General features: G+C 36.0%; 2 protein-coding genes across 2 annotated transcripts; both read right to left on the minus strand.

The window, feature by feature from the left end:
- Positions 1-27,925: 27,925 nt before the first annotated feature.
- On the minus strand, positions 27,926-29,219 carry LOC127795206 (ethylene-responsive transcription factor 12). The gene has a single exon (XM_052326742.1). It carries the CDS (start codon positions 28,910-28,912, stop codon positions 28,487-28,489), a length of 426 nt encoding a protein of 141 aa, XP_052182702.1. The 5' UTR covers positions 28,913-29,219; the 3' UTR covers positions 27,926-28,486.
- Positions 29,220-32,047: 2,828 nt separating this feature from the next.
- Positions 32,048-42,652, minus strand: LOC127795875 (receptor-like protein 4). The gene is made up of 9 exons (XM_052327829.1): positions 42,470-42,652; positions 40,311-41,366; positions 37,082-37,229; positions 35,741-35,812; positions 35,434-35,505; positions 33,594-33,665; positions 33,433-33,510; positions 33,118-33,299; positions 32,048-32,578 (listed from the first exon to the last, which is right to left on the minus strand). Exons 1-9 carry the CDS (start codon positions 42,531-42,533, stop codon positions 32,454-32,456), a joined length of 1,869 nt encoding a protein of 622 aa, XP_052183789.1. The 5' UTR covers positions 42,534-42,652; the 3' UTR covers positions 32,048-32,453.
- Positions 42,653-72,089: the final 29,437 nt, after the last annotated feature.

Raw genomic sequence — 72,089 nt, forward strand, 5'->3', positions numbered from 1 at the left:
GCTCCTGCTCCCCGTGATCTCTGCAACCATTTCTATTTCATTTCTTGAGCTGCAATGGAGATGGTGCACCATCATCTTGCAAGTCTTTACACCTTTCATGGAGGAACGATATCTACCACGATGAAGGCCTATCGAACATTTTATCTGCCTTTTCTGGTTAGTAGAACATAAGCTAAAAACATTTGACAGGCATAGCTCCTCAAATGAGCATACCTCTTCCAAGCAGCCCTAATAGTCCATTCTTTGTTGTCACTTTTGGAAGAAAATGGAAGCACTTGAAGACATGTTTTCTTTCTTTTTATACAACATTGTATCTAAATGAAGTAGCAAAAGAACAGTTGTGGGAATAAATGAGGGAACATTTAAAGTACCACCAGCTTAACTTTCCCATAACTATAAGAAATGCCCATGTACAATGTAGGCGCTGGCCTCTTGGAACAACTCAAAGGCATTGGATATAGTCCTTCCCTCTCAAAGGATAAAACTACAAGTAAAAGGCCATCTCCCCAGGACAAGCATTAATCGAGGCCCTGAATGAAGCTGCTTCTGATATCAAAACCATCAAGCCACCCAAGGCATCCCCGAGCACAACTAGCCTTCACTAGTTTATTCCTCTAAAAAAAAGTCTATCTCCTCTAATGGATGTAGTTGCTCCCCAAAGAACAATATAGTCACGAACGTAGGTCACCCCTAACCTCGTTAACAAAGGCACCCACATTTTGGGAATGGTCCAATCCTCCTTCCAAAGGACAAACTCTATTAGAAGCTTCTTCAACAATCTCGCATTGCCCATGTGACCTCTTCAGAGCAATCTCGCACACTCATATTCATCATTCTTGGACTACTACTTGGCTTTCTTATCCAGTCGCGATTGTAGCTAGGCGCAATGATAAACTGTTGAAAGAAAATCCCCAAATACCAACATAGGTGCCATACCGAACCACCAAAACAAAATCCTTAGTTACGGACGTAGGTGCAATGTTGAATTACCTAAACAAAAATCTACATCGCGGATGTAAGCCCATGGTTGAATTGCGTCACCAAAACTATAGCTCTTCCTCCACTACTATTGACACCATCATCATCATCATCATCTGCGTAGTTAGTGTCAACATCATTGCATCGGGTCTCCATGCCTCGTGAACCAGGCCACGAAAACATCATGTATCATGGAAGAAGGCGCAACACTAAACCACCAATCAAATTGGGATGCCTAAACAATCTCGTATCATGGACATAGGCGCAATGTCAATCCACCAATCAAAATCCTTCTTTGCAAATGCAGGTTAGCTCACACTGAATTGCTTTATGAAAATCTCATGCAAACGTAAACTAGTCTTTCTACTAAACTACAATAAACAAAAAAGGCAAATATATGGACGTAGTGCAATCTGAACCCTGATAACAAAATCTCAAGACTTTGGCACCCCCACAGAAACCTCTTAACCGCGATAACAATATGGAACCGGCTTTTGTCCACTTTGTTTGTGCCCCAGCTAGACATAGGCTAATTTTTACCGAATCACTACATCAAAACCTTACTACCAATGTAGGTTAAGGGAGTCGAATAGGGCACCAAAATCTCATTCCACATTGGGACAAGCCTTCCCACAGATGTAGGTAACCCTGAATCGTGCCACCAAAAGAGCAAACGTTGGTTAGTTTTCACTGAACCATGTTGATAAAATTGCCCTTGTAGATGTAGGCTTTTTCCGAACTGCATTACCCAAAAGGTTCCTCTGGTTGTAGATGTAGGGTTCTTCCAAGCCGCAATAACAAAATTACGGAGTAGATCCAAGGATATGAACTATGTCACCAAAAGCAGTCCCTCGTAGATGTAGGCTTCATCTGAATCGCGTTACCCAAAATCTCTTAGATTGCGAAAGTAGGTATTATACACTGAAATGTTTAAACAAAATCATGGTCTTTTGGTTGTGGAAATAGGCACTACATGTCGAATTGTCTTAACAAAACTTGGTTGCGAAAATAGGCACTATACGTTGAACCACAGAAACAAAATGATTGACATTCTCCTTATGGATGTAGATTGAGTTGAATAACGGAAACAAAAATCTTCTCAAGGTTCTCTAGTTGCGAAGGTAGGCATCAACTGTTAAACTGTCTTAACAAAATCTCTCCTGAAATTGCATGAAAGATCATGTAGGAGCGTCTACCCAAGAAAGGGATGAATTGGGTGTATTAAAAATTTTACCATTTTGGAAAACTATGCATCAAAATAGTTTTAAAGATATTATCTTATTTCAAAGAAAGATAGTATGTAGTGAAATAGTGTTTATAAAGAACAACTTTAGATGATTTCAAACTACAAAAGATCATTTCAAGATGTAAATTTTGAGAAAAGAACAATATTTCTATCTGTTGTTGCTCAACTATAACAATGATTTTATAGATGGAAAATTACCTTAGGATAACTCTCGTGTAGCTTATCCGAACGATAGGTGACTCCTTTGAGCGATGGATGACTTCTTTTAAAGATGGATAACCTGCTTAGAAAGAAGATCAGTTAGGAGCACAGGATGAGAATCTCCATATCGACCCTTTGATGCTTAAATCAGCCTCTAGTAGAAGTGGAATGATTCAATGCAAGAAGTAAGTGTGAGTGTGAGAGTTTGAGAAATGAATGGGAGGGAGGACCCCTTTATTTCTAGCTATGCAAGAGGCTCCTAGGTGTCGGGTGACCCAATCTTCTTGGCGAGAACCTTGGAGGAGGCTTTGATCAGGTTTCACAGGGGCAGATTTGATTGAGTCGCTCGGAGGCGTTAACATGCGGGTACAAACACATGGGCGCACAGACGCGTTCGTAGCACCCTTAAGTGACCCTCACTCAAGGGTGTTAGTGGTATTAGCATCTGCGAGTGCAGGCGTGGATGTGGGCACGAGCAAACGCAAGTACACAAGGGCACAAGTGAGCATGTAGCTGCGCAAGGGCACCCGGGTGCGTGCAGTACCCCCGAGGAACCCTCACTCTGGGGTGTTGCACCTCTAAGTGACCCTCACTCGGGGGGTGTAGTTGCATGGCCTTGTGGGGGGATGGCCCCCACCTTGTGGCTGCGTGGTGCGGCCAGGCGCAAGGGCCCACGCTTAGTGATGCCACTGCCAAGTGCATGTCACTCGGGGGTGCGGCCTTCTACCATCCTCGTGGCCACCCTAGGTGACCCCCACCCAAGGCTGCTTCAAGCCGCCACGTGCCGCTTCCTCCTCTTTTTGATTTCTTTTTTATTTTCTTGTTTCTCTAATATTTTGTCAAGCATAACAATTACTCCTTACTCTTTCTGTTAGGTATCTTGAGAGGAAGAGTATTTCGCATGCGCCACTACTTTATTTTTAAAAGGCCATTTTGTCCCTTAATAATTTTTTTTTATGTATCCATCTCCTCCATTTTCATGTCTCTCGTAGTTATCTTTTGCACACTATCTCCTGTCCGAGGGCCACTATAAAATGAGGTCTTGGCCCTCCATTTGATCATTGCTCCAACAACTCTCCCACAAGAATTCTCTCATTGTTCCCTTACATTCACGATTTCTACATGGTATACTACCTCATCCATGGGCTTGTGACACCTTTTAGAGAGACCTTCATCCATAATGGTTTTTGGATATCATCACCCCCGAGTGACCCTCATCCATGGGTATCTTCGTTGGCCATTCCTTTATGTGACCCTTATCCATGGGTCTCTTCGTCGACTCACCCCTACGTGACCCTCATCCATAGGCGTCTTAGTTGACCTTATCCCCATGTGACCTCTATCCATAGGAGTCCTAGTCTACTTGAAGCTCACGTGGTCTTCTTACTTTAAGTGTTTGGCATGGGTTGTTTTAAGAATGTTGTGCCCCATCCACCTTCTGATCCCAACGAATATATCCTTTAGACAGTGATCAATAGTAAAGGAGAGGGAACTAGCACGGATTTGATCCCATTTCCAGATTCCCATTGATCACCACATTAGGATCCCTATGCCCGAAAAAACAAGTACCACCCTGGTAGGGGGACATGGTTTCGAGGTCTACCTGGATTCTCTTAGACTGGGTCTTTGTTTCTCTTTGTTTAGTTTCAGCATGGAGTGGCTAGATTACCATAGTATCATTCCAACGCAACTTCATCCTAATGAATGGGCTTAGTTGATTGGTTTTATTGTCCTCTGCCATAGGATCAATGTTGTAACACCCTACTTTTCCTGAGCGTTAAATAGCTTAGGAATTTCAGGAATATTTTTTTTTCATAAACTCAATATAAATCATTTCCCGACAATTCCGTTCTACTTTCTCAGCATACCAAAATAAGAATCAATAAGCTAAGACAGGTAATCATCACAAATGCAGAAGCTTAAAATCGAAACCTGATATGGTAAATAACTAAATTCACTTAATCATAACATAAGAATCTATACCATCATACCATCAAATACTTAAATACATGGAGACTTATCATCAAAAGACAACAACTGAGCACCATAGATATAATTTAATGACGCTTCAAAAATACAATAAACCGTAACAATTATACATGATCATCAATATAGTATAATATTCTAAACATGACTAAAAATATATCCTGAATCCTCACAAAGGTGTATATATCGGAACAACTCGTCGAACCCATCGGCCACGTCACCACGTGCCGTCACATCTCAATCATCCCCTTGCCATAGCTGCAAATCCTAACTAGAATGTTTGAATGTTCCAAGGGCATAACCCAATTAGAAGATGAATCTTCTAGTGAGGGTTTAATAATATGATACATGAATGTACTATGCAATAACATGAACAATCACATACCCTAGTGTAACTTTCTTAGCCCATCGGCCTGGCACGGAACCCTAGGCAGAATCCCGACCTACTTTCAGGATAATCCTAACGTTGTTCAATCATTCGCCCTTGGGAAATTATGGCTACACAATCAGGGTGATATCCCAATCCCATGCACGAGTATCAATATGCTAATAATATCATGCCATGTAAAAATCATAATCCATCGATGCAACAATACATGTATAAATATGACAGGATGCTCATATAATACATATAACTTAGCCATTATCGTGGCTATCATGCTCAACGTAGATAATATATAACGTGTATAAGCTTTTGGGGGAAAACCACTCACCTTTAGCACGAAGTTCGGAATACCTTGAAAAATGTGCACCGCCTCAATTTACGTGCCCGACCTCGATTTTCGTGACAAACCTAAAAAATTGCACAAATCACTAATCCTCAAGCACAACAATCCTATAAATCATATTTATTCATAGAAAATATCAATACTTCAATTTCTTTATATTTTTCTTCATTTTCTCCCATTTTTCCCTCTAAATTTTCAAATAAATACCTCTTTAACTATTTTCTCCAATATTTTCCCATATCAATTCATAATTGTAACACCCCAATTTTCTTAAGCATGTTATAACTTAGGATTTCGGGAATATAAAAATTTTTCATATCACAATCGCTGCCATACATCACACAAATTCCCGAAAACCCTAATTTTCACCTTCTCAGCTTAACAAACCCAATATTAAATAGTTAAGACAGCTGTTAAAATTTCAAGTGCGGAAGCTAGATCGAACCTAATATGGTTCACAACCATAATACTTTATTTATCATAAAATTGTTCAAGACATTTACAAAATGAATTACATGGACATCATCTCTTGCAAGATATAACTGAACGTCTTAAACATATCCAAGACATACATAGGTTCGCATATAAATGAAAATATTCTAAACATGCTATAGACACCAAATTAAACTTATTCTTCAGCTACCTCCTTTCCCTTAGAGCCGCTCGTCGAACCTGGAACGTTTAAATATTCTAGAGACATAGTCCAATTAGAAGATGAATCTTCTAGTGAGAAACTCCAAAAACAGTTTATATTGATACATGATCAAGTATAAAATGTATGAGAAGACAACGAGAACTACTCCGAAGTGCCTCGTGAACACGTTAGCCTCCTCCAACGAGAGCTTTCTCAATGGCGCACGCATAGCGCCTCTCGGGAGGTCCCTAACCATGTCACTTTGGCCCGACTTCATAGCACTCATGCAAGCACCACATCCGTTGTTCCTTAGGCTCACGGTCTTCCCCACGAGAGCTTTCTCGATGGCGCACGCATAGCGCCTCTCAGGGGATATCCGACTTTTGCTCTCGGCCAACAACAAATAGGTACAACAGTATGGCCACACGAATTTTATAAATGCAACAGTTAAAAAGCCAATAGCATATAATTTTCAGAAAAATACATTTCATATATGCATTATGATTTCACGTAAGAGAATAACAAACATTTATGTGTAAGAACTTCACGAAACACATCTCATACAATAGAAGTCTCTCATAAGAGAATAAAAAATAGGATTTGGAGTATAGGAGTCTCACCTTGTTGGTTTATCTCTTCGACGGTATAATTTCACAACAAACGGCCTAGGTTTCTGCAGAAAATACACGTTTCGATAAACTTAAACCCAAATATTTTTATACAGGATTGAAGGGTATTAAATTAGGGGCATAACTGGAAAATTTCATGGAAAAAGGACCCCTCACATGCCCCAAGAAGGCTAGCCACGCGCCCTCATGCGTAGCTATTATCCGGCGCGTGTATCTCACGCGCTACAAAGCAGTCTCGGACTACTTCGCCTCGGGTTGGTATTTTGGCCATAACTTCCTTATTTTAACTCCGATTCGACCCCCGTTTGAACCTACGCGACCCTTTCTTCTCCCTCTACAAGATTATCAAAAAAAAATCAAACTTACCTCGCTCTTTTGTTGACTAATTTTGGCGAATTCTGGCGAAGGCTCACAACTCCAACGAGGCTCGTTCTCCGCCGCTTCTTCGCCGCTTTCTTCCCGCCTTCTTGCCGAACTCCTTTCTCTCTCTCTAGAGAAAGATCCTCCTCTTAGAGTGCTTCACTCCTCAAACTTGGTTGGAATGATTTGAGAAGAACCCATGGTGCCTTTTTATAGATTTCTCCAACCAATCACATTATGCCACTTGTCAAAATCTTAGCCATGGACTCTAAAGACTCAAAGCCATAATTGAGTGGCTTTTGAAATCCAAAATTAGAATGAACTGATCTTTTGAAATCCAAGCTAAAACCCCAAACTTCTTTCAAATAACACTTTGGCCCTTATTTCAAGTCCTCAACTTCAATACTTTACCACATAAGCTCTTAATTTTATCCTTATTTCGTTTGGATAATTCTCTAATTACAATTACATCCTCAAACATCAAATTTATCGAGATACTTAAAATTCCAAAATTAATAACTAAAAATTATTCAATATATACGATTTTTCGGAAGCCTCTTACCATCATTCGGTCTTTTTAGGCTACAACTTAGCTTAACCGAAAAGCATTTCTGATTTGATTTCTTTCAGCGTCATAAATCTCGCCTCGAGACGCTCGTCAAAAATGTACCTTTAACCTTAGGTATCTAAGCTCTAGGGTACTCCCTACGACTAATTCGGTCACTCGTTGCCAATTCAAACATATTTTCGGTATTTTAAACTCACTTAAAATTCATAGCATCTTCACAAAAATATGGGGTATTATAATAATATTCTAAGAACTTCAAAAGAAAATTCCAAAACTTACCTTAAAGCCTCGTTTGCACACAAAACGAGGCTGGTCATGAGGAAACCGAGAAATCGGGAAGGCCAAAACTATTTTTTTTTTTTCATGAATTTAGAAATTTCTCGATTTTTCATGAATTTAGAAATTTTTTTCATAATTTTTCGAGCCTGGACGCACCCTCACACGCTCCCACAAGATGGCTCACGGGGCCCAGCTGGCGCGTGTACTGCACGCGCAGGTCGCCTTCTTTCTTCAGCACACTGGATAACTGCGTTTCGCTTGGTTTTTTAGCCATATCTCTTTCGTTTGAGCTCCATTTTGCCTCCCATTTGAACTTCATCCTCTATAGGATTATAGCTTCAAATTGGTCGATTGAAGCCATTTTTTGACTGCTCAAACCCTTTTTTCGGCGAAGTTTGATTTTCTATCGAAACTTCATATCTCCCTCATCTCTCAACAAAAATTGCACAAATTTCACAGTAATGATCCTTTGGATATGGGGAACAAAAGCCCCTTATCCATTGCTCTCAATTTTTTGCCGAACTCTAGAATCTGAGAGTTTAATTTTCTTCTTCATTCAACCATCTTCGAATACCCATATTTATAGGCAATTTCAAGCCTTCAAATGCTCATGGCTGGTTAATCCAACCTCCCTGAGGCTTCTACCTGCCCTAGATTAGTCCAAAAATGCCACCAAATATGAATTCAACGCATCAAAATTTTGGCCAAGAAATGGCCGAAAATCATGCAAAATTGGTCACCCTTCGTGGCTAATGTCGGCCTAGGCTCAACCCAAGAGCATTCTAGGCTACTTTTCTCGAGTCTTTCGCCACCAAATTCGGTGATGGGAGGTGGTGGAGGAAGCTTGGTCTATAACACCTCGTCTTTTAGGGCATTAATATATACTTGGATTTTTTTTATTTTTTCAAATATAAACTAATAATAAATCCTCAACATAACTTTTATTCATTAATACTAGGGGTGTTCGCGGTGCGGTTTGGCCGGTCTGAATCATTTTCAGCACGCCAAACCGCTAGTGTGGTTTTTCAACGAAACCAGACTGCATTTGCGGTCTGGTTTGGTGCGGTTTACTGCGGTTTGAAATGATACTTAAAATTACTAAAAAAGATATTTAAAAATGATAAATAAAGACACAAATATTGGTAAATAAAGACAATTAAATATAAATAAATAGGAGCAAAAAATAAAGACAAAACAGTGTAAAAAATAAATAGGATGGGACTGCCAATTATTAGATTTTTATAATAATAATTTTTTTATAATTTTTTTTATTATTTTCTTGGGCGGTTCGGTTTAAAACCAAACCCCCAACTGTCCAAACTGCAAACCGCACGGTTTGGACAGAATCCAAACCGTTTTCGACCAAAAAAAAAAAACCGATCGATTCAGTTTGGTTCGGTTCTGTTTAACCGATTTTCACGGTGCACCGATTTTTTTAAACACCCCTAATTAATACTCCCAAACATAACGAATGAGTGATACACTTTAAATGTAAGCAGAAGCAAGATCAGACCCTATAGGAAATCTCGAAAACATAACATACTTGGGTACATACACATCATCCACCTAACATAATATTACAATTATTGTTAAAACCTAAACAATACAACTAGATGTAATAGATGGTCCTGGCCTCACATGGGGCCCACAAAATTTATGTCAAGCTCATGCCTCAATCACTTCCTTGCCCTTCTAGCTGCTTGTCTTACCTGGAACGTGGAATATTCCAGGAACATAGTCCAATATTACAAAATGAAATCTTCCAAGTGAGGGTTATATAAGCGTGAATGAATGAATGATGCATGAACATTTATAAACAGGTACCCTAGTGTAACTTTCCTCACCCACCAGCCCGGCACGGAACCCTAGGCAGAATCCTGAACCTCTGCAGGATAAGCCTAACGTTGTTCCATCAATTGCCCTTGGGGAATTACGACTACACTCTTAGGGCGACATTCTAATCCCAAGCACGAGTTTCAATATGACAATAATATCATGTCATGTAAATATCACAACTTTCCATGTAATAGAATATGAACAAATATGAAGAAGATGATCATAACATACATAAATATCATGCATAGAAAGGTATCATGTTGTATACGGGTTATAGGATAAAATCACTCACCTTTCTAAAAAATCGGGATACCTCGAAAAGCGTGCAACTTATCTCATTTTTCATGCCAACTTCAAAAATCGCACCAATTGTTTCACCTCAAATCACAAGACACCCTAGGTAAGATATTCATTTAAATAATCAATAAAAATTATTTTTCCTTAATTTTCTTGCCTTTTTCTCTATTTTTATCAAATTATTCTCTCTAATAATCCAAAATAAATACTTACATCACTTATTTTACAAATCCTTTTTTACAGAAAATCCTAAAATATTTTTCTCATCATATTAAAAGAAATTACAGAAAAAATCGCGCCCACACGCGCCAGCGCGTGGTAGGGCGAGTGAGACTAGCGCGTGAGCTTCACGCGCTGGCCATCTTCTCCGACGACGGCTTGCCAGAAAAATGGGATTTTCACACCTTGCTAAACTACAAGCCAAGTCGATCACAATGGTACATGAGATGGCTCGAAAGGAGGTCGAGAAACTGATCAACTTGAAGCTCGAAGTCTCGGCTAGGCGGTCCGCCTAGGTCTCCGGCGAAGCCTCAAATCTCCTTCATTTCTGCTTCGTTGCTCTCCAAATTCTATAGAAATACTCTCCAACCTATGGGCAACAAAAGCCCTCTATCCTTGCCTCTCAATTTGTTCAAAAATGCCTTCGATTTGAGCTTTCATTCTCTGAAATTTTTGGCCATCATGAGCTCTATTTATAGGCTAAAATTGAGCTTCGAAATGGCCTTGGCCACCTCACCCATTGCCTTAAACGTCCTCACCTCTCCTGGATTGACCTGAAAGCATCAACCCACACCCAAAAAAGCAAGTTGCAGGCGTCGACAATTCAGTTAGCTTTCTTGGCCGAATTTCTCAAAAATCCGACCACCCCAGTGGCCATTGTCACCTCATCATCACTCCTTGACCATCCCTGACCATCCCTTATGCGAACCCAGTGGCTTTCGACGACCCCTCGTGGCCAAGTCGGATTCCATGGCCAAAATTTTCATTTTTTTCACTTTTGCCCCATTGTTTTGTGTTTTCTGTTTTAACCCTCTTTCACAAAAGCCCCTCAACTTTTGAATATTTCCATTAAGTCCCTCAAGTTCTAATCTTTCCATATCTCCCTTGAAACTTTCGTCAAAATATCATTTTGACCCCCCTCGGGTAATTTTGGAAAATTACACTTAGGCCAGAATTTCTGTTTTGGCTTTAAACCTCTTGGTTTCTTCCCGAAACTTCTGAAGGGTTATCCTACTCGATGAACCGAAGCTTCTCAATGCTTCCGTTACCTTCTCGAGAGTCTCCTACGATAATTCAGTTTTTCAGCCCGATCCATAGCTATACCGAAAATGGTTTCTAATTCGATTTCTTTCGGTCTTAAAAATCATGCCTCGATATGCTTGTTAAAGGCGTTCCTATTTCCTTAAGCATTTAAGCTTCAGGGTTCTCCCTTCGGTTGATTTGGTAAGTTTTTCGGGCTTTTCAGATACCTATTTTTCCCGAATTTCCATTTTTCCTTTCACATAATAACCCAAAGTTCTTGGGTATTACATGGTCAGCCATGGCAAATTGCTCCATCTCCAACTTTTGAAAAATTGCACTTTGACCCTTACATTTTCTCATTTTGCACTTTGGTCCTTTTCTTGAAATCCCTAAGTTTCCCAATAGTTCCATTATGACCCTCAAGTCCTAAACCTTCCATTTCATCCCTGAAGATTTGGAAACAACGTTCTTTCGATCTTCCTCTGGCAATTTTAAGAAATTACACTTAGGCCCGAATCTTTATTTTGGTCGTAAACCCTTTTGTTTCTTCCTAAAACAACTGAAGGATTGTTCTACATACTAAATATGAACCTCCTTGGGGTTCTGTTGACTTCTCGAAAGTCTCCTACAATAATTCAATTTTTCAGCCCAAATCATAACTATATTTTGGCTATACCGAAAATTATTTCTAATCCAATTTCTTTCGATGCCATAAATTATGCCTTGAAATGCTCATTAACAACATCTCATTTTCCTATTACATCTCAGCTCCAGGGAACTCCTTACAGTCTATTTGGTCATTCATAATGGTAAGAAATTGCCCTATAACCTCAATTTATCCATAAATTCCATTTCTTACCCCAATATAATTTACATTTGATTCATTTCAAATTCTCGAGTATTACAAATGTACCTCCTTTTGTCTAATTGTCCAGTTGTTTTTATAGGTTGAAAAGGGTCGAATGAAGGGGATTTTTTTTTATTCTTTAAAGAATTATAAGTCTACCCCTGTTCCAAAAACTTCAAAATAAGGTGGACTTCGAGTCTCGTTGGATTGTGATTGAGCCTCCCCCTAGTTGGAAATAGCCATTTTGTTGGTGTTAGGATAACGAACGGGACGTCTAGTCGGAGAAGCTTGATGACGTCGAGATAACTTAGGCTGTCTATCACCGAGTAATAGAAAGCTTGTGTGCTTTTGACACTTGCTTACTTCAAATGAAATTATTATTTGAGTAAAGAAATATTTTACTCGATTACTGACTACACTCTCACCCTGCAATTAAAACACAATAAAAAAAATCACAATAAAACTTCTATATATTTTTATTTATTTTTGGTGAGAGGTTTATACTCATTAGTGTATAAGTGCAGTTGTAGTCCAAATTTAAATTTGTATTTTCTGGATGAGTCCAGGTCATCCACTGAGAGATTTATTTATGGCAAAAGAAAAAGAATGTCATACACATGCACACGCATTTGGACAAATTGGAAACAATGTTTTTTTATGGATTTTTAGATAACAGATACTAGAAAATAAAGCAAGATAGAAGTTGAAATAAAAGCTAAAGGTGAAAATATGAAATTAGATAGCACTTGAGTTAAGACAATTTCAGCACCGACCCGTTGATTCCCAATTTTTAGTAGACAAGATTAGCAACATTAATTTAATTTCAGATATGAGGGTTTGTTATTAAATGCAATTAGAGATGATGATAGTTCTAGTTTAAGCAATCTGGGATTCTAATTTAAGCAACTACCATAAATCCAATTGCAATTAATACACAAAACAAATAAATTAATCATCTGAGTTTGGGTATGATAGCGTTTCCAGTTCTAGTAACTCTCATGCATGGCATGAAAGCTCTAAGTTAGGCTTACGCTCCAATCCAAACCTAGTGATTTCTCAATAATTAATACACACTCATACTGAAATTTAAATTAATGTTACTCATTTAAAGCGCAGCTTTCTTTGGGAATCATTGGCATTGGACACTGTCTTTGCCTTAACCTAAGATTGAATTTAGCTTATCTCCATTTAAAAGTTAATTGACAGAAATTTAAATGGCGTAATTTAAATAACAGAATTTAAATGACGGGAATTAAAATAGCAAAAATTAACCGGTCATTTAAGCGGTGGATAATAAAATGACAAGAATTAAAATTGCAGAAATTTAAAGGCAGAAATTAACCGACCATTTAGACGGTGGATAATAAGTAACAATAAATGACATAAGAATTCAAGAGAAAAAACAAAGAAAGTAAGATCACAAGAGAAAACAATAGAGAAAATAAGAGAGAACAAAAGTAATTCTCAAAAAGAAAATTTAAGAAAACAACTAAGATTTGATTCAAGAATAATAATCCCTCTTATAAATGCAACCAAGTGAGTTATTTTTAGCCCATAAGATGCAATATAAACCACACAATTTCAATTATTCAACTAGACATAATTATATCTAATAGGCACTCACACACTTAAAGTTAAATGGATTTTAGCTAAAATACACACCTAATAAAGCACTCATAAAATAAATATTTAAAAATAAAAAATAATAATAAATTTCTACAATTGGGTTTTTGATCTTCATTAGGATTAAAAAAATACTTGGGCCTTCTCTAATTGATGTCTTCCATGGGTTGCTCAAGTTGGGCCTTAAACATGCACTGGGCCTTGGGCCTTCAATTTAATGGGCATGCGCTGGGCTTTAATTCTTCATAGGTTGGGTTTAAATTTTTCATTCTTCAATCCAATTTGAGTCTCCAAGCCCACATTCTTCATGCCTTCAAACAAGCAATTAAGTGTTATTAATAGATTATATATATTACATGCACGCATGTATTGATGTATATGTATTATATATATTTATATATGTATTATTATTATTATTATTTTTATTTTTAAATTTTACTTTAGAACTTCATTTCATTCATTTTTCAATTTAAACTTGCATATAACCATAAAATATGTATTATTATCTAATTTAAGCCAATTTTAATATCAAAATAATGGTGTAATTATAATAGAATTTTTACAAAATTTAACCTCTAATCAATTACAAGATAGAGCATAAAGATGTGCTCGATTACAATTGATTTTATACTTGATTAAAATAATGAGTACAGAGACTCAATTGCCTAGATCAATATTTTACTCGAGTAACATAGAATTTGTAATCGATTAATATTATGATATACATAATTCAAAGACAATCTATATTTGAGTGATATGATGACATACTCGAATGTTACTATGCCTTACTTGATTATACCTCTACCAACCTTCATCTCTAACATATTGTTTTTAATATCATCATCAAAACTAATTTCTCATCAACATCAAAACCTAATATATGACTCAACACAGTGGAAACAAAATTCTAGAACTCCTGTTGTATTGCTTCAAAGGTACGCCCGGAAGAAATATTATACGTTTTTGCTTTCCTTTATATTATGACAACTCACCCTTCTTTTTGCAAAGAAACCACTTTCCTTCCCTAGCTCGCAATAGGGGAATCGTGGTATTTCTATTTGTTGTTATCATAATAGGGAAATGAAAGCAATGCATCCGAATATAAATCATGTCATGCCCTACTCTACGGTAAGGCATTGTTCAAACTTGGTTCTTCCATTCTTTTTTCCTCTAACCCTTATGGTTTAACAAGACTGGAAAGAGTTAGACGAACAAGTGCCAGGCACTCCTAACCTTGTCACTTGCATTACGCATACACAAGCCATCCATTAGGAGCAATTCCTTAAGAATCCAAAAAGAATTATATTTACTATGCTTTGTTCAGTACAGTTAACTAAATTTTTCCTATCTAAATCAAAAAGAAACAATCACCCGCAAAGGAAACCTACTCTAAAGGATCAAGTGATGTATTAATAGTATGGTAGTGTAAGTAAAATTAAAATTTTTTATATATGCATCAAATATATGCAGTGGAATTCATATACACACACCATATATAGCTTGGATATTTAAACAACACGTTATTTCATCACAAGAAATACAATAAATGAATACCTGAAGTCTGATGTCAGGTTGGGGTACAAAAATTATTTCTGTACTGAGACCAATCCATCTCACGTTATGATGGTCGTAGGCTATCCACACCTAGCATACTGTCCAGTATTGTTCTGGTCACCTCTTCCCATGCTAGACTGAGGATCTCGTATCACTAGCACCTGTGTCTCAAATTCCTTGCATGACACTCATGCACCTATAATTTTAACAGAGACAGAAGAAGACAGAAGCATAAGTTATAGAGAGAAGCAAGCAATGAATGCTCTATAATTTCCTTCAGCAATTTCATGTCTTCAATTAACATACTGCCTCACCCCACCAGCTGTCCCAATTGCACGCCACATGGAATGGACCAATTTTGGCTAAGGTGGCACTGGGAGTGGACTCCCGCCCACTGTCCAATTGACTCCCAAAGCAGTTGACTCCCAAACTTAGAGCAATCGACTCTCGATGCTCTAGCAAGTCAACCTTTGACCCACCGCATCATTACCAATTAATAACATCACTAAGATACATCGGATGCACAATGTTGACACAAAACATAACACTGTATGGTGTGTGACTTTCTAGGTCCATTGTCTGCTAGCAACCAGATAACACTGAAACCTATTTTTGCAGTGACCAACACCTTAGCTCATCACAAGAATCTCTCCATATCCCTATGATGATTCGAGAGATCCTGATAGTGCCTAGCAACGGTTCAAGACAATATAGGTGACTGTGAAGTCTCACTTCAAATCAACCTATTATAGTTCCTTCCATCACCTAACATCCCGACTGAGAGAGAGCCATGGAGTGATAAGCTCACAAACCTAGTAACTATGTGTCTAGCCTCGTCAATGTGACTAGATGACACCTCAGAAACATGGTTGTTAAACTCCCAATTTTACGGGTATGATTTTACAATTTTTTGCACCAAAAACCCTTACGATTTTAGAATTTTGAAGTTGAATCGCACTCATTTTATGATTTTACATATCGAAGACCCTCTTACGATTTTACAATTTTAACAACCTTGCTCAGGAAACACCTTTCATGATAATCAATATGCCCTGCCCAAGGACTGTCCTATCACACTAACAATAGATCATATAGGACGTTCACCCTATCAGTTATGACGAGGGAGACAAATTCTATCCCTAACACCTATCTCCATATACTAGCAATACGAAACCACATAAATGAACCTCTCCACCTCACAATTGGATGGTTCATTGCATTAGCAAATCCCATACACTGATACACAAAACAACCGTGTCAGTTCAAGTCTAAGGATCAGCTGCACTATCACAACTAGACAGCATGACCATTATCCACAATGTTATGTGACCAATCATCAGCGTCACATTCAGTGTGTTGTTCCCCAATAACCACCCATAGGTTTACTAGAGACATCCCTGTGTCATATGGCATGTGACACACCATCCTTCCATTAGTATCTCACACTGAACAAGGTAGTAATCACTGTGTTAATCCATACTCAACTAATCAGAGTCCTTATCTGATTAATCTAAGGATCATGAATCACATAAGAAGTCCTATCAACAGAGAATCTTGTCACATAGTCTTAACATCTTGAGAATAAGATTCTCAAACGAGAGATCTAGGGACTCATTCATATAGAAAACTGGAGAGTTTATGAATGATGATAAACTTGTCTTTTTATCAATATATACAAAGATATAATAAATGTATTAATTACAAGCCCACTAGACATCATCCAAATCTAACATTAAGGCACACAATACTAACGTTAAGCCCATAAAAAAAGTTGAGAGGCGCCTCTGAAAATCTGAGGTCTCCATCCTCACAACTCTCTCTGAACAAACTAGCTCGGGGAATGCTTTCCCAAGACATAGCATTTCCAATACACTCTGAGCTTTGTAGAACCATCGCTTCTCAAACCTCTAGGCATATTGCTCTTTTCTTTTGTGGCAGTCTAGGGAAAGCCAATATTGCTTGATGGCTTGGGTGCTAGCTTTGGCCATATCCATCTATAGAAGTGCATTATCCTTGCATATTTACTCCTGCTCCTCCAAAACTTGGCTATGCTCTTTAACAAGAGCCAAGTAGGGTACCTGGATATCTCCTGCCACTAATAGTTGCGTCTCCCTAATGCCTCTCAATCTCATCAACTCATCCTCCATAGATGCAAGCCTTATTTTTAAGTCTTTATTCTTGGACCCCAGGCCTTCAAGTTGTCTCTTTTCTTCCCCTAAGTCGCGGATACAAGTCTATAACCAACGACACTCTTGTTGCTAGAATTCCACCCTACGTTCCCACATCTAGATTAAAAATGCACATTCCTTAAGGCAAGCATAATTCATTGCATTCGCCATAACCATGGCCTAAACCCCCTAAATAATAAGCGATCATGTTAGAATAAGCCTCCAAAAACAAGCTTCAAAAGCAAAGCCAGAAAAGCATGAAGGTCTTACCTCAATCAAGAAACGTTCTGCTCAACCCATGTCCTCGAGTCCTTGCTTAAAAAACCTCGACACATCTGTAACATCCCGCATCGAGCGATAGGAAGGATCAGAACAACTTACCCTGATGGACCTACACGAACTTCCCAAGGGGTCACCTATCCTTAAACTGCTCCCAGCTCAAGCACGCTTAACCTCGGAGTTTCTTGCCTACATTCAGCCCAAAAGGTATCCAACTGGTGTTGTTTCCTTTCTTACACTATCCTCGATATATACTAATTTTTCTAGGCTCTCGGGGTATTACAACATCCCAGGGTAGGATAGTCGAGTAAATCAACCTCGCCCTCACCCTCAGGTTTATCACCGAATTCGTGTGCAAGACCTCGGGGCAAGAATGAAAATTTTTGTCGTGAAGACAACGACCATCAAGCAAAGGCATATACTCTTGTATGGAAAGCAGCTCTAACAAAATTGGTAGTTATCAGGGATTCTCATGCTTCAATACCTTCCTATCGTTGTCTTCTAGTTACCACAAAAGGCCCCTTATTATTTGCAAGAGTCGGCATTTGTCTGAGATCTCTGTGTCCAATTGTTCCAATGATTTTGTTATTTTTCCCTTTAGTTGCTCTGTAGAGGCAGTGATGCCATGCAAATACTTCGAATGCTTTCCCCCTGACTCACGAGCCTCCCCTATCGGCTATGGGATTGTTAATTGAGGGATCGACATCGGTAAGAGTAAGGAGATAATTTCTTATCTCGATCTTTTACTTCGAATAAGGTTCCTAGAACCTTCATCTCCAATAGCTCTCACTCATTAGTCATGCTCCCAGCCTATGCGAGCACGTTTTTCCACATGCTTTTCTTTCATAGCCTTCTTCAAGTGATCCATTTCTAAAGGACAATGTGTTATTTGACGAATAAATAAATTTTGGGAGGAATCGTGTTGGGTGACCACTGCTCTAGGAAAAAGGTTTGAGTTCTCTTCAGGAAGTGAGGTTCTTCAGGACGAGTTCTATGTGCCAAAATCTTTATCAAAATAGAGGGGCAGTGGGGACCTTCAGTAACCACTAGCTATTTATAGTATAACATCCCGCATCAAGCCATAGGAAGGACCGGAACAACTTACCCTGATGGGCCTACGCAAACATCCTAGGGGTTCACCCATCCTTAAGCTTCTCCAACTCAAGCACGCTTAACCCGGGAGTTCTTTACCTACATTCAGCCCAAAAGGTATCCAGCTAGTATTATTTCCTTACTTATTTATCCTTGATATATACCACCTTTCTCTGGGCTCTTGGGATATTACATTCTCCCCCCCCCCCTTAAGCACACGACGTCCTCATCATGCGACCTTACAACTAGTCCCAGATCTTCTCCCCTTTGGAGGCTGCCATCCTAGAAGCCTGTAACGCCCCGCTCCCACCTATGGGTGTTACTCACGAATAGCCATCTTACTATTCACACGCTAGGGCAAAGATGAAGAGACGGCTACGTTTCAATGAGAAACGACCTAGGTGGGAACTAGGCTTTGCCCTTCCTTCGCTCCACTTAAGGATCCGAGAAATATCGAAATGACCTCACGAAAATAAAACCCAAACCTCACAAAGTGTCACCCCTTCTCAAGCTTTTAATGAAGAGCTAAGGATGATTTCCCAAAATTTGACAAAATAAACTAACTCGCTTGCTTCATATAAATTATGGCATGAAGCCTTAATTATAAGAAATAATTTTTCTTTACCCCATCTATTAACCCATTTTTCTCACTTTTAATTCCTTTAGAAAATATTTGGATTAATATTTCTTTGAAAAAATTAAATAAAATTTTCCTTATCAAATCTCCATTGATTTTTCCCTTTAATTATTTCAAAATACCACAAATTTCCAACCCTCAGGAAATTAATTTTTGAAATTCAAACCTCAAGCATCCTCATCCATTTTTCAAAATTTAAGGAAAATACTCAATTATTTATTTTCCAAAATATAGGAATTTTTCCACAATTGCCTCAAAATTTATATTAATTTAATAATTAATTTGGAGGCTTAAATACTCCTTTATTTATTTATTTAAACATAATTTTATTTCAGAAATTCCACAAATATCATATATAATTAAATAAACAGAAAATATAAAAAGAAATCTCAAAACAGCAGCCGCAGGGGGGTGCGGCAGCCCCCAGCCGCGCCCCCAGTGTGCGGGCTGCGCGCTGGCCCCGCGCGCGTTGGCCGCTTACCGTGCCCTTTGGGCCCCAGTCGCCCGCCAGGTGCACCCCAGTCGCGCGGCCGGCCTCTCCAGCCCGACCTGCCACCAAATATATATATATATATATATATTTTTAAACCAAAATTTCCATAATGCTTTTACACTTCAAATGGCTTCCAAAACATTCAAGTTTGCCACTATTCAACCACATTAAGCATTCATACATATTTAACTAAAATAAATACAACATCATCCACTAAATCCACAACTACATACAACTTCACATGCATTTCCCTTGCTCTGTTACCTTCAACCTTCCAAAACTCTTTTTCCTTTAGAAGATTTCCCACCTACATAGAGGTCAAAGGACCTTATGAGCCAATGCTCAGTAAGGGTGCTATGCAAATGTAAATGTAACATGAGAAATAAACATGTAATGCAAATGCAATGCATATAATGGGTAATCCTCCATGCCCTCATAACCACATAGGTTAAGGCACCAACTAACCCCTCCCTCATCAATAGTCCTCCATATGGCCATAGGTCCACTATAACACAAAATATGCAATATGACCATTACATGCAACTCATTCAAAACATGTACAAATGCAAGCAAACCCCACCACTTGGGGTTATCCCTTACCTCTTTATCCTTGAAGCTTCAAGACTCCACTTGCCAAGACTCTCTTTTTGGCTTTCAACCACCTTAAGAAAAAATATTCTTAAAGCATTTAAGATCTTGAAGACTAAATAAATGAAAGGAGAATGAAAACTTACTTACTTTGTAGAAGAGATTTAACTCAAGACTTACCTTTCTCTCCTTTGGAAGCTCACAAGAGAACTCTCATTGTTCTCTAATTTCATCCACCAAGAAAAACCTCCTCATAGAGATTTCTCTTTCTTTATATACTAAGTCTTGACATCTCACAAGTTCAAGACTAATTTCTAGCCCTTGACCAATCTTTTGAAGAATAAATCCCAACCTTTGAAACTAGCCCAATTCTTGTGCTTCTCCTAAACTCAATCCTAGCCTTTGGTTTTAAGAGAACCCATCTCTACTCTTTAGAGAAACACAACCCAAGAGACTTAGCATCTTTTAAATCTCATCTCTTGATTTTCTTTGGAGGTTAAATCCTCACCCTCCCTTATCTTTCTTCTTGAAATTATCCTACCCATGTGGCAATCCATGCCATTGGTAGGCTTAAATCCCAACCATTAGATTTCTTCAAATTTCAAAACTCAATCACCACCATTGGATCAAGGCTACATTTCCCATAATTCTCCAATTTTCAAAATTAATAAATTTTGACTAATTTCAAGATTGACCATTTTCTCTATTTTCCATTAAATTTAAATCCCATAATTTTCAAGCATTTAATGGAGACTAATATCTTTTCTTTTTGATTTAATTTAAATTGTTCTTGAAAGACATAATTCCTTTTTCTTTGGCATTTATTTAATCCACCATTTTCCCACATAAATGCATAACTAATTTCTATTTAATATGGAATTTTTTTTAATTCTCTCCATAATGACTCTCATTTAATGCTTGAGACTAATTTCCTTTTCTTTTTGAATTTCTTTAAATCCCACTCTTGCTTCACAAGATCATGCCAAGTGTCACCAATTACACTTAATCAAATAATTTCTTATTCCCAAATTTAATTAAATCTCATTCCATGAGATTTTGCCAAGTGTCACCAATCTAACCTACTTGACTTCTATTTAATTTCTAATTATCCATGCACTTAAACAAGAATTAAATTCTCCCAAAATCAATTCTTCAACATAAATAATTTCTCCAAAAATAATTTACCCTTTATTGGGACGGAACTCCAAATTACCGTTTTGCCCCTCTTAAGGCGTCCTATATATATATGCATTCTCTTTGATTCAAGGGCAATTTTGAAAATTTTCATACACCATTATTCCCTTTAATCGAAAATTTTATCATGACTCATCAAGGGTATTACAAAGCCTGCTAGAAGTCGCTCCTTGTACAGGCTCTCGAGCCCCGACGCCACTCCCCACCCTCATCAGACCGCTTTCACCAAGGGTCGGCTCTGATACCACCTATAACATCCCTCATCGAGTGATATGAAGGACCAGAACAACTTACCCTGATGGGCCTAAGCGAACTTTTCAGGGGGTTACCCATCCTTAAGCTTCCCCAGCTCAAGCACACTTAACCCGAGAGTTCTTTGCTTACATTCAACTTAAAAGGTATCCAGGTGGTGTTATTTTCTTCCTTAATTATCCTCGATATTTACTACCCTTCTCTGAACTCTTGGGGTATTACATATAGACCCCCCGTAAACTGGTCCGTTATCATTGCGTACAACTTTTCTGGTTCCCATTCACACCAAATAGCTCTTTGTCTTCTCTTTCTTTCTTAAACAATCGCCTTGCATCCTTTATCTCAAATAGTGCCCCTTTATTTCCTGGTTAGGGCATGCACCCAAAGTGAGTCATGCCTCCTTCGGAATAACTCCCCTATTTCATCTACTCTTCCCATTAACTTTCAATCTGAGTAAAAAGTAGGGAGACATTATTGTGGCATAACCCCCTAAGAAAGTCCTCCCAAAGTAGGCAATGCATTTGTTATCCCGGAGGAAGCCATCCATTTGGTAAAAAACCTTCTCAGGATGATAGCTTGTCTCCTCTAAGAAAGCCCTTGATCACCTATCATTTGTTTGGGACTAGCTTCTCAAATCTACATGATTCCCCTGGGTCAAGCTTCGCTCTCGAGAGGAATTTAGGGAGATACGTCCCTCACTTGCATTATCCTACATTGCCTCGCTACAATGCAGCTTGCATGTTCTAAGCCCACTTCCTTTCGAGGGTTCTTCCCCACGAGAAGGGGTTTCTCTTGAAGGCCCTTTCGAGATTAATCCCAGGACAACACCGTAAACATGGAAGACACACCGCCCTTTCTCGGGAAGGAGCATCACACCCTTACATGCACGTGTTATGTTTTCTTGCCTTCTCCCCCCCCCCCCTTGATACTTATAAATAGCCCCAAACTCTTCAATTTCGAGGGAAAGACAATATAAGACAACACGAGTTCAAATAAGCAAAGCACTCCTAGGTCAAGAAACAACCCTAAAGCAACACTCTCATCTTCTTGCATCTCCCTTGCAGGACATTTCTGCATTATATTTTTGTATCTTACACTGCATGCATGATGACCTCATCTAACTTAAGTATTGGAGGGTCCATGTGGGAAAAATCCTTGTATGCCTCTGACTACTTTCTATCTTGCATACCTGCTTGTAAGATGAAGGATCTCCTGCCATTTTTCAGCAACTCCAGTACTTTCGGCTCCACAACTTTCTAAACCAACAGATCGAGACTCTTTTGGGCCAGTGGACTAGGTCCACATCGGACGACCTCTTCCTCTCCCAAGTCTTACAATCAAGGTAGAAAGGCTAAGGAAAGCCTTGAGTTCTTCGGGCTACTCACTGAGTTTGTAACGCCCCACTTTTCCCCAAGCGTGCGTTAACTCGAGATTTCGGGAAATTTCTTTTCTTTTTTTTTTCAAAATTAAACACAACATAAATCCCTCGATATACATACTCTCATCACAATCCTTTCCCGACAATCCCGATCGTACCTTCTCAGTATATTAAAATTTAATAATAGACTAAGACAGGCCTTATCAATCACATCAGCGGAAGTAAGATCGAAACCTCAATGATATATATATAACCGACAATTTCTTTTTATAGATAACCACCAAGTCGATGAAAATATATTACATAATCTCTGAACATCGTAATCATAGACAAAACTGAACATAACAGCTACATCTCGATGACATTTTTTCCTTTGGCGCCACTGTTTTCACCTGGAACGTTTGAATATTCCAGGGACATAGTCCAAATTAGATGCTGAATCATCTAAGTGAGAGTTTAAAAACATTTTCATGAATATATGCAAAATCATATATAAAACCGACAAATCCCGACATGCACCAGCTTAAGAGAATCCCACGTAGCACTTAGCCCTAATCCGGGGAAAATGCAATCTCTCTAAGGCGACCCGACCACATCGACCCATTGGCAAACCGATCCTGTTTAAGAGGGACAACCTCGACATATGAACCCGGGAATCATCCCATTGTCATTGTTAGGCTTTACGCTCCTACTCAAAAGCATTCCAAAACCCAACGCAACCCTAGCCCCAAGAGTGTCACATCAGCACTATTCTCGGAATCGACGTCACCTCGGCATTAATGCTATTGCTCAAAGGAACCTGGGGTGGTGTCCACTCGCAGCCCCGCCACTTGAGACAACAATCGGGGTGGTGTCCACTCTCAACCCCGCCACTTGGGTCCCGTAGGGTGAAGTCCGTCTCAGCCCCGTCCTAAGTGAGTCACCTAGCATTAATCCTAGGTACGCATCCCGAGTGCTGTCACTCTGGGCTACGTCACAGGTTACCAACCCACGTCCCACATGGACGACACAAAACAAGCCAATGTCGAAAATCATAACATGCATAGCTTAAAATCAACATTTCGATGTATGCAATTTACCATACGAAATTTAATGCATGTGTAAATAACCGTTTGGACAATCCATCACAATAAACCAAGCCATAGGGATGAACACTCACAGTAAACCATTCACATGTCACTTAAAGTCTTTTCGGGTAGAACCACTCACCTTTAGACGAAATTTCAAATTGACAAGCGCAGTTTGCCTCAATTTGCGTGCCTACCTTGATTTGCTTGCCCTCTTCTCACTTTGCACGAGTCACGTCACCTCAAGCCGCAAGGTACCCTAATCACCCAATAATTATTAAAATATAATTTTCTCCTTAATTTTCTCACATTTTTTTATTTTCTCCTATTTTTCTTCTCTAATAATTCAAAATAAATATCTGCACAACTATTTTCTCAAATATTTTTACATAATAATTCATAAAATAATTTTCTAAGAATTTTGGAAAAAAAATCAGAAATTACCTATGTGGCACGCGCCTCCACGCGCGGGTGAGTGGGCTAGAAGCAAAGGCTGGCGTGTGGCAGTCACGTGCCACCGTCTTCAACCTCGAGCTGGTCGCTGACGGTTGCTCCGATGGCCACAAAATCGGTACCGTCTGAAAGCCCTTGCAAAATTGATCCTAGCCCCACCGGTTTTAGGCCGAAAGGACACCGGCAAGGCCTCCAAATGGCCGGTTACAGGTCGGCGGTGGCGGTCCACCTTTAACCCTCGGCCGAACTCGAACAACCCTCAAAAGCTCACCAAAATGCTTCAAAACACTCCCAAAACGATCCTTGATGCCTAGAGACCAAAATCCCTCTATCAAAGCTCCCAAAATCATCCAAAATCGAGGTCGATTTGTGCTTCAAATTCGGCCGAAAGCCCTCGGTATTTATAGGCAAAAACGACCCCCCACGTGGCCGATTTCTGGCCAAAACTTCTTCCCCACGCCTCCTAGACCACCCTAGGCCACTCCCTGACGACCCTAGGCTGCCAAATGGCCGAATTTTCCAGCCAAATCCACGGCCAAATCGGCCGTGCATGTGCAACTTTCTGAAAATTGCAATTTAGCCCCTTGGAATTTCTCTTTTGCATTTTGGCCCTTATCCTCAAGCCCCTGATCTTTCTAGCACCATCACTAAGACCCTCGAGATTAGTACTTCTCATTTCTCCCTTGAAACTTTTAAAAAATTACCGTTTTGACCTCCCTCGGGCATTTTTAGAAAATTACACTTAGGCCCGATTGATTGATTTGACCTCAAATCCATTCAATTCAACCTGAAACCACTTAAGGGTTGTTTTATACATCAAATACTAGTCCTTGACACTCTCCATTGACTTTTTGGACATCGTTTATACTAATTCAGGAATACGACCTAATTGGCAGCTATATTTTCGCTGTACCGAAAACTGTTCCTGATCTCATTTCTTTTATCACTAAAAATCATAATTTAAATCACTTGTTGTTACTATACCATTTTCCTTGTCTATCTAGGGTCTGGGGTACTCCCTCTGACTAATTCGATCGTCTAAAGCTATGTTAGTGTGTCCTATAGTCTTATTTTTTCCACAATTCCATTTATGCCCTTTATCAAATATCATCTTTATCCTCAAATTATTCCCAAGTATTACAGAGTTTCTCCACAACAAATAAATTTTAATTGTTGTATTCTAGAAACAACAAAAAGCAATTGTTATGCCCAAGTAAATGAGTCCAAGTGTGACAAAGTGGGCTCGTAACACATTGAATCAGCCCATCTCATGATTAACTAAAAATAGGCTAAGGGGTAAGGGGCTAAGGCCGAGTGGGCCACAAGAGATTAAGGTTAAGTAGGCCATGCAGAATGGACCAAGAGGCCTACGGTTAAGTAGCATGCGGACATGAAAACTCGAAGGGCTTACTACCATGCATATGACTAAGTGAGTGTGGTGTCCAAGTAACCGACTGAGTGTGGCAGCCAAGTGACTGAGTGAGTATGGTGGCCAAGTGACCAATAACCAAGTAGTAAGGCCATGACAATGCCTGCAAGCATACGACCACATAGAGATCTAAGCCTTGCAAAGGACGTGTGCAAAGCCTCATGTGGCCCAACCAAAAAACCTATGGCCATGCAAAGGCACGGCCATGTGACCATGTAGCCTAGGTGAGGGCCATGTAATCATGTTGCCATGAAAACCATGTGCAAGAGATTTGTGGTCAACCATGGGGCTTGGCTGAGGACCATGCACAAGAACGATGATCGAGCAAGGCATGACTGAGTGACCTCTTGGAGACCTCTCTCGACATATCATCAAGAGACCCTTCTAGGACAACTAGCAAGTCACTCACGTTTCTAGAAGACGTGAGGGAGACTCTCGTGAGCCATCTAAGCTTGAAAGGCTCTCTCCAAACCATGCAAGAGACCCTCCCAAAATGCTGCAAACTCTAAGAAACTAAATCAAAATATCTTCCGAGATATCTGCCAAAAATGGAGGGGCTCTTGTCACCTATCAGTCTCCTCATTCTCTATAAATAAGAGAACGATCGTTCTCATTCTGGGATGCTCACTATACCATTCGAACTATTAAACTACGTGTTCTTAACTAATTCTAGGATTAACTTAGGCATTTGAAAGTTTGCGCGAGAACACTCACCCACGCTCCTAACCAATTTCTTTCTTAGCATGTCGCTCATTACAATGAGGGTCACTTGTCATTTTGAGAGTCAGTTTTCAAGATAATCAGTCTTCATCCTGATAGTCACTCATCATCCTAAGAGTTACTCATCGTCTTGAGAGTCACTTGTCACTAAAAGAGTCATTCATATTTTACTTTCTTGCACTATAAATTCATTGTTGTATTTTACTAACAAAACTTTTGATCTCCACCTCTTATATAACATAAATTACAAAAATATATATATATTTTAAAACTAACAATTATTCTAAAAAGAAAATTACAAATGATCTCCACCTCTTATATAGCATAAATTACAAGAAATTTTAATTTTTTAAACTAAAAATTATTTTTTATATTTATAGTATTTAAATATATTTTTAATAAGGAATTATAAATTATTTTCAACCACTTAAAATCTTTTATTGGCTCCGACAGCGCACGCAAAAGTAGCGTAAGGCCGCCGTGACGCTGCCGACAACATATTCGCTCGTGAGGCTGTCGGATGGGGGGGGCAGGCGGGCCCCACTGTCATATCGTTTTGAATTTGCCACGTATTCTGAAGAAAGACTTTAGGTGGGTCCCGCTTCGTGAATATTCATGACGATTAAAAACGGAAACCATGGCCACGCGCCGCGTGGTCCCTCCAACAGACGCACGGCGGCGCTCCTACTCGTCGTTAGCTGCCCATTATTTAATTTAATTTATTTAGTGAACTTTTACTTTTAGTTGTAATTACCAAAAGATTTACTAATAGATTATTGTCTGTTTTCATTAGTATTTATTTTTTAATTAACTACATGCATGATTGATCATTGACACTCAACAACAATGAACGGGTCGGGGCCGTCGGGCCCTACCAAAATATCAATAGCCAAAATAATCACCTTAATTGATGGTGAAAGCAATCTTATGGACGTGATCAGAGAGATGGGTTTTATTGAGTTTTGAATTTAAAATTAAATACAAGTTCACCCTTCGGTGTCCTTTCGCTACTTTATCTTTTTAGTTCAATTAATTTTAAACCCAAAATTATAAAAAAAAAAAGGATGATAATTGAATTAAGCATGATTGGGTTTAGGGTTTATCTAACCAAACCTATCATGAGCAACCAATGAACAGTCTTAAAAGTGACGATAAACAAAAGCAACCTTATAATAATTACAGTAAAATTCATCAAAAATCAGAAAAACAAGAACAAAACTACAATAAGAAGAGTCGCTATTAAAATTAAGCTTTCATTTGAAATTCTTCACCAGAATTTCCAAATAAGGAGACAGGAGAATATTAAAAAACTAATTAATTAAGTTGCACGCGCGTGATGACACAGATTTTACAGATAACAACTGCTAATCAAAGCAATTAATTGCAGTCCCCGGTGAGAGAAAACGGCCTGCCAACTCTCGGAAAACGATGTACGGCCGACGATCTCTTCTTCAGTTTACGATGTTCAACACAACCATATTCTATGATAATGTATACATACATATGATCATGACTGTGCTGTGTGTATATATATATATATAAATATACGTATATCGCCATGCATGGACTGGAAAAGAGCTCAAGGAAAGGTTTCAGAAGCATGAATATATACACACAGAGATGGCGATACAAGCAGTTGTCTCAAGTTTTCCCGACATATACGATAATGTCTGAAATCATCGCAAAATTATAGAGATTCTTCAGCCAACGGATCGAAAACGATGGTCCTCACAGGAGCCACAGGGGAGGCGGCTCGTTCAAATCTATCGCCAACCCACGCCTCACCATCCCCAAATACGCCGCCGGGGAGGCTCCCGCCTGCGCCGGGAAGTCGCTGTGCCGGTCACCGGAGATGGCCGGGTTGGCGAGTGGACTTGGATTGTTGAGGAAGTCCTGGATGAAGAGGCGGCGAGACGGCGCGTTGAGGTCGAGAGAGAGGGCGGCGGGCTGCGGCGCCGGGAAGTTGGTCTTGGCCTTGACGCCGCGGAGGGTCCGGGCGGCGTCGTCGTAGGCCAGCGCAGCCTCTTCCGGCGTGTCGAAGGTTCCGAGCCAGACCCGCGTTTTCTTCCACGGGTCGCGGATCTCCGCCGCGTACCGTCCCCATGGCCGCTTCCTTACTCCCCTATAGTGGCCGTCCCTCGCAGCCGACGCCATGAGTTCGCAGACCAAACAGGAAAAAAGAATGAAACTTTGCCAGAGAGAGAGAGAAAAGAAGATGGAAGCTTTGTTAGAGAGAGAAAGAGAAGGACAAGAAGGGAGGTGATGGTGTTATAAAAAGCGGAGGGGCCTACAAGGAGAAGTCACCCGTAATCGTCGGCTCGACGGCAAGGAATTTTATTTTCATTGGAGCCGTCAGATTCTAATCATATCAAGGATAGGTTTGATCGGACGGCAAAAGTGAAGGGAAAGGCATGGGCGGGTGAGGAGGAGGAGGAGCCGCCGCCTGATTTGACGTGTTGGGGTAGATGCCGTCTTATGACGCCAGCCCTACCGCCTCGTACGGCGGCGCTGCCAAGAAAACAGTTGAGGAGAGAGGGAGAGAGCTTTATTGTGGGGGGTGTTTGGTTGCGGTGGCAGAGTGGCGGATCTGGGGGTTGTCAGGGCTCCCACGTGGAGGCTGCTGACGTGGGAACTTGTCCGAGTTGCGGGAGACAGCCGAGTTTGATTGACTCGGTGGTTGACTCGGGTAGGCGGTGGTGGTTAGTGCGGGCCCTGACCTGTGAGCCGCTTGGATATCCTCTTTTTTTTTTGGATGATTGGATCCCAATGACCATTCTGCCTGCAGTTTTTTCCTTCTTTTTTTTTTTTTTTACCGGTAATGAGCAAAAAAAACAGAAATAATATTTCAATACTTAAAAAGTTTTATATTTTCTTAATATTTTATATATTTTTTATACAATAAAATATTAATATAGAATGTCATCATAAATATTAAATAATGTTATTATGACATACTTAAATATTTAGCTTTTTAAAAATAATAATTAAAGGGTAATATCTTAACTGTTAATTTAAAAATAATAATTAATATCAAAAACATTGACGAGGGTTACAAATTACCATCCCTTGGTAGGCTCACTGTGAGGCCCATACTAAGTCAAAAAAAGAAAAAGTGAGCAACAATGACAACATGGTCCTAGAAAAATGACAAAAACCGAGCCGCCGCCTGATTGGACGTGTCGGGAGAGGGAGAGGGAGACTACATTATTATTAATAATAATAATATTAATATATTAATGTTAATATCATTAGTCACTGGCACACGGTATGTGGAGTGGGTGACGCCAGCCCTACCCACCGTACGGTGGGGTGGGGGTAGGAGTAGGCGAGCCCGCCCGCCCACACCTGTGAGTAAGAGTAGGAGTAGGTGGTGGGTGGGGCCCTCTGTCAGCAAAGATATTGAGTGGACGAAATGCTTTTTCCATTTACCCCCTTTGCAGCTTACCAGTACAGACCCCCACGTGGACTCTCTCTCTCTCTCTCTCTATTTTGCGGGTTTCCGGGTTGCGGCCGACAGCCCCACCCCCCAACTCGGATGTTGCTGAAATGACTTATTAATTATTAGTTATTAACTATTAAACATTAAAATTTATTAAAAATTGAACTTTCCCACCTAATCCCCTCTTCCCCTAACACAGGTTCACGGTTGGTTGTTTTGATCATTATTATTATTACTTTCTCCACCAAGTGAGGTTAACTTTATAATAATAGAAATGGAAATAGATATTATTTTTGAAAATACAGTTATATTGATATATTTCACTAAATCACGAGAGTGTCACATTATAATATAAATAAATGAATCTAAAATCAAATTTAAAATGAGCTGTAACTTTAAAAGTCAATTTAAAAAAATATCTTTCTCCAATAGCATAGCTAGCTACTGTGAGGTCCAGAAAATGACAAAAACTGATAGTGATTTTGGACACGAGTCACGACAGACTGATTTAAGAAAAAGATTAAAAAAAAAAAAAAAAAGTAAGAAGCCCTCTCAAATGTCATTCAAATCGTACAAATTTCGAACACTCGTCTGACTCATTGCAGAGTTCGTGTATAATACCACTTCATAAAATTATAAATGCTTTTACCCACACACGTTACGTCCACATATAACCAATACATTTCCAGATATTTTTAGTTGACTGTTAGTGTAGATTGGTTTATGACACCGTGACCTTACTATAATTTTGTTTTTAAATTTTTATAAATAAAAACATTAAAATTAAATTGCCATAAATCAAGCCCTAAGAAATTCAATAGAACTACAAGGTTAAATGCCAAAAAGGTTAAGTTTAGAATCCGTTATCTTGTGTTTGTTTTCTAGCGATTTAAGTACAAAATTATTAAATTTGACAAGACAAAATTTTAAATAAAATTAATCTTAGTATAGTAATAAAATTATTTCAAAAATTAGTTATTATTTAGAGATTATAAATTTTTAGATTTTATTAATGTAATTAATTTTTATTTTTTAAACAAGATACATAAAATATATTTTTGAAAAACATTTTATAACTCTAAAACCTAGCATTTGTTTATATATTAATATATAGAAGATATATAAAAGATGTTCCTGGTTTTACTATTTTGAAAACAAAAATAAAAATAACATTTGATTGCTTGCTTTTATTTTTAAAAAATTATTAATTTTTTTAAAAAGGAAAAATATACTTTGATATTTTTTATTTGGCTAAAGTGTCAAAAAGACCATTATACTTTGATCTAAAAGCTATATTGGCCATTCAAGTTTAAGAATAACTAGATAAACCATTAAGCCTTCAAATTCAGGGCCAAATTAAACATGACCAAATAAATCGGTATGCTTTCAAACTGTAAGTCACAGTAACTATTATAATAAATGTCATTTTTATGTTTTTGATAACATTAACTTCATTTTTAATTAAAATAATCATATACAGTTGCAAATACTCAAACTGAACTCTAAATCTAAATTTAAAGAAATATACACAATTACAATCTGACTATTTTTAAGGCATAATGGCCAATTTGTCCCAAATTTAAAAATAAATTGATTTATTTAACCTTCTTTAAAATATAATAATTAATTTAACTCTTAAGACAAATTAAGGTAATTTATTTAACATTTTGTCCTTTCTATTTTATGTTCATTTTGGTTTTTCTTTTTTCTCGCTTACCCTCCCACTGCCAGTGACTATAATCACTGGAAGGGCTGCAGAAGACTCGGGAGATTTCCAACGTCTCAGCATAGACAATGAAAGGGTAGAAGAGGAAAAGATACAAAAATATCAAAGAAGCAAACCATAACTATGAAGCAACACACAAAGCTTTAATTCTTTTTAGAAAAAAAAAAAATTTGAAAATTCGGTCAACATCTTGGGAGTCTTTTGCATATCTCATATCTGTCCCTTCTAAGCTGAGATAAAATACAGAAGCATGAGTGGCATGTATTAAAATAACATTTTTGTGTAAAGAACTATTACCGTCAAAATTGAACGTAGAATTGGAGTAGAGATATGAGACTGTAGAAGTGATCAGAATTCACAAGGCTTTGGTCAAGGAAGATAAAAGAAAAAAATTTCAGGCAATTTCCAAAGGGGATGGAGGAAGATAGAAATGACCTGTAGAGGCAGAGAAATGGGCTGGCATTGCAGAGCGTTCGTCCATCAAAATGATGAATGAAACCTGCAACGAGGAGTGGAGTGGGTTTGGGGGGTCATGAGAGTAAGATTGGACCATTCTCAGAGGCCGTCCTGGTACGGTCATTATGCCCATGATGCCTTATCAGTTGCACATCACGAGAGAAGTGAGTCCTTGCTTTTGCATAGGGGGCATCTCTTGCTGCACCAAAACAGAAAAAATAAAATATAAAATTATGCAACTTATCAACAATAAAATTAATATCCTTTCTGATCCCATCTAATCCAGTGGTCTAGGATTCGAAAATAATTTCTTTACCCAGAAAACAGATAATAGTGGAAAGCTGACTACAAATGTAACCTTCCGTGCTATGGATGTCTTGTGCATTATGAATGCCCTTTTAGCTAACTCCATACCTCAATTGGTGACCGGGACAGGAAGATGACTCCATATAGAACAGCCATCGTGTTTCTTAGGAAAAGGGAAATACGGTGACCATAGATACAGTATGTTGCCTTCTAATTTGGCGGGAGTCAACGCACTGAGCATTTAGAAGATTCAGAAAACCCTTCTTAAACCCATAGATCATAAAGGAGTGGTCACCCAAGAAACTGAGAAATACAGTTCAGTACTTGACCTTGAAACTTTATAGTTTTAGTGCGAGGGGTGACTCCCATGGAGCTAATGAAAGTTAAGTCAGTCTCAGCAAGTTTAACCCAGAATTAGTATTATTCATTTACCGGCAAGTCTCTGAGCTCGGAGAGTATTCTGTCGCCTTTTCCACCAGCACATTAAGAAGGTGCTAATAAGCAGGAGTGTGACACATGAAGCGAATACGATGCCAATTTTTGCACCAATGGAGAGGTGGGGTCCACATGTTGGCAGTCCAGGAATACCACAGAGTCCTGTATTATCAGTAAAACTGGAAGCACGTACAGTAAGTAATTAATGTAAAACAAATTGCAGATATCTCCAACTTCTCTAGCAATGTGGTTATTTTCTCGAAGTTTTATGCCAATGAAAAATGTTTCTGAATTGATAAACTAGGACATTACTTGAAGCTCGCCCTATGTAGAAGCCTTCCTCCTAGTGCCGCCGGGACCCTGCCGAAGAGTGAGTTGCCATTGAGATTCCTGCACCATGAAGAATGGGTCAGAATTGCGTGCTGCATATTCTGATTTAATGGGCTAATAATCATACACCTGAATGATCTTACAGTGTTTTTAATGATGTCAACTGTCCAAGGCTTTGAGGAATTGATCCATTGAAAGAATTGTACGAAAGATCCCTGTCATAACCAGATATGTCCTCAGAAATTACATTGATACGAGTAACCAAATGTAAAGGGAGTCAAGAAATGCAGAACGAAAATGCATTTGCCTTAAAGCGTGCATTGAACCCACTTAAATCATTGAATGGCTCATCCTAGTAAGGAAGTTGTTTTGTTCATTCAACATCATTATGGCACCAATTACATTCCCTTATCTGACTTCAGCATCTGTTACGAATCTTCCAAACCATGAGCCTGACATTACTCTTTCTGAAAGCTATTAAATTTGAGAACGTTCACACGGTCCTTTATTTCCCAAGCCTATTGTTAATCCACATGCCATCAAACTTGATGAGTTTTTCCATCTACCCAAGCATCCATTTGCCATAAGACAAATTTTGTTGTTTAAGGCTCAAAATATAGATACATGCAAAATATAAGCACAACTGAAATGAAAAGATAAACTAAGAAATCAGGTTATACATAATAAAGTTGGAGTAGTGCATGTTGAAGATGAGATATAAAGACACAATTAAGACGATTTAAACATGTAAAAAGAAAATTGATACACATCTGTGAGGCAAATAAATGCACTGGACGAAATTTGTAGCGCAGAGAGAGAGAGAGAGAGAGAGAACCTGGTGAGAAACCTTTAAACATGAGATAGGATATAATTGCCTTACAAAGAATGTGACCAGATAAAGTTGGCAAGAGGTCTAGAATTTTGTAGAGTCAAGCCCACAAGAGTGAGATGAAGGATTGTAATTGTAGCCACAGCTGAAGATTGAATGAGTTTGGTTATTTGAAAAACTTTTGACTCTTTCTTGTTCTTGTTTTTTTCCCGTGATTTCTTTTCATCCTTTCTTCTGGTATTTCATCCTCTCCTCTTCTGTTTTCTTCTTAGTTCCATATCAGATATGTGTTTGATATTCATAACATCTATTGCATGTGAATCTAGAAGATTTGCAGCTCAGTGAACATTGTAGATTTAGGAATTACATTAGAGAACTAGGGGAAGAGATCTGCAGCTAATGGAACTTGGCTAACGAATACATGGTACCTAGTCATAGTATGAGAAAGTTTCTGGATTCAGTTTAGCCAAATATATTTTCTAGTGGAAGAACCAAGGGGCTAAATGAAATGAAATAGCTAATCTCTCAATTGCTTATAGCTAGACATACAAAATTCAAATTGTAAATCCAGTAAGAGTTCAGCATTATAACGTCATCCCATCTCAATAAATGTCAGCAATACAATTATGCAACACCTTTCCACATCAAAAATTTTCATGTAATAACCATCAAAATGGTTTACTGTTAATACCAGCACCTATAATAAGGGTTCAAATCATGTCCCTTGTACCAATTGGGTGATATGGCCCTATTAAGTTCACTTGAACCTAATGGGGCCCAGAATTACGCTCTCTCTTGAACCTGTTGGAGATCCCTATATGCCTTCCAATTTTCCAGAATTAGGCTCTATCTTGAACCTGCTACGGTCATGTCCAAGAAGGGTCGTTACTGGTTGCCCCTACTATCCTTTTCTTGTTAGCTGGAAAATTTCATTTAAGAGTAACAACACCATGAACAAAGCAATCAACAAGATTTGATAGCTGACCGGCAAATTACATACCAAATAGTATTAAGTTTTAGAGTCAATGATGCACCTCTTTTCCACGTCAAATCATGTCATGTAACAATTACAGGACTGAGAAGAAAGCAACCAAAAGTATTTAATTGCTAACAGGAATGTAAATTATGTGCCAAAATGTATAAGTTTCACTCACAGTATCTCCAACGTAGTAATTGTTCCAAGTGAGGATGGAATAGGTCCCTGAATGCTGTTTCCACTGAAGTTTCTGTAAATGTACGAGTCAAAGAATAAAATAAGAGAAAAGGAGTTGTGTACAAAATGATCTGTGATCAGTGATATCACCAAGATCAAGGGAAGTAGCACAAGGATTAAACTGATAGAGTTATGTCCTTTGACCAAATAGTAGGGTGGCAACAAAATCAAGAGATTTAGCATATCTTTATGAAAGGGTTTTTAAATTTTGTCATCTTCCAAATATAGTACTTCAAATATACACTCACATGCTCTGTAGATGACTCAGATTGGAGATTTCATTTGGGAAGAAACCCTTCAAGCCTTGATTGTCAAGACCACTGGCAATGCAGAAGATATTAAGTTAGCTCAAATCATGCAAGCAAACAAATGGATGGCCGTTGACATATTACTATATCAGGCATCATATGAGCATTTGTATGGCCTTCAAGATACTGGCATGTACATACACTATATTTCAATAAAATAACAAGATTTGAAAATAGAAGCACTAGCCCCTGTGCTGTCACTACTTAATTTCCATCAACAAATTTCAGAGAATTTTGCATTTCAGGGTCAAAATACTGTTAGGGTGATAAACAAAACTGGTCCGCAAAACAAAATGCTAAAATTTGGATTGAGTGGGGTAGTAAAACGGAAACTGCAAACATTCATGAGAACAGATTCTTTAAGTATATTCAAGTAGTAGTAAACTCCGCCCATGAATTCAAATTTACAGCCCGTCCCAAGCCCTGATTGTGTTAGATAGCCGGTAATCAGTGTAAAACTCATTGGATCAAAAAACATGGGTTTTGAACAAATCCCATAAGGAAAAATTACCAAAAAGCCACTGTTTGAAAGGTAGCACATTTTGATCACTTCTGAACGACAAATCTCTTCCAACTTGCAGCTCGATACCAATGCTTCAAATTTTCAAAGCACTAGCATGGAAGTTCTGTATGTACCAGAACTCTACCAGCTGCTACATCTAAAGATGAACAATGATATGCATACAGAATTGATGGGCGAACTGGGTAAAATGCCCAATCTGCCCTTGCTTTGGTTTTAGCAAGAGCAAATTGATCATTTGGCCTGGTCAGCCTATCAATTCAGCCAACCAATTCATAAAGAATGTCATTATTCTTAAAAGAAAAGACCTACTATCCTCCTGGTAGTGAAATTAGGAAACAAAGCCTGCTGAACTGGAAAGTATGACCACTCATGAGAATGAGCAAATATGTTCGACCCTTTTAAGATCACAGTTTCTGAAATTTTGCTCAGGTAGAAGTGGATTTCATGCAAAATTTACATTCATGGGATAAGAAAGACGTCTCACATCTTTGAAAAATAATGATTCAGAGGACCAAGTATGGTCCTAAATTGTCAAGGAATTTTGATACTCAAGCAAGAGCAGAAGGGGGATGAGAACCCCCAGTTTGCAATGTTATTTGCATATCAAAAAGAAGTTTCCAATGTGATATTAAGAAAATTTGAGAACACAGAATCACATACAAAAAGAATAATAAGATGAAATATATTGCAGTAAAAAATCACAGATGACAAAAGGAACCCAGAAGAATATGAAATAAAGCATAAGGTCCAGAACGAACAGTCCATCAATGACCCATTTACTGCTAGTCCTGTTGAATTGACAATATACTCCACTCCATGGATGTTGTTGAGGAACGCATGGATCACCATTCCACCCAAAACGAAGCGGAAGCCCTAAAGCACTCTTCATTATTTGTAAAGCCCTGACTAGAATAAACAGGGAAAGGAAATTACTTTGTTAAGAGCTCATTGAATATTTCAGAAGATATCAAATGCCATTCTTTGCAACACACACATCATACAAAGATAAACAAGAAGCTAGCAGTGAAAAATAATTCTGATGGGAATTCTCATAAAACACATCTGGCAATTCCTTGTAAATACTACAAATTAGAGAAGATAAGTAAATGCATGCAACAAGACCAGGCATGCCACTGAACTTGCATGCGTGCATCATTCCAACTAAGACTTGTGTCCAGCATGAACAGAATTCAGTCATGGCAATCCAGTTTGGAATAACTTTCCTCTTATAATGCACTCATGTGTTTCCAAAGAAAGCCAATTTAGGGTTGCTTGTGCTGGATAGGATCTTAAGCCTGCCATAAAAAAAATTTGTCTGTTTCCTACTTTCATTCCTTCCTTAGAACCAAAATTCGTTTTTCATACAGTATGAAATGTCATTCTTTGTGTTCATAGAGCAATTTGCAGTGAGAAAGTGTCTCGTAATCATTGTTTCCTTCATGCAAGGCTTTCTATTGCCGAGGTATACAAACAACATACAAGATTGAAGAAACAGTATATAAAATTTGAAGTCGTATTGCAAAGAAGAACGGGGAAGAGAGGGAAAAATGCTCCAATTCTATGGTGTTTCTTATAGCGGTTATTTGCCAAAGAAAATTATATAGTGGTCATAATCTCATCAACAACAAATCATCCATGATGAAGCGCAGTCTATATAATAGTACTTCACTCAACATTAAAGTTTCTTATAGTAGGCAAGTCTAGCTAGTTGGTTTTGTAACTATCATAGGATCAAAACCCAAACCATCGGACCTCGTAGCAGAGCTATAAAGGGGTTGATATGGCCCATTGCCACATTGATGATCTACTAGGGTGGTGTCTTGAGTATATTTCTTGGTCCCATGAGGTCTGGAGTTACCTTCAGCTAGTACTTTTGAGTGAGGGCTCATAGAATTACAAGTGGCTGTTGAGTTAGTGCAAAAATACTACTGAGTTGGTACCGGCCAAGAGTGTTTGAGACTGACTCGGGTCAAATTGAGACGTGAGATTTCTAGTAGGCCTACCAAGGGTACCCAGACTTAAAAAGAGAGGAGTTTGCCATGACCCAATCTCATATCTAGCATATTGAGAAGATTTTGAATATATTACTTATTCCTATGAGCCCGACAACTACCTGAGTCTTTGACTAGAAGTTCCGAGCAAGTCACCATGGTTTGGGGGAGCAAATTATTATGGTCCTATGGGACTTGTTTCACATCGAAAGTTTAGGCTCTTGGTGTGGGGTTTATAATCTCTTGGACACCCTCACCTTGACAACTAGCTTTTAGGGATGAATTCTACCCAAAGGGTTGTAAAAGTGGTAACAGAGCTGGCCACGTATCTCCCAGTTGCAATCATGCAACGACGAAGGTGACACCAGTATTGCAGTGTTCGTCCGGGACTAGCCATGGCTAGTGCACAACCTGCCATCGTGGACGCCGGACTACAAAGTGTGGAGGGAGGTATGTTATAGTCCATTGCAAGGTATAGGACTTATCCCACATCGGAAGTTTAGGCTTTTGGTGTGAGGTTTATAACCTATTAGGCACTCTTCCCTTGACAGCTAGCTTTTGGGGGTAAGTTCTACTCAAAGGGTTGTAACAGAGCTAGCTTTTGAAGGTGAGTTCTACCTGAGGGTTATAACAGTGGTATCAGAGCAGACCCCATGTCTCCTAGTCGCAATCACGCGGCGACGGAGGTGACATCGGCATTGCAGTGTTTGTTCGAGACTAACTGTGGCTAGTGCACAACCTGCCGTCATGGGTGCCAGACTGTGGAGCATGGTGATATGTTATGGTCCACTGTAAGGTATGGGGCTTGTCCCACATCGGAAGTTTAGGCTCTTGGTGTGGGGTTTATAACCTCTTGGCCACCCTCCCCTTGATAGCTAACTTTTAAGGGTGAGTTCTACTTGAGTGTTGTAATATAACACCTGGATTTCAAAATAACCAAAATTAGCACTCATTGCTCTCCAAGTTTCCACCTTGTCCAACATTGTTGAGACCAGCAAATCCCTAAGATACAAAATAGACTTTCACGGTAGTCACAGGTGTACTGGCTTATCTTTCCTAATTGCCATTGCTAAGCATGCAAGTGTTCAGGAACATCTTTTAGCAATTACTTGCATCATCAGTAATTTTAGAGGGAGTCAATGACTTGCCTGCAGTATTTAGCTTTTCTGCAACATCTTCTGAATTTCCTGTTACTTTTAGTGTACTTATTCTTTATTGTCAAACTCATAAAAGAAAAGTAGAAATGCATAAGACAATTTGAAGTACCTTCAGGATTGAGTGATGCAAAATTGTCATATTATTCATAGTTGGTCATAGAAGCCACTAACGGCAAAGTTTGGGCAGCACCTAAGACATAGTTATCGCTTAGGGAAACAATGGAAACCAACAGTGGAAAACAAAAACAATGGCATGCAGTAAACCACACATTAATTGAGCAACATTTTTGGTAGAGTTATAAAATTAAATGATGGCCTACTCCACATGAGTAACTCACATAAAATAGGAATTTGTATGGAATAAATAATTATTCTTCGCGGGCTACAACTTGAAAGTCATAGTATGGGTTTGTTAATAATTAGTAACCTCTTCTCACACTTTTTTTGACACATTTCAACAATCAAAAGAAGAAAAAATAAATAAATCAAAATTGGTTAGAAATAAATAAATCAAAATAAGAAACTGAGCACAACAAAAACTTGTTTCTAATAAGAATAATGAAAGTAGCGACACCAGTTTTATTATGAGAAATGTTAAAGTAACACCTCTGCATCTCACTACAAATCACAGATTCAATTCAACTCAACTAACAATTTCAAAACTCGTAAAGCATCAAATTTTAGCCATCATAACAGACTGAACAAAAGCACTACAAAACTGTTTTTAAGATAAAAATTCTTTTATCAAAAGTGGCAAATCTGCAATGCATTTAAAAGCCAAAAATAAAAAATATAACAAAACCCACATATGTAACAGTTTAGGAAGCTTATGTTTTTACCTTCATGTGGCATAGTTTTAGACTCTGCCATAATAACCTCAAAGATTTCAATGGCATTGATAATAGCATGACCTTTCACAGGTTGCATTGTTATTGTCAAAGTTCTCCCATTAACAGCAATGGTCCTGTTCAATACAAGAGCAGTGAAAAGATCCCCACTCATATTCACAATGTCAACATCTTGGAAAACAATGTCTCCATTTATTAGGATGTCAAATACTCTTTCCCCTGCACCAGTGACAGAAGTATCAATCTCTGCAAAGTGCAACCAAATAGAGTAGTTTCTATTAGGATCCACATCAATCGTATATGTCAATTCCAGCGCCCTATCGGTACTAATAAGAGCTGTCTGGTAAAGAGATTCTGGATAGAAGTTTGGTGAATTTGTGGCCTGCTTGATACTGTTTGGGGTCGATATAGCACGATCAGAATGTTGACCAAAATCCAAAACAGGGTTCCAGAATCTATCCCCACCCCAGTGGTCCCCACTGTAGTCTTCATCAAATTTTGGATTCTTAGTACCACAGCTCAATCGTCTTTCTGTTCTTAGGATTGTCCCTTGACCCCACTTTGTGCCAAAACCATAAGCCCTATCATCAACTTGAAGAATTTCAATTGAAAGTATAGCTGGATCTCCATGTCCAGTGCTATGGAAGCAAAGAGAAGCCGAACCATCTGTAAGAAATATGAGGGCTTCAACAAATGCTTTCTCATTATCATTGTTACTCCAACCTGACTTCAGTGAGTAAATCTGAGTTCCTTCAACAGAGACATCAAACAATGGTTCGTTGTCGAAATCAGGATTTGCTACCAATCCAAAAAATATTCTAACTGAATAACGGCCTTTGGGTACTCCAGTAATATTATAACAATTTTCTGGGCCCTCAGACAGAGGGAAATAGCGAAGTGTTTTAAGTGGAGGAGTGATAAAACTTGGGCGTGTGGCATTAGCCCGTATACCTCCTGTATATCCAATGTCCTTATGCCACAGAGCATTTGTTGGTAGTGTATGAACATCATTGAGAGCTCCACAGCTCATTCGCATAGCATAAGGTGCTGCAGTGTGCAAAACAGACATCAGAGTAGACAGAAGAAGAAGAAGAAGAAGAAGAAGAAGAAGAAGAAGAAAAAGAAGAAGAATTGGGCTCTTAGTATGCTTTTTGATGTCCCAAATTCATATGTTCACATATATGCCTATTTCATCCTTGACCTTACCTAGCCAAATCTCCCTCCATTCATAATGTGAAAATCATTTTCGTATATTATAATGTCCCCAAACAAAGTCAGGTATAAAAGTGCGGGCTCATTGCAGACACTGCAAAGGCTCATTGATGGGATACAGGATAAGATTTGAAAGCATAAGAAAACAATAATAAATCACATATTATGTTAGCAACATCTAGGATGTTAAGATTGTCTTGATTTTGAGTTTGAGCTTGAATTAGAGAGTCGGACTATACTGAGTATGAGTTTAAGCTTGAATTACAGATTATGATTATATTCAGTTTGAATTTGTAGTTGCTCTCTTGTTCCAGTTGTGTATAAAGCCCCTCTGTAGGGCCAAAACAGAACACACTGAAAAAAAAAGAATATATTCTCTCATCATTTTTTCTCTCTAACATATTAGAACAGCAATAATCAGCCAATTGCTGCCTTGGAGGCTAGGACACAATCCACCATTCACTTTGCCTTCCATTCTACATTTGCGCCTCAATTTAGGCAACCTAAACGATTACAGATTGGACCCCAAATCTAAGAGAGTAATATATAGCATTCAAAATATACCAACAAAACCTCAATACATATCAACAATTCACCATGGACACTGAAATTCAAAAGCTCGTCGACAAAACTACAACTCCAGACTAAACTCGAAAGGTCCAACCAACCAAAATCGGATAATATTAATCAATCCTGTACTCAAAGCATCTGTCCATACAATAAACAGTTGGCTTCCCACAACTACTTCAGCAAACTCACGCGTTTGCACTAAATCGATCGAATTGCGAGTAAAACCTCACCTCAGAACCCCGAAGTCAATCAGGAGTTCTACATTTCACTACAAATTGAAGAAAATAAACTGTTTCCACACATCAACACATCCATATTACGCATACGCATATATATAAATAGAGATGAAGAGAGAAGAGAGAAATGACCAGGCCGAGACGACGCCGGAAAGAGTGACGAGAAGAAGGCGAAGAGCAGAAAGAGAAGAAGCATCGCCGTCGCGGCTTCGAAATGCCTTGGAGAAAAGATCAATTTCAGCAAAGCCTCTTCGTTCCAACTACTCTCTCTGTCTCTCTCCCTCTCCCTCTCTCGCGGACGTGATTGCAGGTAGCCATTTGAAATTAAATTAAATCAAATTTGAAAGCCTTAGCTTAATTTCCTTTTTCTTTGTTTAAAGTTGACCGGTGAGGAAGCAGCGGCAGCAATGTACTCTCCGGGCCCCACCTTAACTACACGACTAACGCCCAGTTAATTTGGTGGGTTTCGTAAATTTGGCTTCTTTCTGATGATAACAATGGACCAACTCATGAGACCAATATTTAGTTATTTATTGTTATACAGACTTAATTTAAATTAAAATATACTTATTTATTAAGTTCCTTTTTATTTTTTTATTTTTTTATTTTTTACTCAATTTTTCAATCTATAATATTATATAAATTGATAATTTTCATAAATTAAAATAATATTATATAAATTTATTTATCATAAGCTGTTATTAATTTTGAATATAATTATTATAAATTTATATATGTCATGTCAATTCATAAAGATTATTTGTTAAATTTATTTGTGAGTATAGTATTTTTTTTATTTTAAATAAATTGGTTGCAATGTTAGTTACGTGTTAATAAGAAAAATAAAAAAAATTATTTTTAAAAATATAATATTTTATTTTTAGATAAATTGTATTATTTTTAAGAACAATTTTATTAATATATAGTAAATGTATCATATTTTAAAAATATTTTATTAATTAATAAAACTATTTTAAAATAAAAATAAAGTAATTTATCTAAAATTAAAGTAGACTTATTAAAACTTAACACACGTACACTTATAAAATAATTAAAAATACTATTTAAATAGTCAAGTTTAACGCTTTTAATAATATTTTATATTAATACATGAGGTTGATTATTTTTAATTCTAACTGTATTTCTTTTTTACAGTCTGGATAATAAAATATTTTAAATATATTTAATAAACTCTCTATTCTTATACATTTATTAAGTAGTATTTAAAATATTTTATAATTTAAATTATAAAAAATAAGTGCATCTAAACTGAAAATAATTTTATTCTTAATATATTATGCATTTATATATACACGATACATATGACATATAATATAAAAAATTAATATAAAATATCATAACAAAAATTAAATTTAAATATTCAAAAATATTTTGGTGAATTAATATCAAAAGAAAGGAGCGCTCTAAATCAATCTAATCATTAGTGGATTGGCAGCTAAGCTCATAATGGGAAGCAGTGTGAATTTCGCACGCGTTGGTTTGCTGCCACTTTCGGTGGGCCACCCTTCCACACTCGCTCTGACTTTCCAAAGTTAAGTGCGAGTCATGTCGCTGCGCAATCATCGGAGGCAGCCTGTCCTGTCTGGTCCCCCCCCCCCCCCCCCCCCCCGGGGCGCCGTCTTGAATTCGGATCGGATCGATTGAATGGTTTGGGCGGGTCACCCGTCCCACGTCATGGTCACGAAAACGTTAATTCACTTAATCGGTTTATATCAATCTGAATAAAATACTTTGAAACTTATAAAACTATAATGAATTATTTAAGAAATTAATAATATTTTTATAAAATTATTAATTAGTTTTCAAAAATTATAAGATTATTAAATAATTTAATAAAAAAATATTATAAGTTCTATAAAAATAATTATATTTTTTAAAATGTCAAAACAATGTATTCCAATAGTATCGAAACAATCTAATCATTACCGTTTAATTTGAATCTAATCCATGATTAGATCCAAAAAAAAAATATAGTCTTTCCGGCCCCATTTAATTTTTAAAATTTTGGGCCTCAATTAGGCCCATTTACACATTTAAAAATATTTCCGGCCCCATTTTAGTCCAAACCAAGTATTTTCAATGTTTTCATTTTCCTTTCCTCTCTTTTTAGCTATATGTTGTCTTTTTTCATTTTCAATGGGCTAACTTAAAGCTTTGGGTTTGGGCCTACTTAAAGCCCATTAAGCTAATTTAAAGCATTTAGATCTTAGGGTTTGTTAACTCTCTTAAGCCCACCTTCTCTAAGTTACACAATTGGCCTTAATTTACAGTAATTGAACCACAAACTGCACACCTATTCCTTGGTGAATATCATCACATCATAAGGGTGTTACCAAGTGACTACATTTAATGAAGTAAGAGACCTCCAAAATCTATATTGAAAAAAAATAAAGAAAGAAAGAAAGGGGTGCAATTTCGGTTCAAACATGAACTAATTTCGTTTGTCTCCATTCAATTTTTATAACATAATTAGTTTGTTTAGCTCCTAGTTTAAGAACTATGAATCAACCTAGATTGATTTGATTTGGAAATAACCCTTGTGATCAAGTACATGATGTGATAATGAAATTTTAAAGAACTATTGTGAAAACTTGAAAATTTGGGATAATTTGGATTTTCAAAATATAAAGAAAATTGACAAATGGGTATAACAAATAAATAAAAAGGAAAATTTATTTTATGTAAAATAAAATTTTGACCATGTGTATTGAAAATCACAGGGTAAAATAATTAAATCAAAATGAATAAAAAGAGATTTTCATTCATTTAATTTTGGTAAAATTTGATTTTATTCGAGTAATAATGACATAGAAAAAAAATATCTATTGGGCTAGTCGAAAGAACCAAAGAGTATATAAAAGGCATAAAGGGTTTTCTTCTCTTTAGCATTTAGTTGTTAATACTGTGTTAGACAAGATACTAAATTAGTTATTCCTATCGATGTGCAATGCTACAAAAGTATCGTTTTGGATTTATAATAAATTTGTAATACAAATTACAAAAATATATAAATGTTCAATAAAAATGCCATAACCTACGATAAATATAAGTAGCTTAAACAAATAACAATTTTACCAAAACAACATATGTCACTTATTTAAAATAATCAATTTTACCTAAATAACTAATTTAATATAACCTAATGATATTTGAAAATTAAGCAATCAACATAAATATACATAAGATTTGCACTTTATTTAGAGTAATTAAGATTGCATTCTCTTTATTTTTCAATTTTCAGTTTTGAGTTTTGAATTCATTTTCAATTTTCTGTTTTGGTAATCTGTTTTTAGAAAATTGAAAACGTGTTCTCTTTGAAATTTTGAAAATAATTTTTTAATAATATTTTATTCAATAAATTTATTATTCAGTAAATTAAAAATATTTAATGTTAATATATTATTAAAAAATATATACATTTTAAAGTTAATGAATTTTGCAATATTTTTTTCCATTACAATAATAAAATATGAATAAATAAATAAATAAATGTGTTTTGAGTTTAGAGTTTATTTTGAATGAAAACATTCAAAACAACTTTTTGTTGTTTTGAGTTTTCTTTACAATTTTTTTTCATTTTCAAAAATAGCAAAGAAAACACATTTTCATTATTTTAGAAAATCGAAAATTAAAAATAATTTAAAAACAACAAAGAGAACGTAGCATAAGGAGTTTAGGGTTTTGACTTTTGACTTTACTAAGAAAAGAGAGGTAAAATGGATGTGTTGATGTTATATTTTTAACATCAATTTAGGTTTTGTTTGAGATAGAAAGTTATACTTTTAACAATATTTCTAAGAGAGGATCTAGTTCTTATTCCCTCGTTTGGATTATCCAGGATTTGATCTTTTGGATGATTTTGTATAAATTTTCATTTTTTTGGTAAATCATTTTCATTTGAAGGAGAAGATATTTTATTATCATTCATTTTTTCGTTTTCAGTTGATTTTAAATTATCTAATTCATCATCATCATCAATTATTTTTTAAATTGAGGGTGAGTAATCATTAAAGGATACACAAATTGATTCCTCTACAATTTGGGTTATTTTGTTAAGACCCTATAAGCTTTACTATGTAGTGATTATCCAATAAAGATTACTTCACTAGATTTTTCATCAAATATTCCTAAAGAGTTTATTATTTAGAACATAGTATTTGCAACCAAAAACAAGAAGATGATTCAAATTAAGTTTATTGTTTTTAAGTAGTTCGTAAGGAGTTTTTTTCAAAATGGGTCTCACTAGGGCTCGATTTAGAATATGGTATGCAATGCTAACAATTACAACCCAAAAGTATTTAAGTAGATTGTTGTCACATAACATGGTTCTTGTCATATCTTCTAAAAATCTTTTTCCCTCTCAATTACCCCATTTTTTTAAGGGGTTATTGGGGGTCGAGAAGTTGTCTCTTATTCCATTCTCATTACAAAATAGTTTGGCTTATTGGTCATCAAATTCTTTACGTTTATCACTTCTAATACTCACAATTTTTAATTCACTTTTTTGTTGAATTTTTCTATAGAATTTGGTGAAGTAATCATGAATTTCATCTCTAGAGGCCAAGAATATAACCCATGTATATCTTGAATAGTCATCTATAATAAGTAGACCATACCTCTTTCCATTTAAACTGACGTGTTCGAGTATGTAGGCCCAAAAAGGTCCATGTAAAGTAGTTGTAACTATGTTTTAAGATTTAAGGGTAGTCTAAATTTTTGTGCCTTCTTCACACACATCACACATTATGTCCTTTTCAAATTTTATTTTGGAAAGACCTCTTACAAGGTCTAGTTTAATTAATTTTGACAATTGATCCATACTAGCATGCCTTAGCCTTTTATGCCATAACTATCTATCTCTATTTGTAATAGATAAACAACTTAATATTTGAAGACATTTGATAGTTCATATCAATTTTGTAGATATTTTTATGTCTATATTCAACAAAATAGAGTAGATGAGTTATCTTTACAATGCATTTGGTGGATTCAAACATCACATTACAACCCTTATCACATAGTTAACTAATGCTAAGTAGGTAATGCTTCAAATTATCAACAAATAAAACATTCTCTATAATAGTAGATTGAGGATTACTAACTTTTCCAATGATGATGATCTTTCCTTTGGCAATGTCACCAAATGTCACATAGTCTCCATCCTTTAGCTTTAGTTTAAGAAGGTTTGTGGATTCTCCAATCATATGTCTAAAACATCCAATATCCAAGAACCATTTTGTTTTACATAGAGGCTGACACGCTTTAATTAGTTCAAACATTTGTTTCTGGTACACAAAATTTATTTGGGTCCAACAATATCAATGCAGCTTGAAATAAATCCTTTTAGGTACCCGCACTTGCTTTACTTTCTTCTTTTTATATGGACATGTGTAGGCCTCATGACCCTCTTCATGGCATGAGAAATATTTGCCAATAAAATAATAACTATTAAGGAATTTCCTATAATGGAAATGACCTTATCTTTTTTTGGTCTCATGTTGGTTTCGTTATGACTTTTTTAGAAAAACTTAGGTAGTGTTCTCTTTGTGTTTCAGTTTTTTATTTTAAATTTTAAATTTATTTTCATATTTGTGTTTTGAGTGTTTATTTTGAAATTACAGAAAACACATTATTTTTGTCATTTTGAAAAATTATTTCTCAAAATAGAAAACTAGAAAATACATTTACTTTGAAATTTTGAAAAAAAAATATTTTATGATATTTTATTTAATAAATTTGATTCAAAATAAATTGTAAACATTTATTAGTAAATTGTAAATTTGATTCAAAGGGTTTAAAATATAATATAAGAGATAACTGATAATATAACCATAAATAATGCATTAAAATTGTAATATGCTTTCTAAAGCAATTTTCAATTTGACTTAACTATTAATTTCATGATAAATTTATTTTTGCCTACAAATTGAGATCTAAAGTTAATTTCGAGATTTAAATTAACCACAACATGAGACACTGAAGAAAAAAAAATTATAAATCACAAAATAACATAACATTGGTTTATCATAGGCATAATCCAAAATCTTATAAATATCATTGAAAAGAAAAATCAATACAGAAAAGCATATTACATATTCAGTTTAATATTCAAACATTGGCAGGCGTGGATCACATTGGCCGTGGCGGGCATGGATCACATTCATCATAATTTATTAAATTTTTAGTTTGGGAGCCCTCCAAGAAACCCCATCATTCATCATTATTCATTAGTTAATTAAATTTTTATAAGTTATTAGATTTTTAGTGAGGGTGTCCAGTCTCCAAGAAACCCCATTCTTCTTGGCCTCTCTCTCATCTCCCCTTATTTTCCCTTCGACTGTTCCTTCCTCTTCTTCTCCCCTTCCAACACTACAAGGACGATTGGCGACTTCTCCTCCTCCTTCATTGGTCATTGGTTGTGACGGGACCAACATCTATTGTCCATTTTCTCTAATCGATTGGCGTGCGACAACCTTTGTGCTTGCGACCTTCCGCCTTCTTTAATGAAGGTGATCGCCTACCCTTGCCAAGCTTCCTGACGAGTTGGGTTTTAAGGCTCAAGCTGAGTTTGAGCCCATACATTTACTCACCGAGCCTGAGCTTAGCGAAGCTTGGCTCGGTTCAGCTCGATTGCAACCCTATTTATGGTTATGATAAACTTTTCCAAGAGATTTTAAGTTATTTATGATATCAATAAAATGAGTAAATATTTTTAAATATAGATTCATTGGATTTTATTTTAAACTATTCTTGACTATGTATCAACATTCCTATTCTAGTTTCTTTAACTTGATTAATTCTTTCATGTGTAACCTGCAACACATCCCAAATTTCTTTGGTTGTTTCCCATAAAGCAATCCTATTAAATTTTGTGGATGAAAGTGCAAAATATAGTAAGTTTATGACTTTAGCATTTCTTTGAGCCATCCTAGTGTCTTCTTCATCATAGTCATCTTTAGGTTTCGGAATGATTAGATCTTCCACAACCATAGTAGTCAACTCTATACCCTTAGTAATGGATCTTCAAGCTTCATGATCATTTGCTTGTATGTATAGCCTTTCAATAAGAGTAGTTAGTTCCATTAAATAGTGATGACCTATTTGTGGACTAAACTTCAATAGTTTTATTTTCAATATTGGTTGTCATTCTTAGTTTAAGATCTTAATCATAGTATAGAGACAGACTATAAGCCAAAAGTTTAAGCTGTTAGCAAAGGTGCAACCTGATTTGTTTATAGCATAGCAACCTATAGTGCCATGGTTCAACTGTGACTCGCCCAAACTTAGCCTTAGGCACGGTAAGAGTTGGACTTAGCCCAACCTGGCCTCCACCAAATATATATACATATATATATATATATATCACTTTTGTCCAATGTATGTATATATGTATTTTTACCCATCCTCTTTAACCAAACTTTTTGCTCAAGTATGCCAATTTCCCTTCACCAAATACACCATTAGATTTTCAGGTATCACTATTTGGTAATGTGTACTATTATTCGATTGCCAATCAAACTTATCTTGGTCCCAATGTTTACAATCTTTATTTAAAAGATAATTCAAAAATTTATTTGTAGCAAAAACTATTTTTCCCAAACCACTCAATAAGTATCAAAATTTTTAATTTATTCTTTAATCAAACCTATTTCAATGATTTTTCTCAAAATGTAACACTTTAAAATTTTATAAGACACACATCAACTGTCAAAAACATAATGCCTAAGAGATGATAAGAAAGTCGATTATCAATGTAACATCCCGTTCGAGCAATAGGAAGGACCGGAACAACTTACCCTGATGGGCCTACACGAATTTCCCAGGGGGTCACCCATCTCTGTATTACCCCAGGTCAAGCACGCTTAACTTGAGAGTTCTTTGCCAACATTTAGCCCAAAAGGTATCCAGCTGGTGTTGTTTCCTTTCTTACACTATCCTCGATATATACTAATTTCTCTGGGCTCTCAGGGTATTACATTCTCCCCCCCTTAAGCACATGACGTCCCCGTCACGCGACCTTATAACCGGTCCCAAATCTCCCCCCGATGCATGGCCGATGTGGGATTCGCCTAAGGTGCCTATACGCACCCCCCTCGGGGACTCGGCCTCCTCGCTGAGGTTTGCCCCACCACCGCGCTCAGAGGCTCGGGGGTCGGCTCTGATACCATTTGTAATGACCCGATCGAGCGATAGAAAGAACCGGAACAACTTACCCTGATGGGCCTACACGAATTTTTTAGGGGGGTCACCCATCCCTGTATTACCCCAGGTCAAGCACGCTTAACTTGGGAGTTCTTTGCCAACATTCAGCCCAAAAGGTATCCAGCTGGTGTTGTTTCATTTCTTACACTATCCTCGATATATACTAATTTTTCTGGGCTCTCGGGGTATTACAATCAAGTCCACTAATAAGCGTTGGTGGAAGATTTCAAGATTCTTCGTGAACTTAAATCTGGGACTTAATTTATTGACCTTTGTGGATGGGATTGAATATGTAATTTTAATATGTTGTTAACTATTTTTAATTTGAGGATAATTTAAGTGGTGATCCATTCTCATGGTAAGTATGAAGTCGTGGATTCAAGCATTCTCATGTTTCTTAGTAGAGTAATTTCTTACATACCAATATATATATATATATACTGTTCACCATACTAAATCATGAGGCTTTGAGGCTTATTTAGGAGATTCAAATGGGCTGAAATTATACCTACGTGTTGGGGAACAAATCCCGACAAGGACTAGGTTGTCAAAATGATGAATGGCTGTTGATTTTTTTAAGGAAAAGATGACATGCTAGGATAAAAATAGGGGTTGCAGCCTAAAAAGTGGATGTTAAAGTAAATGACCAAAATGGCAATCAAAAGTGAGCTTCTAATACGACTTTTTAGGTTAATTAGAAAGGTCTTTTGCAAGTAAATATGTATTCAAACTTGTAAATAATGCACGTAATCTCTTTTGTTCTTTGGAGAGAGATACAGAAAGAGATGAGCAGGAGAAGGAAAAAAGTTTAGACAAATTAGACAAGTTATTGATGTTGAGCCAATTTCGTATTTTCATATAATTGTTAAATTTTGATGATTAACAAAAACTCATATCACTCATATAAAATGATGCCCCTAAATTATTGTATAAATCATTTTATGTTGCAAAAACGTTTTTAAAATGTTATTATTATTTTAGAATATCTTTTGAATAATTTTTTGAGAAGGTGTTTTTCTGCATGTTTGATGCTCGATCAGTCGCGTCAACTCGGTTTTCAACCGAGTTGACTCGAACACCAACCGAGTCGACTCAATGTGTAGCCAAGTCGACTCAAGTTCAAACCGAGTCGACTCGAGGTGTAGCCAAGTCTACTCAACGGGTTCAGTGGACATATTTTTGGTATATCTCTTGTAGGTCGTTCTCTTCTCATATTTAAGCCCCTATTCCACGAATAGAATAACCCTAATGCAACTCTAAGCTCTCATAGCATACAAAAGTTTTCTCAACGCGTTCCCGCAAAATCCAAATACCAAATGGCTTTCGAGCGCACTGATCTTCCTTCAACAAGCCACCAAAGAAGCAATAGTTCATTTGTCATCTTTCGGTCATTAGATCGAGGGTATATTATTCTATTTTACTGCTTTGTGTTATTGTGCCTTCATTGTTTATATTCAGTCCAAGTGTAGACAAGTTGAAATCTTTGTAACTCTTAAACTTTTTCGTGGATTGTAGTGGTTACCTAGAATCATTTTGAATCTAGGTGTATGTGGTTTTAGTTTCCAAAGTGAACTAGTGTGGAAACCTTAGTGTTTGACTTAGTGGAACCCCAAAAGTGGTTACGATCTTGGGAGAGTGGAGTAGATGTGTGTATCGACACCAAACCACTATATTTTATTGTATTTTCCATTGTTCACTCTTTATTCTTTTTGTTATTGCAATGAGTTTGATATATTGAAATCAATAATCATAGTTTTTGTTTGGACTCAAATAAATAAATTTTTAAGAGCACTCAATTCACCCCCCTTTTTGAGTGGCCATACCCTAAGGGACCAACAATTGAGTGCTTGAAGGAATTGTAACGAAGGTAAGGTTGGAAATGTCTAAGTTTTTGGTCAACAAATGAGTGTTTGTGAATAATGTTTAATCTCTTTGTTTTGGTTAGAGCTTATTGTGTGAGCAAAAAAAATGGGATTGTTTGAAGATGTATTTGGCTTTAATCTTTGTTCACTGTGTAAGTATTACCTTCATTCATGGCATGTGCATATCATACATAAGCATATAGTTTGCATGGATTTGATGCTTGGCATTATGATGTGTATTGATTTATTTAGGTTATGTACCTTGTGACTATTGTGTGGTTGGGTTAAAGATGAGACTTTACCTTATTGTGGCTACCCCCTTGTGGGATGATTTGTGGGATGATTTTTTAGGCCCCCAAGTTCATGGAAAAATAGTTTTGATTCATTTCATAGCTTGTGTGTGCATGTGATCACTGAGCACTTGTAGCTCATACTATCCATTTTCACATATAATAATGAGGCCAAGGACCAAATTTGAGAGACTTAGAGGCTTACCCGAATAGAGGGTGTACAACTACCTTACAAAGCATGCCAAATAAGGGTAAGCAAAAGTTCAGGTAAACCAAACTAACTAAACCAAACTGACAAGTTCAATCGGTTCAGTTCAATTTTTCATAGGAAATAGTTCGGTTCGGTTATATTTTCTTCTAAAAATTGGTTCTTTGATTCAGTTAGGTTATTTTGATATAAATAACCAAAGAACCGAACTAAATCGCAGATCTCTTATTACTCGTGAACCCTCCCTCCGTGCGGCACCTGAGGCAGAGACTCTCATTCACTTGGAACTGGAAGGCTGGATCAAGACGCCAAAAGAAACTAAGATCGATAGAGAGAGAGACCCATCGAACCCTTTGAGTTCTTCGCCATCGATGTCGCCTCTACCTTCAAAGCCTTTCCCTTTGTTGTCAGCATTCGGCCACCTTGCCTTTCCCTTCCCTAATCGTCATCCCCTTCGTCAAACCCAGACCTACGCCTTTCCCTTCGCTGATCATCATCCCCTTCATCTCTTTGTTTCTTCCTTTCCTTGTGCTTGGACGATTGACCTATACCAACGAAGACCGACAGTCGACAAAGGTTAGTATCAACTGTTAGGTTAGGGTTTTATAAGATTTTTCAATTTTTTTGACTTTCAGCGAGGTTAGTTTCTTGATGTATTTCTTCATTTGCATTTTGGGTTGTTCGTTTGTATTTCCTTCATTTGCACAAATGAATTTGTATTCTCTCAATCTCTTGTATGCATTTCCTTCGGATCTTCCTCATTGTAAATGGTTTTGCATTTTTCTGTATCAATTGATGTTGTTCCTCTATTTCATTTATGCAAATCGGTTTGTTTCTATATCAATTTATGGTTTTGCACAATCGGTTATCGATTATCGATTCAATTAGTTTGGTTTAGATTTCAGCTAGTTCGATTAGTTGGAATTAGTCGGTCGGTTCGGTTGGATTATTACATGCGGTTCGATTCGGTTCAGTTCGATTATAACCAATTGCACACCCCTAATGCTAAATAATACACACACACATTATTGAAATGATCATTACATATTGTATTTTATTTAAAAGGAGTTGTAATCTTATCATTATGTTTTTGAACTTTAGAGATGGATTTATTGTAGAAAGACCTTGTGGCAAACCAAAGATTGTTATGAATGTTTGATTTTTAAGGGACATTTGATTTTCATTTCATGGATGTGAGGGAAAAATCAATTAAGGTCAACCATGAAACAAAGTAATTTCATTTTTGAGTGCTAAAACTATTATAAACAAATTATACAACCATTGTAGCCTATATAAGTTAGCTGTTTGATGTATTGATTAATATATCAATTTAATTATAATCAAATGATATAAAAACAAGATTAAATTGGTTAGTTCAATCAAAGAACTAGGAATTGATTTGGAGACTAGTTCAATTCAAGTTAAAAAGTCAATTAATTCTTTATTGAACTAGGTGTTTGAACTAACAACTAGTTGAACTTGATCAATTCAATCGCTTGGTGTCCACAATACACTTAGACTAGTTGAAGAAAAAAATAATTCTCTCTTGCTATCTTGGCTAAAATGGAAAAGAATGAAGCAAATGTACACCATGGTTTGAGGTAGATGGAGACTCGTGACGTAGTTGTTTGGTTGTAATTTATTATATATGACTAAAGAAGTCGTTAGATGGAAAGTATAAGAATTTAGGATTGAAAACAAATCATGATCAAATCATCAAACACACAAAAGTTATAAGCGAAAAACCTCAAATTGAGAAAAATCACAACTAGAAATAACAAAATATCATTATGATGATATTATTACAATAATTTCAGAGTATTAGGGACCTAATTATAGATATACCACTCATTTATAGATGCATACAAAAAATGATTTATATAAATTTATAGTCTGAATAAAAAATAAGCCATGAAGAAAATAAATCTTCGATTGTAGATATGTCATAATTACAGTTAAATTTGAATTTCATGTCACAATTATCACAAACTCTACATTAACACGAAATTTAAATATGTAATTATTTATAATTATTATCTCTTCTAACAAAGTCACGAAGAACTAATCTTCCTTATGAATACCAACCAAATCCATAGAATGCTCATTGCATTAATATCTCCAATCACACTCAAAACATAGGCAACAAAATCTGCCTTAACATACATTTGAAGGGGTTCGATATTTCTTCTGGGTCTATCTTTTGCAATACAATACTGTGATGTATCAATTTTTTTTTTTTTTTGGTTTTGACTTGGGGCTTTGTAACATCCCGAAATTTGGAGACAAATATTTATTATTAATTTTGGTATTCGAAGTCATTATGAAATATTTGAGGATGTAAAAGAAAAATAAATGTTTATGTTGTTTTGAGAAAATGAGAATGAGAATAATTAATTTAATTGAGAGTAGTTAATATTATTAAATTTTTGGCATTTGACGTAATTTTTGATTTATTGGAATTGAATAATTTAGTTAATAGTTGATAATTATTAATTATTGGGTATTAGGATATTTAAGGAGAAATAATAATTTATATTGATTGAGAAAATAGGAAATTAAGGGTAATTAATTATTTTATTTGGGAGTATTTATGGAAATAGTAAAATAAATTAATTTGGTGGATTCTTGAAAATTATAGGGTGAAAGTGTAATAAAGAGAAAATGAAATTCGGGTGTATGTGTAATTAATGAAGTTGTGGGTGTTGAAACGTGATTTGCGGAAGTGGCCGCAAATCACTTTAAATTTAATTGAAGGCACTTATATGTTAAAGGTGAGAGTGGGCGTGAGCGGTTGTGCACGAGGGCGATGGGCGGCTGGACGCGGGATCGAATTCGCATGGGCGCGCGCGAGGCTGGGGGATTTTGCTGATTTAATTTGGTCAGGGGAGGGACCGAAACGACATTGTTTTGGCCCCAAAGGCGATGGCCTACCGTGCAGCCCAGCGGCTGCCACGTGGCCGCCTTCTGGCCACTTATTTTTGGCCATTTTTAAGCCCAAATCGGGAATTTTCGAAGTAGCAAAAACAGAGGAAAAATGGGAGAAGAAGCACCGCGCGCACAATGAAGAAAATGGAGGAAATTTGAGAGAAATTGAGATTAAATCAAGGTTTAATTGAGTTTTTGTTAACCAAGTAAGTAGAGCAATATGTATTAAACATTCTGTATTGTCGAAATTTTATTTTGGGTCCAATTTTATTAATTTTGAGAGTTTAATCTATTTTATAACGTGTATTAATTTGGTGGTGTTCAAGTGTGAAAACGTTGTAATTTGCTAAAACCAGGCAAACTCCCTTTACCTTTGCGATCTCCTTTCATTTTATGAACCCCACGCCTTCCCTTAACTCGTTTCGGTGTCGCGTATTAATTATATAAATTGAGAATTTTATTAAAGTGATTTAATTTAATTTAAATATGAGACTCGTCGGGGTTTTATTTGCAGTGTGCCTACGTGGGTAAAAAGTATTAGAAGCGTTATATGTTTAAAAATTTTATACGGCTAAATTATTTATATTACACAGTAAATTTATTTAATTAAAGCTATGATTTTATTTAGTGTCAGGAAACGTTTTAGTTCACATTGAGAGCGCAAGAAAGGCAAGAAACGGTCGTGCAAAGGCAAGTTCCTAACCCTCTCCTCATGTTCTTTAATTCTCGTGAGAGACTCCGTGGTTTCTTGTATTTTATCCACTCCCTTACTCTAATTCGGCGCCTAGCATTATTTATTGAATTATTATTCATTTATTTTAATTTAAATTTAATCCGTGACTTCTAGGATTTTAATTGTTGAAAGCCTACGGGGGTTTGTACCACCTCCATTCCTTTCGAAATGATGCCGAACCTAGTTTGGGGACTAGGTTCCTAGATGTGCGGGTTTATTTACGGATTTCTCGGGTTTATTTATAGTTCGGTTAGAGCTATCGAGCAATGGGGCAAGGGTCGGCTATTTGGTGACGTTGGGGTAAACTATTGTACGGCCCTGAAGTGGACCATCAGGCGGACACTTCTAGTCATTGACCATTGACTGGTGCCAGACACTGCTAATTAGCTCTACCAGTATGTGATTTATTGCATGATTTAATATGTTGTATTACCATTCATGGTTTGATATGCACATGGGTACGGGATACATGTTGGGGTATTCATTTATTGAGTATGCTTTGACACGAGCATTCTAGCGTGGTTAGGTTGCATCTAGCATGGGCATGTGCATCGTGTGTGGTTTATTATGTGGGCGGAGCATGACCTGATGCCTAGATGTATGGGTGTCAGTGTATCACGTTGATGCTCACTACGCCATTGCATTTTGTGTGCATTGCATGGTTACTGACAGTTCTCAAATCTCGGACGAGAGGACTGTCCGAGGGAGTCTTCGACTCAGTTATTCAGAGGCTCGGGTGTCGAGAGGACCGATGCGAGCACACGGGTGATGGGAGCACCGACCAGGGATGACGCGCACAGGTTTGTTGGAGATTTATGTTGCCTTTCAGGGCAGCGGCAGGTTGGTATGGGACTTGGGTACCGTGTGTCTTGTGTGGGCCCCAAGGACCGATATGTGCTTTCATTATGCTATACTATTGTGTTGTAACATCTCATGGTTTGTGTGTGCTTGGGGGTTGGTGTTCTGGGGAGAGTTTATTGGATATGTTCACCCTTCATCCTTTCTTTCTTTATGCTTGCTGAGTTTCTCGACTCACTTTGCTTTCCATCATTTCAGGTAGTGACAGCGTGAGTCGTGGGCAAGGGAATCAGCTTCTAGCGGCAGAGTCAGTATGGTGTACAGGTAGTCCCTGTCAACTCTGATGGTTAAGTAGGATTTACCCTATTATTTTTACTGTGTCATGTCATTCCTCGAGTCTCGTGTATATCGGCACAAGAGTCTATATTCATTTATTTATCTTATGATCGCTGTGCTAACGATTTTCCTGTAGTGCATGCATGTATATAGCTTCGCTTCTGTTGTTTTAATTCTTGTTTATGCATGCCAAGGCGGCTTCTGTCTTATGTTTCATTCTTTTTCCTTCCATAGACGCTCCCATTCGGGTGGTCTGGGTGGTTGGGATATCCGGGCGAGAGTGTTTACAGGCTTGACTTAATCTGAGACGAGGATTTAGATGTATGGGTCTTATTTATTTCAAGCTCCACTTGAATGTTAAAACTCTATTGATTTGTAGGGTTAGATTTTTAGGGAGACAAACCACAAAGTATGACAATTTCATCAAATATAACATTTCTACTAATTATAATTTTAGATGTTTTTGAATCCCATAAGTTATAACCCTTCACAGAAGATTTATAACCAAGGAATACATACTTTTTAGATCTTGATTCTAATTTTCCATCATTAACATGTACAAATGTAGGACATCCAAAAATTTTTAAATCATAATAATTTGTAAGAGTAGTAGACTATAACTTTTCTAGAGTTTTCATATAAATGGTAGTGGAAAGAAACCTGTTACCAGAAAACATGCAATGTTTGCAATCTCATCCTAGAATGATTTAGGTAAACTAGAATTAGACAACATGCAATGTACATTTTCCATTAAAATTTTCTCCATTCGCTTGACTATACCATTTTGCTGTAGCATATCTAGAACTGTTAAATGCCTTAGAATTCCTTCTTGCCTATTGAAATCATTGAATTCATTTGAACAAAATTCTAAATCATTATCTATGCAAAGATGCTTAATCTACCTTTCAATTTGTTTTTCAATCATAGTCTTCCACTATTTGAAGGTAGCAAAAATGTCATTCTTTTGTTTCAAGAAGAATACCCAAACTATAGTAGAAAAGTTATTAATTAGAGTTAGCATATATTTAACACATGCTTGGGAGGGTACTCTGGCAAGGTCCCAAAGATCAAAATGAACATAATCTAGTGTCCTTTTTGTGTTGTGAATGCCTTCATTGAATCTAACTTGTTTTTGCTTGCTAAAGATGCAATGCTCACAAAACTCTAATTTTTCAATACTTTGCCCTTCTAGAATTCCATTTCTGCTTAATTCAACAATACCTATTTCACTCACAAGTCTAAGATGCATGTGCCACAATTTAATTATATCAGTATCTGATAAAGAAAAAGTAATAATACTGACATCACTTGTAACAGTAGAACCCTACAGAACATATAAGGTTGCGTTCTCTTTACTGTTTTTAAGTCATTTTTAGTTTTCAATTTTCTAAAATAATGAAAACGCGTTCTCTTTGTTGTTTTTAAAAATGCATTTTTGAAAACAAAAAAAAAAATTGTAAAGAAAACTCAAAACAACAAAAAGTTGTTTTGAGTGTTTTCATCCAAAACAAACTCAAAACTCAAAACATATTTATTTATTTATTTATTCATATTTTATTATTGTAATGGAAAAAAATATTATAAAATTCATTAACTTTAAAATGTATATATTTTTTTAATAATATATTAACATTAAATATTTATAATTTACTTAATAATCAAATTTATTGAATAAAATATCATTAAAAAAATATTTTCAAAATTTCAAAGAGAACGCATTTTTTAATTTTCTATTTTGAAAAATAATTTTTCAAAATGTCAAAGAGAACGCGTTTTCAATTTTCTAAAAACAGATTACCAAAACAGAAAATTGAAAATGAATTCAAAACTCAAAATTAAAAATTAAAAAGTAAAGAGAACGCATCCTAATCTTTTATACTGTTTTTTATTTTTTATCACAACAAGAACACTTTTATTAACCTTAATGACTTCACCTTTATCAATGTACTTGTACCCATTTAAATTAATAGTACTTAATAAGATAAGATTTTTCTTAAGGTTAGAAACATGTTTGACATAAGTGAAAGCCCTGACAATGCTATCAAACATCTTAATTTAATTATTTTAATGCCAACAATTTCACAAGAAGAATTGTTTTCCATCAACATATTACCAGTAAACAAAGTTTTATATTTCGAAAACCAATCCTTATTAGAAGATATATGAAATGTGCATGTTGTATCAATGATCCAATCTTCACAAGTTTTGGTAATTTCATTAGTTACCACCAAAAGTTCCCCATTACTATAGTTATTTTTAACAACACTAGCTTTACTCTAAGTATCTAGTTGTTTTCTCTTCTGGTCAAATTTTATCTCTTAAGTTTGTTTTGCAACTTAAAAACACTTATTTTCTATGTGTCTTTTCTTTTTACAATAGTTACAAGTTTTGTCTTTATTTTTAAACTTTGATCTACTTTTTCCTTTGCCATCAAACTTTCTATCATGTGTTTTTTCTCTAATCAAAATACCCTCTCATGAGTTTCTGAATTGCCCAATAATTGCATATCAATTTTGTCTTTCGAGAACAAAGCATCATAAGCTTTTTCTGAGGTGAAAGTGTCACAACTATAAAGTATAATGTCTCTAAAAGATAAATATGAAACTAGCAGAGAACATAACAAAATTAACCCCAAATCTTCTTCATCATATTTGACTTTCATGCTCTCCAAATTAGAACAATTTCTCTAAAAACTGTTAAATGGCTTTCGATAGATGTACTTTCTATCATTCAATGAAAATATAATATTTACTTTAGATGCAACTTATTGGTTAAACTTTTAGTCATATATAGTTGTTCTAGTTTCACCTGTAATGCAGTAGCAATTTTTTCTTTAAAAACGTCTTATAAAATTTGATTTGATAAATACAGATGTATCTAAAATAAGGTTTTATAATCCTTACGTTATTTTTTTTCTTCAATACTCCATGATTGTAGCATTTTATCAAATCCTAATAGTGCATCATCTAAATATATTTGTGCTAAAATTTCTCGCATCTTCACTTGTCATAGCGAAAATCATATTCTAATCCAATAATAGAATATCATGTTTCAAGGTTGTCATTGTCAAGATCAAATAACCCCAAACAACATCAAAAGATTGATAAAGAAAGGCTCCATAGAAAACAATCCAAGATAACAAATTTGGACAATATATCTAAGCGAGATAAATCTGGATTTATTGGATCTGGGATGAATAGACTAGGGGGTTGGATTTGGTCTGAATGGATCAGATCTAGGAGGATCTAGGTTGAGAACTGCCAGTTCCAAGCAAATTTGGGGCAAAGCTTCAAAGACAAATGGCTATGGCAGAAGATGAAGATGACAATCAACTATAGCGAAAAGTAATCGAGGGTAAAAAGGCATCGATAAAGGTAGAAGTTGAAAGGGGGCCAATGACTATAGTGGAGTTGACGGTGATGATGACTGAAGGCGAAGGAGTCATCAGTTGGAAAAAAACGAATGCAAACTAATGATTGATTGTAATAGTGGAGTTGATGGCGATGATGATAGAAAGTGAAAAAAGTTGACAACGAATTAAGACTACAAGAAAAGACAGATGGTTGCAATGATCGAAGAAGGCATAGGAACAGTTGCAATGATCGAAAATGACGATTAATGCAATCGACGATGACAATGAGGGATTAACAACAATCAACAACATTAAACAAGTGGTGGCCATCGAAGGCGATAGCGAATAGGGGTTAATGATGGCAACGACAGGAAAACCTTAGGTGACGAAGAAGATGAAAGGTTGCAAATCTAATAGTTGAGATTGAAAGATGTTGATAGTTTGATCGAACGAATTTGAAATTAGTTTATAAGAATTTAGGATCGAAAACAAATCATGATAAAATCATCAAACACACAAAAAAGCTATAAAAGTTTTACGTGAAAAATTCAAATTGGGAAAACTACGAGTATAAAGAATAAAATATCACTATAATGATATTAGTATAATAATTCAAAGGCATTGAATACATATTTATAGATCTACTACTCATCTATAGATGTATACAAAAAATAATTTATATATTTATAGTCTGATAAAAAAATGAGCTACAAAGAAAATAAGACTGCGTTCTCTTTACTTTTTAATTTTGAGTTTTGAATTTATTTTCAATTTTCTGTTTTGGTAGTCTGTTTTTAGAAAATTAAAAATGCGTTCTCTTTATCATTTTAAAAAACTATTTTTCAAAACAAAAAATTAGAAAATGCGTTCTCTTTGAAATTTTGAAAATTATTTTTTAATGATATTTTATTTAATAAATTTAATTATTCAGTAAATTAGAAATATTTAATGTTAATATATTATTAAAAATATATATATACATTTTAAAGTTAATGAATTTTGTAATATTTTTCCATTACAATAATAAAATATGAATAAATAAATGAATAAATGTGTTTTGAATTTAGAGTTTGTTTTGGATGAAAACACTCAAAATAACTTTTTGTTGTTTTGAGTTTTCTTTACAATTTTTTTTTTTGTTTTTAAAAACAGTAAAGAGAACGTATTTTCATTATTTTAGAAAATTAAAAATAAAAAATGACTTGAAAACAATAAAGAAAACGCAACCTAAATTTTTAATTGCAGATGTGTTCCAATCACAATCAAATTTGAATTCGAAATTACAATTATCATAGAAAGTGTACACAACAAAAATCAACTTACAATTTGTAGATATTATTTTGAATAACTACAAATTTATAGACAAAATATTTTATTTTACTTAATCTTATTATATTAAAACAAATAATTCTAGTTCATTGTAATTTGAGTTATTTGTATGAGGATTTTATATGATTTAAAAATATTTTTGGAGCATAGGACAGGAGCTACATACACTTGAGATACTAAAAATATCTTTGGAAAAATTGCACTTGTGCATCAATATTTGAACAACATTTAAAATCCCCCCCCCCCCCCCCCCCCCAAAAAAAATTTGCAAACAATGGATAAAGGTCATAATAGTTGATATTTTTTTCAAAATTTCCCTCTGAATATATAATATATAGGTCAATTTTTTAAAATAAAAAAGTTATCAATAACTAAAAGAAGAAAACATTAAATGAATAATTAATCATATTTGAATATTTTATATATATTTTAAGTTAAAATTTGATTTTAATTATAATCGAAAAACTTTTTAAGTTAAAAATAATGTTAGATTAATACTTATATTTTTAATATTTGATAGTAACATGAAAAATATTTTTTAAAAAAATGATATGCTAAGGTAAATTTAAAAAATCTTTCTACTGATCATTTATTAATTAAAAATTTATATTATTATTTGAATAAAAAATAATATATATAGAATATATTTATAAAATACTTTATCAAGTACCAATCTTGCTACTAAATTTTCTCAAAGAAAAATATTTTAAAAATTTATTAAAATTATTCATCTCTTAATCTAACAAGTTCAACAATTTGTTAGACATAATATAAGAAAAAAATAGTTAATTAGAAATATAATATTCTATAATACTATGATAAAAAAAAAAAAAAAAAACTTGCTACAAACTTGGATTCACCACTGTTTTGGAGGTCTTTATAATTTACTTTTTTGGCTTAAATATCTCACTTAAAGATATTTTTAAATGTACAACAACGGTGGCCAAGTAAAAGAAAAATAATTATAAGGACTTCTAAAGACTTTTTTTTTTTAGAAATTTGAATTTTGATTTATATAGAAAATAATTTTAAAAAATCTATTTTCGAAAAGTTGGTTTATGGATGATTTTCAAAATATTTTTTTCTATAAATTATCTTGAAGAACTTAATGCTCATATACATATATCTACATCTTTCAAAAGAGTCAAAAGTGGCTTTGTATCAATCAAGCATGATGCTGGAAATATTTTTAAAAATTGGCTAAGTATAAAAAGCCCTTAACAAAAAATAATCAAGTATTGACTAGCATTATTTTTTTTGTGATTAATCGAGTATTAAAGTTATTCAATCGATTACCATAAGTACCTACTCGAGTATATGTTGTACAAAATCTATATCTTTTAAAGCTACAATCAAGCTTGAAACTTTCTATAATCGAGTATTAATTCTTTAGTACTCGAGTATGCTTTGAGATTAATCGTGTTGTGACCTTAAAAATTTCCCAAGTCTTAAGTATCTCCCCCAATGAATCATGATTCACATGACAGTCTCCGGGATGCTACCTGTCACAACCCGATTTCTAATAAGTCATGACCAACATTAATCCCTAGACCCAACTGCTCCACCGTGGATTAGTAAGACTTTTCTCTAGCTCGATTTGCTAAAAACATTAATACTATTGACAAAATATAGAGACATGGAATAAAATACTATATTAACTTTCTACAAAAATATTTCAATATCTCATATACAACAGCTACAAAAAAAAAAAAAATGAATTTCCATCATCTTGCTGTCATAAATACATATGCAGTCTCATATATCGAGCTTTTGGTACAATTGTGTACCACAAAAATAAAGTACAAAAAAATAGACTCAACAGTATGTATGCGTCTCCACAGAGCATCTTATATCAAATCAGGAATCAAAAGAAGTCTGACATTATACCAAAAGATCTGCTGGACCAGTATTCAAAGAAGAATCTCTTGAAAATATTTTTTTAAAAAAATGGGTGAATCTTGTGGACTCGCGAGTATAAGGTATGACATGCCCACTAGGAAAGTATGCAATAAAAATGCTAGGGTGAACATCATGAATACGATAACATAATAGTAAGATGAACAACAAGTACATGCATCATAAGTTTTCATAATTTGAGGTTCAAAGGAAAACATAATGTAGGAAAAATAGATATCTAGAGACAACCCCATAAGTTGTTCACCTAACCACCTAAGTCTCCTATACTTTTTATATGTGATGTATGCACTGAATCTGATGACACACTAGTAGAAACAGGGCTAACGCCTATACACACAGGCACACAAGTACATATACTATCACATACATCATCATTACACTATAATACTATAACAGCCCACATGATAGCAGTGCTGAAACATACTATCCGTGTCTCTCATGGCCTTAGCATGCCAAGCCTCATAGTACCAAGATCTTTTCCTGCTGTGAGTCATAGGGAATCTACTAGTTAGTCCTCTAATAATAATGTAAATGATACCCTACTTAATGCACAAGTCATAACCATTTATCATTTCATGTGGTGCCCAAAATGCACCATATCATTCAATATTTTACATACTTAAAAACAAGAATCAGTTAGGGTATCATTAATAATCGTTTTGCTTATGTCTTTCCTAATAGAATGAAAATATTTCATACATTTTAGAAACATTTAAAAGTGTTTATCTATAATCCGCATATAAAAATCATATACAAGTTATGCATGGAACAATAGTATATACGTGCATAAAATATGGTAACCATAACATATCCTATCTAATCGCCTGGGAAATGATGACTCAAGTCCGAGCCTAGGGAGAAGATTGAGCAAAATCCTAAGAATCAAAGCCTACAATAAATAGAATGGGGTGGTCACGTTTGGTTAATAAAAGTAGTAACATAATAAAAATTACCGAAAATCCTAACCATTGTCTAACGCCTTGAATCGGTTATTTTATACCTTGGCTTGCACAATATTTGAATTTGGCGCCATGAAATTCGTTGAGCTTAGCCATTGACTACGTCATCATGCCTCACCTTGCATGTTACACGTAAGTGTATAGTGGAACTACACACCTACTTATAGGCTTCAATAAGAATAATATATATATATATATTTATATTCACCCATAAACTAGATTTCTTTTAATATAGATAATATTTTTTAATTTTTTTTCATAATACATATATATTTATATTTATAACTCAATTAGTAAATTTTTAAAAATATAATAATTAATTAATTAATGATTTAATAGATGGCTTAAAAGAAATAATTTGCAACGTGTTAGCCTCAGAATAAAATGAATCCATCAGAAATCAGGATTTGGGATAAACCCAAGTCATCATCATAGGCTAGCTTAGAACACATTTGGGATCAGTCTTGCTCAGCCTCGAGTCATCTAATAGGGCTTCGTCCTTAGAACTCCGATCAACAAAGTGACTCATCAGTTACATCGCTAATTCCAAGAAACCTAAGGAGAACCAAATTAGACTAACGTCGATATCCTGAGTAGGACCAACCTAACTAAGTTATCTTAGGTTCACGAACAAGTGACAAGAAGGGAAAACAAGTCGAGTGGGCCAACCCAAGGGTTGGACAATTGGGTCAAACCATGCCCAACACATTGAGCCATTTTATAACCCAATCAGGCCCAGCCATCCTAGGCCAAAACCTTACTCGACCTGTCTAACCCCAAAAGCCCTCTTTTCTTTTCTTTTTTTTCTTTTTCTTTTTCTTTTCTTTTCTTGACAATCTACGGCCGCCCGGCTGGCGAAATATGGCCGACCAACATACCGATTAGAAGCCCTCGTCACGAACATCGACATATCTCAAAATGAGAGCCATCAGACGGTTAGATTTTTACAGATCTAAAAATTAATTTTCAGCTAACATAGGGACGCGTTCTGGCCATCGCCATTTGCTGTCAACTTTTTCAACGATTGAAGGCTACCACGAGGTGCACTGCACCTAGGCGACCAACATACCCAAAAATGACAGAGATTGGACGACTAGATTTTCGTAGATCTAGGGTTAAATTTTCAGCCAAAAATAAAAACTCATTGCCAGTCACTGCCGGCCACGGTGGCCTACAATTTCCGGCGATCTGAGACCGCCATCTGACACCTCGAGTATTCCGACCAACATATCCCAAAACCAAGCAAATCCAATGGTCAAATCTTCGTATATTTGAGTAACCGGCCAAAAACCCAAATCGAGCCTATATACATACCTCCCACGAAACAATAGAAAACCGATGAAGATCAAACCAAAACACTTACCTCCTTGTAGATCGAGGGCACTTTAATGGCCAAAGCGAAGTTGGATCGAAGATCGGTTGGTCGAATCGCAAGAAATCAACAAAATTCAAGAGAGAGAGGGGCTAATCTGGAAAAGGAGGCTGCCCGCGCGCCTCATCTTTTCTTTTTATATTTTTAGTTATATATATTTTTTATTTATTTTAATTAAATTATTATTACTATTATTATTCATTATTATTATTATTATTTTCCAGATCTTTACACTACCTTTCCAGGCCCCCCCGATGGGTTCTCTGGGAACGACACCTATTCATTTTGCATAAGTCTAGAAACTTTAGTCTCCTGGTACAAAGCCTCTCGATGACCCCAAAGCCATCTTCGGGACCACCCGGAGATAACCATTAGGGCTCTACCTTGAAGACGTCTCCAGACCCTCTGGCTTTTCGCATAAACTCCCCAAAAGAGTCTAAAGACTCGACAATGGGTCCCATCTATTTGTCTATAAATATTTACCGCCTCTAAGGCAAACGAATCTTTTTGAGAACTTTTCATAACTATTTAGACCAAACTCTTTCCCTCTCTAAAAACCCATCCAGAACATCATTTTCGGGATATATGAAAGACACCGCATACATACATACATTGGACACTTGTATATTTCTCATACTTCTCGAACTATTGTTTGACTTAGGCATCAGAGGGCTTGTATAGGGAAGTCTCCTGCGTGCCTTTTTGACATCCTTGTGCTTGCAGGCTAAGGCAAAGCCCTCATCCCTAAAAACCCATTGAGGCCCTCCATCCATCATTACCCCGAAGACCCTTCCAAGCACGCAGTCCCAAAGGCTCGAAAACCCCTATCTGAGTTCCTAAAGATTTGACCTTCCAGAACTCCAACTCTGACTCCGACTTGGTTCAAATTCAGTTGACCTCGCTAATGACATCTCAGACCCTCAGTTGTAGTAAAGCACTATGTTTTGGCTTATTCCAACACAAATAAATGTAATTGTTGTATTTTTAGTAACAATAAATCGAGTATCTCTATAACATTGAAATCTGAGCATATATTAAATCAAGTAAAGCCTATATCTCAATCGACTAATATAATTTATCTATTGTTGTTATTCGAGTGCTTTACGCATCTATTTTTTTTTTTCATTTGAAAAAACAATCAAGTTATATTTTATGTACATTGCAAGTTAGTCGATTATGTGCTTTTAGCAAAATTTTCTTTAGTCGAGGCACTTATGCATGCTCTTTGTTTCTAAAAAATTATTCGAGTAAAGCCTGTTATCAATCAACTATATGTGCTTCTAAAAGTCAAGTATCTTTTTGGATCAGTCGAGTAAGGTTTGGACTATCTCTAAATAAGTTTATGTATTGTAAATTCAATCGAGTATTAATTGTTTATACTCGGGTATATATTCTTGTTAGTCAAGTAAGTTTGGACTGATAGTCGAATACTTAATACATAATCTCTGAGATTTATGATTTAATCAAGTAATACTTAGTCACACTCGAATAAGCTCTAGATATAATTGATTACTTGATTTATCGAATCGATTGAAGTGTTATATTAGTAGAGTATCTCTATAAGTTAGTTGAGTGATTACTATCTGTTTTTGAAAAATATAGCCGTTAGACACATTCAATGCTTGATAGTCTCTACTTTTCAATTTCATTAAATGCTCTTTGGATAACATGGGCGTTCTTAAAAGAATGAATAAATATTGTTTAATGTTGATAGAGACAAAAAATGGTAGTTGTGAGACAAATAGAATATTCAATTTGAACTGTGTCATGTTAGCTAACATTCAATATAGGAAATCTATAAATAGGAGTGGAAGCTGCTTGAAAAAGGCTATCAAACTACCTGAGCTACTCACGTCCTCATACAACTTCTAAAAAAAGCTTTAAGAATTCTTCCTATACTCTAATTCTTCTTCTCATAAGCTTCATTTCTTAATATCTTTCAGTGAGAAACCCTTTGAAAGTGTGCTTCATTCTAAATATTGTAACTCTCTCAATCAAGAGGAGAACATTCGTGCTTATTTATTATTCATTCTTCTCTTGAGTTATCTTTTTCACAATTTATTGTGAACTTGTCAATGTTACACATTAGCCTTTAAAAGGTAATGGTTGTAGTTTAACCTATTTGAAAAGCCAAGTTGTAAAGATTATGCCTTATCCTGTGAAAATGTTGTGGTTGTGGCGAAGCCCATTATAAAAAGCCAAGTACAAAGGTTAGTAGTTGAGCTTATAAAAACTACAAGGTAATATAATACACCAGTGGGTGTGTTTACAAAATCCCTGGTCGTGAATCAAGATAATGGATTAAGTAGTTAAGGTTGAATTACTACACATATTGTATTATGCTTTTTTGACTTCATTTACAGTATTCCTACCTTGATTTCTTTTATTTAAGCTTATTTGACAAATAGGGTGAAAAGCTTAATTCACCCCTCTTAAGCTAATTAGTGTATCAATTTTTAAATTATAAGGGGTTTTGTGCAAATAGCTCAAATCATAGAGTTTCTTATATTTAAATACATATAAGATCTATCACATATTAAAAGTTGTGACAAGCCTAACAAAAAAGGATATGATGACAAAAGAAAACATGCATTATATATTAAAAATATTCACGATTGGTGGTGACTACAATGTGGTTTTTCGTCATATTAAGAGTTAATGTTGGATACTTTATGATCTTGAGAGTGAAGCTTTGTGAGAATGAGGATATTGGTTAATGAGCATGAAAGTCAAAGTGAGCACAAAATAACTAATGTTTATTGTCCATCCATCTTTTTCCATTTTGTTCTCAACCAAATAGTGCTTCTCATTTTTCTTCAAAATTATGAAAAAATAAATAAAGAACAAGAAGGGTAACGTTATTCACATGAAAAAATTTATTAACCACACTATTTTTCTATATAAAGATGAACAATTGATAATACTGCCTTTTCTTTTTTAGGATTATGTTGTAGAATGAGTTGGCAAGAATCTTAGAGAGGCATCCTTGATTGTGGAGCCTTAACCAAATTAAAGGCCTTCAAAGGATACTTGCTTGTCATCGATGATTCACCATATCTTGCTAACTCCAATAATGAAATTTTCCCTCAGTGAAGTTGTGGCCATCATTTTCTCCACCATTGACTAGTTAATGAAAAAGATGGGGCTAAGCTTAAGATCTATTTATTTTTCTCTCCCTATTAAATTCTTCAAACCAAAATAGAACAATGAGTGGTAATTAGATCACAAAATGCAAGAAACATGTACTTCCTTCCATTGCCACAAGTTGTTGAGTCCACCAAGAGCTCATCGACATAGCCAGGGGAAGCTCATTTGACGTAAAGCCCAATGCAAGCCAACCAAGTTTCCATTAGTATGCTAGTCTAGTTACAGTTGTACTTGCTTCCAAACTAGTTAATGGTGATGTTGGCCAAGAGACTTGCCTGGATCTATGCTATTATTAGGTGCAATCTATAACTTGCACAACACCCAATGGAATGACCAAGCACAGTGCCTCGAGCATTAAGTCGTCAAGTTGACAACACTAGCTATGTTGTTCCAATAGTAGCTTCTCCATGATTTGATTTTTTGCTTAACAATGTAGGTCTTTGTAATACCCCGTTAGTATGTTATAGTTACTTATATAATATTATTCTCAGGAATTTCTTATCATGTGAGAAATGACTTGGTGAGTTATTTGTTAGGTGTAAATGAAGTTTAAGAGGATAAAGAAGATTAGGGAGTCAAAGAAAGAGCAAACAAGAAGGTTGAATATTCAAAGTCAAAATAAGAAGAAAGTAAGTCAAAGTAAGGGCAAAGGTGGGAAGTGTTGAAATATAAGATAATTAGTTATCAATTTATGGGAATTAAAGGCCAAATAAAGGAATATGGAATATTTAAATGGGCTAAAAATTTGGGAATTAAATTAAATCTAAATGTTTATAAAGTATAAAAGGGAGTAAAGCTTGAAGAGGGAGTCATTTTGAGGCGGTAGAGCTTTGGGAGAGACCTCTTCCAGCAACTAGGGTTCTTTTTCTCTTAAATTCTCTTCTTTTAGTGGTAGTTAGGGATCTCAATGAAGGGTTTCAAGGTAAGAAATTCATCCCCTAGCTCTTTTCTAGCTTAGAACCCTGCTTTTCCTCTATTTTGTGGTTAAAACGAGATGAAAAATCTCTATGTTTGATAACCCTGAAGTGGTGTTGAGGGTAAAGAAAGGCTAGGGATTGTTAAAGAGGGAAGTTAAGATAAGTTCTAATCCTTTTTCATGGTTATAAATCTAAGATTTTAACTTTTGAGTTGGATTTTGTTAAACTCTCTGTTTTGAGAGCCAAACCTTTACATGATTGTAATTTACTTGCTTCTCTTTTTGTAAACCCCTTGTTAACGTTTACAAAGGGATTTGTTCTCCTTATTCTTGCTTGGGAATGATGCTTTGTTTGGTAGGGTGGTGATTTGGCAAGAGTTTGAATCATCTTACCAAGGTTTGAGTGAGAGAAGTAGGGGATCAAGTGTTTTTAGTTTTTGTTAGTCGACAGATTGGAAGCAATCCGTTGACATATTGCCTTCTTAAGGGCAATCTGTCGACCGAATTCCCCCTGTTTGGCTCAAAAGCTTCATGCACGTTTAAATTACCCTTTTTTTCCCTTTTAGCTTATGTTTCCTTATTCTTGAATGTATACCATGGATGTCAACCATGATTAAGCAAGTATGATTAGCCTTGTGCATGTAAATTATGAGAGGTCTTATGCATGGGTTGTGTATGGAACATGGTGTATTATGATGCATGGCATGGTCTTGTAGATTATTTGTAATATATCTTGCATGTTGCGAACTAGATCCACTGGGATATCTCTTACGATGGTACACCATCAAGCTTGAGTGGGCTACAAAGTCGAACTCGTGTCAAGCTCGGGTAGGCCTTAAGGCTGGACTCGTGTGGGACTTAGATCCCTTAATGTAATTAAATATAATGGTTTTGTGGTAGCATGTATGTTATTCTCTATTCATATTGTGGTGACTTGAGGCTAGCATGGCATGGATGCATGTGACTATATGTTCATGATGTGTGTATGGCATGATTCCACTCATTTATACATGCATGAGTAGGATGTTTACTATCCCTTAAGGTTGGACCCTAATACTCTTATTGTCTTTAATTCTATATTACTTGTTGGACTTTGTAGCTCATTTGTTTTTACATCATTCCAGGTAGGGGCAAGATTATAGTTGATAGGGAGCCTAGTAATGTGGGATTCAGTGTCTAGACGTGTGCAGAGTTAACCCAGGCAAAAGATCTTTGAGGATTTTCTTTTTATGTGGTGCCTGGGTTTATGGATGTATATCCTTTGAAGGCCCTGTTTTCTCATCTTTTGTAAAGCTACGGGTGTATAGTCCATTGTATGTGATAGTGTATGATATTTAATCTAATATATATGTATATGTACATATATATAGTCATGTTGTTGATTA

This window comes from Diospyros lotus, chromosome 2 (genome assembly GCF_014633365.1).
Source record: "Diospyros lotus cultivar Yz01 chromosome 2, ASM1463336v1, whole genome shotgun sequence".
NCBI lineage: Eukaryota > Viridiplantae > Streptophyta > Magnoliopsida > Ericales > Ebenaceae > Diospyros > Diospyros lotus.

What these genes read in the sequence shown, in the direction of transcription:
- LOC127795875 (XM_052327829.1), bottom strand. Translation starts at nt 42,533, where the DNA reads ATGCTTCTTCTCTTTCTGCTCTTCGCCTTCTTCTCGTCACTCTTTCCG. An exon ending in CTGAGTCATCTACAGAGCAT is followed by an intron (nt 35,506 to 35,740) that starts GTGAGTGTATAT and finishes GTACATTTACAG; the next exon opens with AAACTTCAGTGGAAACAGCA. An exon ending in ATTACTACGTTGGAGATACT is followed by an intron (nt 33,666 to 35,433) that starts GTGAGTGAAACT and finishes TGGTTATGACAG; the next exon opens with GGATCTTTCGTACAATTCTT.
- LOC127795206 (XM_052326742.1), bottom strand. Translation starts at nt 28,912, where the DNA reads ATGGCGTCGGCTGCGAGGGACGGCCACTATAGGGGAGTAAGGAAGCGG.